Here is a 72,089-nt window from a genome sequence, read left to right as displayed (position 1 = left end):
GTCCCCATAACAAATAAAGACTACAGTTTCTTACACGAGAGTTTTCAAACGGTATTTGTGAATAAAACTCACGAGTAAAATGTATATTTGATGTACGCGTGAGTGCGAACCCTCATTTTCATATTTTGTCTGGAGTTAGACTCTACGATTTCTCTGTTGGTCTCAATCTCTTCGCAGGCTTTCTGATTCTGCAAGTAATATAGTCCGGGCATCTTGGCGCCTGTATTATACTAACGATCTATTATAATTGTATACAGTGATGGAGAGAATATAGTGATGATGTGTTTACAGGGCTCATTTAAACAGGATGAATTAACGTACAAACCCGAAGGTACAAAACAAGACTAAAACTTTATGACGACCACCTTAATTCTTCGGATTATGGCTTATTACACAGTAACGTTGTACTGACACATTGTAATACATTGCGCAAAGGATTAAGCCACTCGTAATTCTACTCCTCTAAGAAAGCGCTTCTGTGTTGCCGAATGTTTGGCGATGTTGTGTGGCGAGAACCCCTTCGGGTCACAGGCTTCCTTGCCCTTCAGGAAATGGGGGATAGTTGAACTCCCAACGCAATGGCATGCAGCTCCACCCTTGCTCGTATCGTAATTTATGGTGTGTTGTACATTTATTCTTAGATTCCGATGTTTTACTTTATTTGATAAAATAGTTCACATGCAACAACTTCCAAGTGGCGTTAACTTTTAATTGTTAAACAAAAGATTTGTGTCATATACAAAAGAAAAGAAAGCAGAGTTTCTAAAACTAATATTTCAGTGTTAAAAGGTGCATATTCGCACTTAAAAATCTAAGATGATACAGTTTTAAAAGGTGTTTAACCGGTTGTGATTGAAGAGACTAAACAAAGAAAGCTAGAAAAAAGTGTATATTATTTCAGATCAAAATTATGGAGCTTTTCAAATTTTTTATTGCTGAACATTTGGGAAAAACCTATGAAATTCAACCTACAAAAATTATTTCATTGAGTTTGCGAGTTTATATAAACACAAAACAAAATAAAGCGAGACATTTGTCATAAGCGAGGTTTCCTTAAAAGTAGGATTTTCTTGGCTGTAAAAATGAGTATGATATGTCAGGTCGGTACAATGAGTCCCAGTATTTTGAAATCCTGATCAAGATAATTTGAAGTTAGCGTTAAGAGTATTGGTGCTGGAAACTAGCGCCATCCGCCTGCAGATGCACCAACAGGTAGACAGCGGACCCTCAGAAAGCCGGCTGTACAACCATTACCTTGAGTATTCCCCATAAGAACAATGTTAACCTCAAGCAGTGCTACGTCCTTATTTTGACCATAGCGTTATGGGAGATATAAGTCTCATTTTAGAGATGTAATTAAAACATTTATAACAGAAAGGGCACCCTTACAGCCTTCATGGTAATCCCTAGAATTCCCTCCTAGCCCTCGGGACGTGTTTCGAACTCGTTTTGATCCATGCCCGGCTTTAATAACCTCAAGTTTGACGTGAGATAGTGGAAGCTCCTCCACACCAAGGTGGACAAAAAATGTTGCACCTTTGTTTTTCTGTTCGACCATACTGATACAGAAGCTAATAGGACACCTCAGTGCAATATATACCTAGAATATTTTCTTACCACTCTGGTGATCTTCGGAAAGCACGACAATACTAAAGATACCCCAGTCAAATCTTTAACACAGTAAGATGGCCTTTACATCATTCTGTTGCTATTTAAATACAGAAAACTTTAGCGGAGTCTAATTTAAGAGCCTTGGATTTCTGATGGTTGCATATCGGGTTAAACACATTTTAATACAACCGAGTCTTTCTATGTTTTTTTAGTTATTCAGAAAAAACCTAATTTTTGAACCTTAACAATTAAATATTCCAAATGTATTCACTTTACAAGAGAAACTACATCGAACATTGTAGCTATTATGCGTATTAATCATATTTGTAAAACTCACACCTTTCATAATTCTACGACAGGAAACAAGAGCAATAAAGTGTTTTAATTTTAACATATCCTCGTAATATCAATTACGAGGATAAAACCATAAAGCTCAAGATCGTTTTATTTCAGTAAAATTTTACATCCATTTTTAATCATTATAAGTTATATTAACCATATTTCCACTCTAAGTTTTTAACCTTACCTCCTATGACCGACCTACGATGATTTTTGTCTGTATCGATATTTTCATATTGCTTGATATTGGTGAATATCAATACCTGTGTCAAATTACACTTAACCAAACAAAGAGTATTATGTCAGAATCATGAATTTAGGAAGTACGAGTTGTATAGAATGGTTATCTATGTGAAAATATTACGACAAGAATAATGCTAAACTACATTTGAAATAAATTGATTTTACTACCTTTCAAAGTAAATATTCGAGTACACGCTTATACAACACAGTTTAGTAACACATATTTAAGCCACCTATTATAAAATACTAAACAGTCTCGAACATTTATATTGCGCTATATACTACATCTGTCAGAAATACTTGATGTGGTCGTGGTAATATTTTACATGACAAATATTCTTAGTTATTTAACATTTGAATCATCAGTACACAAATTAAACCGTAATGCTATAAGAGGAATACGGATCTACGTCGTCACTCTACCCCATCAACCTTTCCAATGTTGGGGTGTAACACGTCCCTTGTTGTATTCCCCTCCCCTGTGTTGTACCCTATATTCGAGTAGGAGGGGGATTGACTACATCGATTTTGCATCAGCTAAGTACGAAATCACAAGTCAAATTGCATCAGATGTTTAGTCATACATACCATGCCATAGGTCTTCGACTATTCACAACCATAGGTCTTCGGCTATTCGCAACCATAGGTCTTTGGTTATTCATATCCATAGGTCTTTGGTTATTCATATCCATAGGTCAACTATTCACAACTCTTTCAGGCGCATCCTTACACTTTAAAATAGGTAACCGCTTACATATGTATATTATGTCTTATCTTATCAGAAAAAAACATTAGCTGTATAAATAGAGTCTCCAAGCCAATGGAAATTGTCGATTTTGAAAATCTACCAAATTGATTCAGAATAGAGTGAGACAAATTAAGTCCGGGAACAGCATTTTATTTTTTGAACTATTGCAGATAAAGCAACTAAACATTGTACTAGGTACATTAGTACTATACCTAAAATGTACCTTTTTTAAGCACATATCAGTTTTCTTATTATACTAGGGACGACCCACTAGAGTCAGAAGAAAATCATAAATGATATGGACATGAAATTAAAGTTATTTATTAGTAGAGTAAAATGCCGTAAACCCAACCTAAAACGGATAACTGGGATGGAAATGGTAACCGTTCAAAGATGGATTCTATTTGCAGTTATTAAGCAAATTGTGGAATTACATGGCTTCAATCAGTTTGTTTAGTTAAGGATAATATAGAATAGGGTCAACTGTACCATTGAATCTTCCGATTCCATTTTCGGGCAATATTTCATATAAAATCCCTTTACTCATAATGCAATGTCTTCCTTGAATCTAAGCGTCAAGGGGTTTTTTAATTCCATTTTCAAAACAGGTTGGAATTTTTGACGAGTCAGAAGCTCGTCAAAAATTGTATTACTTTCATTTGGCAGGTTATGGTTTATGCATAAGCTTTAGAGGGCAGGTCTCACGTTTCGAATACCCTATAAATGAGTTCTGCGAGTCCACCACACAATGCATTTTATATCGGATAAATGGAGGCAATCCAACAATTAAAGTAAATGTTCAGTCCCTCGTGTGCTGGACGTACCACTGTATTTAAACAGGCATCGGTACTTGAAGGTCTCATATATCGAGAATCACAATTTACAATTCCTGTAAATTCAATAATTGTGGAAATTCAGATAGGTATTTAGCGTAAGTATGCGAGTGAAATCACTTTACTGACTTCTCAATTCTCGATTTATTCGAGTATTACCCAGATTATTCTTAGATCGTTCCTCGTAGAGTTGAAATGATGTGTTCCAATTAATACGTTTATCTTCAATAAATCGCTCTTTACTAGCTTTTAGAAGTAGTCTCTCGCTAGGAACATTTAACTCCAGGTTACTCAAATATGTTTATCTTAAATGTTGTTCGTTTTCTCCGTGTCTTTCTTTGATGATGGTGGGTGACCTCCATAGGATATAGAACTCGAAAAGGTACACCACCTCTAAAATTAAAGGAGAATAGGAGTAATGGGTGCACGACAGTAATGGTCGGGAAAAAAGTATCATTCGCTTTATGCTAAGTGCAAAGGGAAGATAAGATATCTAAAATTTAAAAAATTGCTTTTATCATATCTGTCCAGGTGCCAAGTTGTGTAATGTGTTTCGGTGCGAAAGGAACATTAGGGTCGCGTTTCAACACGACCTCCAACTTACTCATGATTGGATGGCAAACGTTCCAGGGGTCAGTTTTAGAAGGAAGGAATAAAATTTGTTCAAAATTTGGGCAGGCCTAACTATGATTTGTCCTTCAGGCTGGTATCCCTGTTTGCACCCAAAGATACTAAAAACGTACCGCATATAATTATACTTTACTAATTTATAATTATTAAAGTATAATTAAATTACACATTAGTGATATCAGCAATTGCTCAGAGGAATCAACCAGATTATCTAAGATATACTTATATACAACTATTTAAGATGTTTCGCGTAAAGTATTCTAGCGACGAAAGAGTTCAAGCACAAGACACGTTAGTTTTCGTAATGGAGAGTCTTTTCGGTCGTAAGCTCCCGAGTGAGGAGACTCACCAGCAGTTTATTTATACATGGCCAGATACTGATGCAAGAGGAGTTAAACAATGATCAGTTGATGTCCAGATATTGTTGTGCCTACACTTTCTTCAGGAATTAATAACCTACATTTTGTGGTCATGTTTGTAATATTTGTTGAAACCTGTATCTAAAATAACATTAGCTCTGGATTGCGCCGTACAGTGACCAGGGTGTCCGAAATGTAGTATAAGATTTATCGGAAGGTGATGCCATTTGACAGAGGCAGTATCAGGCTGGGACATACCAGAGACAGCAGCACACTAGAATGAATCGGTAACTAGCTAACTTCCGGGTGGTGCCGAATATAGCGGCCGCCTTACATGTGTCAAATACAGCATATGCAAGTCGGGCTGTGACAGATGCCATAGCAGGTTAGGACATACTAGAGACAGGAGCAATTTAGGGTGGGTTAGCAGGGTTGTCATAAGTACTGTGAGTAACTGAAGCACACATATCCTTTAGTTTACAACCTAAACCCCTTTGGTTTACGTGACAAACGGAAAATTTGCTGAATTCATTATAACATTCCATATACAAAACATACTACGAGTAAGTATTTGTTCTTACAAAGTTATTTTCTCATAACTTTGCTATTAATATTTGAAAACATCCTCGCTTAGATTTGACCTCAGCAACCAGGATACGTCCGGGTCGTAAACCACACTCAGTGGTTTCATTAATACTACGTCTAGAAGTTGTAAAAGATGACTGCTGTGAAATGGGGAGCACATTCATACTATAATATTTTCCATCGACTTTTCCATCGACATTGTTTCTTGATCCTGAAGAGGGTCAAATACTTTTATTTCTTGAACTGTGAGTCAGAAGCTGCTAAATGCCATTTACGATATTATTCACAGAAAATCAGTGGGGCGTCAAAATAAAGATGTTAAAACAAAACGTATGTTTTAATTATTTGAAGCAGCAAAAATAGCTAGAGAGTGGTATAGAGTGAATTTGTACTTCTCAAGCTCATGAAATGATGTTTATTAGTTTTTAACTCATTAAAATATAAGACGGAATAGTGAAAACTATACTGTATTTAATCCAGGCATATGTCTCCCATGTGCCGCAAAAGTTCAAAGAGTATACAACATTATTTAAAAGCCACTACTGCCAAACATCGCGTCAGCGCCCATTCTGAGTTGAACTAACCTTGTACCGGGGCATTAACCGACGCGACGCTGTGGTAAAAATTGTTCAACAGTAATGCGGGACGCCATTGACAACACAATCACACAATGAGAGTTCATGCCAATGTCAATAAAGTTCAGTAATTACTTCAATAAAAATGTGCAATGTATGGACTGCCACAAAATTAAAAATAATCGTACTGTAATGTTGCCCTGATGCGCCGTTTAGGCGCTTGGGCACATTTTAAAATGTATGTAAAACTATTTTTTTGACAAATGTAATTTTGACTAGAACGTTGCATGTATTTTTGTAGTGCACGATTACGGTAAGCCTATCTGGTCGTCTCGGAGTGTGGACTCCATATCTCGGATGCCTTTGTCATTAGGCATCTTCAGAGTTATGTGAATTTTCATTGTGCAAGATTGAGATGTATAGTCGTTTAGAATGCGGTTCTCTAGTCTCGGATGCTTTCGTCATTAGGTATCTACAGAGTTATGTGAATTTTCATTGTACAAGATTGAGATATATAGTAGTTTAGAACGCGGTTCTCTAGTCTCGGATACGTTCGTCATTAGGCATCTACAGAGTTATGTGAATTTTCATTGTACAAGATTGAGATGTATAGTCGTTTAAAACGCGGTTCTCTAGTCTCGGATACTTTTGTCATTAGGCATCTACAGAGTTATTTGAATTTTCATTGTACAAGATTGAGATGTATAGTCGTTTAGAATGCAGTTCTCTAGTCTCGGATACGTTCGTCATTAGGCATCTACAGAGTTATGTGAATTTTCATTGTGCAAGATTGAGATGTATAGTCGTTTAGAATGCGGTTCTCTAGTCTCGGATGCTTTCGTCATTAGGTATCTACAGAGTTATGTGAATTTTCATTGTACAAGATTGAGATATATAGTCGTTTAGAACGCGGTTCTCTAGTCTCGGATACGTTCGTCATTAGGCATCTACAGAGTTATGTGAATTTTCATTGTACAAGATTGAGATGTATAGTCGTTTAAAACGCGGTTCTCTAGTCTCGGATACTTTTGTCATTAGGCATCTACAGAGTTATTTGAATTTTCATTGTACAAGATTGAGATGTATAGTCGTTTAGAATGCAGTTCTCTAGTCTCGGATACGTTCGTCATTAGGCATCTACAGAGTTATGTGAATTTTCATTGTACAAGATTGAGATATATAGTCGTTTAGAACGCGGTTCTCTAGTCTCGGATACGTTCGTCATTAGGCATCTACAGAGTTATGTGAATTTTCATTGTACAAGATTGAGATGTATAGTCGTTTAGAACGCGGTTCTCTAGTCTCGGATACGTTCGTCATTAGGCATCTACAGAGTTATGTGAATTTTCATTGTACAAGATTGAGATATATAGTCGTTTAGAACGCGGTTCTCTAGTCTCGGATACGTTCGTCATTAGGCATCTACAGAGTTATGTGAATTTTCATTGTACAAGATTGAGATGTATAGTCGTTTAGAACGCGGTTCTCTAGTCTCGGATACGTTCGTCATTAGGCATCTACAGAGTTATGTGAATTTTCATTGTACAAGATTGAGATGTATAGTCGTTTAGAACGCGGTTCTCTAGTCTCGGATACGTTCGTCATTAGGCATCTACAGAGTTATGTGAATTTTCATTGTACAAGATTGAGATATATAGTCGTTTAGAACGCGGTTCTCTAGTCTCGGATACGTTCGTCATTAGGCATCTACAGAGTTATGTGAATTTTCATTGTACAAGATTGAGATGTATAGTCGTTTAGAACGCGGTTCTCTAGTCTCGGATACTTTCGTCATTAGGCATCTACAGAGTTATGTGAATTTTCATTGTACAAGATTGAGATGTATAGTCGTTTAGAACGCGGTTCTCTAGTCTCGGATACTTTCGTTGGTAGACTTACAAGATCAGAATTTCAGGTAGAACAAGATGACCATGGAGCTAATGTTGGGAGAGGTAGCCCTTCCCCCATCCACTGCATGAGAGTTAGACGAATGATCGGAACCCTTTTCATTATCGATCATCGACCCAAACCTGGCTTCAGTAGTGATTCAAACCGCACCAGTTACGTCTGATTGCAGGTTCATAAATATCGAAACGCAAGTCTACGTATGTATGCGCATCAGTTTTACACAAGAACTCCTCATTACGTCAGTACTTTTACACTTATAATGAAGTATAATTTAGACTAATAAAGTTAGATTATAAAGTTTGTACGAGTATAACGAGGAATTGAACAATTAATTTTTATTGCGAAGTTTCAACACAGCGTTCCTACCGGTATAAATATACAGAGCAATTAATTTTACACTGTAAGAGTAACATAAAACATCATACTCTTCAAACGCCATATCGATATTTCATATACAAGTATAAGCTTTCATATATTTATTTATCAAAGGCGAACTAACACTTTTTTGTTTAAAATGGAAACAAAATTTGTTTGAGTTTAGGTCTAGTTCACTTTCCTCTTACTGCAGCATCTGGAATCTGACTCTGTCACAGACTTGACTCCTGGACTCTGAAGTCATGTTCGCTTGAAGAAATACAAAATAAGTAGACAACGAAGAAGCTCAAAATCAACTCTTTCGATCGTGTCGACATCAGAGATACCTAGAATACAAAATACTCGTTGTAGGTATTCTCACTATCTCATCAGGTTCAATTTAGCTGAGACATGAACAATTTATCGGGAAGTATTCACCTATCAGTTTCTATACTACATTAGATGCACTGTAATTGTTCATATGGCACAGCTACTCGTATAGTGTGAGAGTAGTATCGGCAACACAGTAAAGCGATGGCTAGCACCCTCCGTCTCATCGTGGATTCGCAGGTGCAAGTTATTTGAATATATATGAATATGGGCAAGGATTCGCCTAAGGAAGTTCTTTCAATTTTATTTCTGTTGCGATAATTTGTAATGTTTATTAAAGTGCAACATGGAGTTATTTTACTAACCCTTAATTGTTTTATTAATTTTAATTATAATAAATATGAAAAATCATTCAAATCGGACAATTTTGATTACATTTTGAAGAAAAATGTGTTTGTTTAAAAAACCTAGTTGTGAGTCATCATCAGATCGGGCACGTTTTGGCGGCAGGGCCAGATAGCGAGCTCCCTGCGTTGCCAAACTCCAAGTGAAGAGTTGGAACGAACGCACGGACTGTAGGTCAGTCTCTACTGAGGATGAATGCACGGCTACATGCACTCGTACCTACGGTAGTAGCGTCTACAACCTGTGCCCAGACCTGCAAGCGTTGCCAAACTCCAAGTGAAGAGTTGGATCGAAAGCACGGACTGTAGGTCAGTCTCTACTGAGGATGAATGCACGGCTACATGCACTTGTATCTACGGTAGTAGCGTCTACAACCTGTGCCCAGAGCTCCCCGCGTTGCCAAACTCCAAGTGAAGAGTTGTAACGAAAGCACGGACTGTAGGTCATTCTCTACTGAGGTTGAATGCACGGCTACATGCATTCGTATGTACGGTAGTAGCGTCTACAACCTGTGCCCAGACCTGCAAGCGTTGCCAAACTCCAAGTGAAGAGTTGGAACGAAAGCACGGACTGTAAGTCAGTCTCTACTGAAGATGAATGCAACGGCTACATGCACTCGTACCTACGGTAGTAGCGTCTACAACCTGTGCCCAGACCTGCAAGCGTTGCCAAACTCCAAGTGAAGAGTTGGAACGAAAGCACGGACTTTAGGTCAGTCTCTACTGAGGATGAATGCACGGCTACATGCACTCGTACCTACGGTAGTAGCGTCTACAACCTGTGCCCAGACCTGCAAGCGTTGTGCGGCACGGCGCCCACAGACCGCTACTAATTGAACAGGTTTTAATGCGGTTGTTAAGTGGAATTGTTAATTAGGCAAACTTCACGCAGTCTAGCTCTAATTTTGTCCGTTCACCTCAAGACCATTAATAACACAACGGATTTAATTACGGCAGTTCCTTTAAACCCATTCAGTTAGGTTGACATTAAAAAGAGGGTTTAACATCTTGGAGAATGACGTGTACCCAATCGGCTAGTAGCACAAACAATTCGTGTCTACATGCATAACAACTCTTGTGTTATTAGTCGCGTAATTGACTTGATAGACAAGAGGACGGCGCACATACCCGAGTTGCACTTGTAGTAGAAGTGGACTGCCTGTAGGGTCCGCCAGCCGTGTCCCACCTACTAAAATTCCTTCAGTTACACCTGACCTTCACGCAAGGTCAGGCACATCACTCTGGTTGGGAGAGGGGAGTAAGTAAGTACTGATGTACTTGTACGAGGAACGAGACGTAAAATAACTAATTTACAAGTATTTTTGTTTTCTGTGAAGTTAATGCTCAAATTATATTTAGCAATCAAATTAAAATATCAAATATACTCAAAGATAGTGTCATAATTATTGCGATACCACTTGAGTGTATATATTTAGTGCAATTAGTTTGTCAATTATTAGTGAATCATACACAATATAATGATGTTTCAATAATATTACAACAATTTAATTCAGTAGGTTAAGCCAGGAAGGTATAAATGGTCAAAACACGAATTCACAAAAAAAATGGAAATGTATTGTTATGTTCAAATAGAATAATTTTAATATCGTTTAGAATTTAATATAAATTTGTTTATCTTACAAACAATTATTTAAACCTCCAATTAAGATTGACATGTAACCCTTTCGATGTGCAGTACGAAATATACTCAATTATATTAATAAAACGATTTGAACGTGATATTACACTGCACTAAAAATGTAAAATAGGTTCTTAATTTTTAATTTATATTGTAATATAGGCTCTTATTTTTATATCTATTGTAGGTACTATTAATACAACTTGAATGGAATTATAAGTCTGTTTGATGCAGGGGAAATTATTTTTCTCGTTTTTAGTACATTTTAAAGCATGTTTAAAAATGTTTTTTTATTTATATAATTATGTTCTTATTTTTAGTCCGGCGTTATTATTTTAGTGTTCAGTGTGTGTGTGTGTTTTTTTTAGTGTGTGTGTGTGTGTTTGTGTTATTAGTCGCGTAATTGACTTGATAGACAAGAGGACGGCGCACATACCCGAGTTGCACTTGTAGTAGAAGTGGACTGCCTGTAGGGTCCGCCAGCCGTGTCCCACCTACTAAAATTCCTTCAGTTACACCTGACCATCACGCTTCTTTTTTTTTTTTTTTTTTTTTTTGTGAGTATAGGAATACGAAAATTTATGCGGAAAGGTCCGGCGTCTCTTTCATTACGTCATCAGATATTTTTGAACAATCGAGGTAATTTTTTCAAATAGTAATGCATCCGAGACATGTAACGGGCACGGTCAACTGTGCATCCTTGCATTTCATATACTGTACTAGACAGTCTTATTGAAAGCTGTGTTCCATAGCTTAGTGCTGGAAATTGTATGGATTTAGGGTTTATCAAGTGAATTCCATCTTTGCCAAAGTCAATAGGCACAGATGTAACATCGGAATCGTACATCCGATCATGACGAAATAAAAGTCAAACAAAGTCAGTGATAGTGCCGATTGCACAATTCAGAAGTCCTTGTTCTATGTTAATATTAGAATGATGACTCTAGCTCCAATAACAATTTCCAGTTCTATTGCCTGACACAATTATGTCCATATTCATATTTTTGTTGTATTCAATAGTACAATCAGAACCCGAATTAAAAAAAAAAAATCACTTCTTGGGCTCTGTACCAGTCAATGGGGCTGTTTTATGTACATCTCTAAATTATTTAGATTTCTCTTTTAACATTTTTGACATCAATAAAATAAAATATCACATCAAAATGTTTAAAATAAACCTTTTCGCATGTTCTCTGTCAATCCATAAGTCTCCACAAATAAGTGCTTCTCCTTTTTCCAGTTATCGCAGTCTAGAATCAATCAACTTTCGTATGTAACCAAGGAAATTCCATCAATAAAAAGGAATTTAATAATCATACACTGATACCGCATGAGTTACAATTGAGTTGTTGCCAAATTTCCCAGCATTATTTCCTCTTTCTAAACTGGTAATTTAAATAGTGTGTGCATCGATGTTCACCAATTAGTTGGGCCGCTACTCCACTCAAAGGAGTAACTTTGACAACTCTCTTACCATAGCATCTTTGGCACGTTATTTTAATGATTTAATATAAATGTTTTGCCAACTTCAGCCCCTCCCTTTACCAACGTTCTTATGCCAAGTCGAATGTCTATTAATTTGTTCCAGGAAGATGAAAGTAATAGTAGTCAATAATTCTCACTATTGCAAATTCATTGCAACACACATTCTGAAACAGTTCATTGTCAAGTTCAGTAACTTCATCTTCAAGTTCCGCCCCAACAGTTTATTTTGGATTCTCAAAGAGATTGAAAACTTTACCAGGTTGAATGTAACTTCGAGCTTGCGACTCTTGCACGGTACATTTCAACATAAGCATTTGTTTCTTTCAATTGTTTTTCCCGAGCAAGACAAGCATTGTTGTAGTCGTCAAACAATTCATCACCTGAAAACAATTGTATGAGCAGGCTATAGAAACAATTGCCCAAACCTGTTAATAAAATGGTACTCGAATGACGATGAATTTCGTTCCGTTTAACAAGAGCTTTTAAATCTGGATCTTCGTTGCTTGGAAGCTGGCAACTGAAATCAATGTCTGTGGACTACCACGTTTCTGAAACTCAAAACCAAAATGAAACGATTTCTTTCCAAATTAAATAAAAAGTTCTCGCCCCGGAAGACCGAAACCCTGTAGAACGATTTGTAATATTAATTTTATTTGTGTAAACGTTAGCCTAATTTAATTTCTATACCATTTGTTGATTCATACAAATTAGTTGCTCCACAGATGACTTAAACATGGACCTCTACAATACTTTACACGGTGTACACACGTATTTATATGAGAATTCTGAATACACCTAGAATAGTGTGCTTAAAACAGAGTGCTTCTGCCACCTGAACAGCAATATATGTTTGTCACAGGTTAATGGAGTCTCTATTTAGTTGCGTAGTTTTGCAGACGCAAGTGATCTAGGTTTCTTTCGCAGATTATGTGTACTTAACCTGCGACGCACAGATCAATTTATTGTACTATAAGTTGGTTGATTATGAAATGTAGGATTGCACTCTTTAAAACTCATTCATATTTTATAACTATTACTACGCAGCTTTGGCTGAGCATTTAAAGACGCCTCTCCGCCAGTTGACCACGAAATCCGACTTACGCTTGTTTGTGAGTGCGTCTATGCTTTCGAATGAGTTGACCTAGTTGGTGAATTTTGGTGTGAAACCCACCTCTACTGTGATTCTGAAAAAGGTAAACACTGGACAATTGAGAGTCACATTCCGGGCCAAGAAAGAGTCCACTGTCAGACGATCGTGAAGTAGACGCTAGAGCGTTGTTTTGTTATACGACTTCACCTATTTAAGGGTAAAATCATTGCCTTACCATGTATGACTACATCCTTACGGCCTCTTTGAGGTCTAAACCCTGATTTCCTTGCATGGGCGTGGTTCCAAATGGTATAAATTCTCAGTACTTTATCGGCCAATTAATATAGGTAGTTAATTAGCTAAATTGGTATTTAAAAGGCCTTTGTTTCGATTAGTCTCTCCGTAGTGTAGGATTGCATTGCGCGAAAATGCGAAACACACATGTCGGTCGTAGCTAAGTGTTCATTGCAGTGTGCAGTAAGCTAAGTCACCGTTTCTAATTCGGGTATTCTAGGAAATGGAGGGAAGAAGAGTGCTTATCACCGAGACAACCCACAAGTGGGTCTAAGCGAAGTGTTATCGCTTGTCACTCTGCCAGCTTATCAGAAGACAAGACAGGTTCAGTGAGCTTCCACGCCTCAACACTGAGCCAGCTCCCCTGCCAGTGCTAGCCAGTCACTCAGACACAGACGGGACTTATTTATTGATTTGATGTACCTATCCTCGAAATATTGTTTGTTGATTGGGGGCTGAAAATATAGGTTTTATGTATCTCACACAATTTATGGATCACATAGCAAACTACTGAATTTACAACAGTTGCTCAGGCCATATTAGACCATAATCTTTTCTGTATTCTCGAATATTCATAAAAAAAAATCATTTCTTGGGTCATAATCTAAGCAAATATGTATGAATTACAGTATACATGTAAATACGAGTTTGTGTTTTAGCAGTTTGGCGTACACTGCTTTAGAGTGATATACACACTGTGAAAACTTTATACCTGTATAACTGCGATTGACTATGCAAATAAATCTAACAGTTATAAAGTCTAAATTAAAATCAATAGAAGGTGGAATAACTTACTAATCCACCTCGACTTATTACTGTTTTAAAGCCAGTTTTCGTTTTCATATTACGGCTTTACTGGAACCATAGGAGCAATGTATACCTTAAACCACGTTAAATGTCTGCTTTAATATTTGGTTGGAATTACAAAGGTAAAGGTAAAGCTCGTACGAGTAGGCCCTGATCTAAATATTCTTGAAATATTCATTAAACGTTGACAGCCTGTTACTGCCCGTACAAATGGTATATAAGTGAGTCTGAATAATTTATGAAATTCTTGCAAAGACAAAGGGGGCCGAAGTAGTTTTCGTCCGGAATAATAGTTTCTCTTGCTAACCTAAATCTATCGGGTATTGATTGGCTTCCAGCGATATCGCACACAGTCAGTGTGTACAGAAGATCTCCATGCGCCATTACATTGTAGGACATGCAGTTGAGTTATGCAACAGAATACACACAGTACTTTCAGTGATAGTAGTATCTTGCAAGCTATAGTCTCCAGTGATCAACCCACTCTCGTCGCGATCTGAAGAACATGGTACATTGTAGAACATGCAGTTGAGTTATGCAACAGAATACACACAGTACTTTCAGTGATAGTAGTATCTTGCAAGCTATAGTCTCCAGTGATCAACCCACTCTCGTCGCGATCTGATCTCTGTCATGTCCAGTGATCAACCCACTCTCGTCGCGATCTGCAGAACATGGTACATTGTAGGAACATGCAGTTGAGTTATGCAACAGAATACACACAGTACTTTCAGTGATAGTAGTATCTTGCAAGCTATAGTCTCCAGTGATCAACCCACTCTCGTCGCGATCTGAAGAACATGGTACATTGTAGAACATGCAGTTGAGTTATGCAACAGAATACACACAGTACTTTCAGTGATAGTAGTATCTTGCAAGCTATAGTCTCCAGTGATCAACCCACTCTCGTCGCGATCTGAAGAACATGGTACATTGTAGAACATGCAGTTGAGTTATGCAACAGAATACACACAGTACTTTCAGTGATAGTAGTATCTTGCAAGCTATAGTCTCCAGTGATCAACCCACTCTCGTCGCGATCTGAAGAACATGGTACATTGTAGAACATGCAGTTGAGTTATGCAACAGAATACACACAGTACTTTTTGTAGTGATAGTAGTATCTTGCAAGCTATAGTCTCCAGTGATCAACCCACTCTCGTCGCGATCTGAAGAACATGGTACATTGTAGAACATGCAGTTGAGTTATGCAACAGAATACACACAGTACTTTCAGTGATAGTAGTATCTTGCAAGCTATAGTCTCCAGTGATCAACCCACTCTCGTCGCGATCTGAAGAACATGGTACATTGTAGAACATGCAGTTGAGTTATGCAACAGAATACACACAGTACTTTCAGTGATAGTAGTATCTTGCAAGCTATAGTCTCCAGTGATCAACCCACTCTCGTCGCGATCTGAAGAACATGGTACATTGTAGAACATGCAGTTGAGTTATGCAACAGAATACACACAGTACTTTCAGTGATAGTAGTATCTTGCAAGCTATAGTCTCCAGTGATCAACCCACTCTCGTCGCGATCTGCAGAACATGGTCAACAAATGCTCCATAGAAAAACAAAGAATCACTGCATTATGAGTATTCCTAATATTTCAATCAGTTCAGAACTATACTCTGTGTTTGCCTGTGTACTTCTGGATTATGTACAGTCTATAGAGTAAATTAACGTGGGGATGATCTAATGATCAAATATACTCATATTTACTCTAAGGAACGTTTTTCAAAATTGGAATTATGGGTTTAGTAAAATTTCTTTTCAGCTTGTTGTTTTGTAAATGGTTATTTGGCAGAATGAGTGAGTGCCAGTCCCTTCCATACTATCTGTTTGTTCTCTTGCGCTTATTTGCAGTTTCTTTATTCAGTTCACGTAAGGCCGTTGGCCATCAATATTCCAATGGAATTGGCTGAGTCGTCGAGCATGGCTACTCATGTTTATAATAATTTGGTTGAGTCGTATCACCCAGCATACCGTATAATATTTTGTATGTGCGTCAAAAACTTAGATTGTGGTCATTTTTGGATCTTGGGCGATTTTATTACTAAGTTTGTGAACAGACTACTGTTTATAGTAGTGACAATAAAGTAATGTAGGAGATGACGAAAATGCCAAAATCGCCTACACATCTCGTCCTCACGCTTCACGTCACACGTCTGAGCTGCCAACTCGTATTGTGGTCTACACAGTAGTCGTGTCAAGTCGTCAATCATTGGGCTAGCGATATCATTCCTACAGATAGTTCTGATTGATTTTGGGGTCGTATATCCATAGTTATCTCCAATATAGTTTATCTTATTTTAGGATCTACTCGGGCTGTAAAAAGGTATTCGGAGCAGCCATACAACCTATATAGGTAATAACTTTTTGTTCATGTTTTCAATTTCAATGTTGGTTTTTACTTGTTATAATTAATAAGGAATAAATTTAAAACGAAGGAAATAATAGCATCGTCACAATGAAAATTAAATAGTAGCCAGTACAGACACATTTTTCTTGGAGAGATGAGAATGAATACGCCAAAATAAGTAAATTAACAAAATCCTATTCTTTGTTCAATTTACACGTGTTTTTTGTTTTTGTTTTATTTTATGTCACTGATATCTGAAAGTGATCAGAAGAAAGGAAAACATGTGTCCACTACATAAATATATATAAAACATGTTGAATTCCATGATTTTCTAGCGGAATTTATTCATCCCATGTTTTGTGTCAAATGAGGCACTTATTACATTTTCCCGTCATTAATAATCACAAATGCAAAGCGTATGACGTCTAACCAATCGAAGTTGGTTCGAGCGTTTTATTTTACTTTTGTATCGGGTTCCATATAAAAATCAACACACTTTAGCAAACAATGTTTTCTTCCCATTTTAATTTTTATCTTGAACAAAAAAATATTTAACCACAAAAAAGCATATAATAAACTAATTTAATTATTAACAACGAACCCACTGTTATCCTTGATTTGTATTTAGCTAGTTTTTACAACATTTAATACCCATTTATTGAGATATTTTGTATATCCTACTTTAAGTATGTACTTTTTGAACAAACTTCAAATTTAAAATGCCATTGTTTAAGATAGGTATAGTTCAGTCAAACCAGACTACTTACAAAAACCGAATGCTTGAAATAACGTTTTAAAACCATGATCCCATTCTCGTTCCATATTTTATTGTACTTTTTTATTTAACACAGTACCTATTATTCATAGGCAAATTTTGAAAATTACGTGTTTTTTTTTAAACCAATAAAAATCTTCATTTGTGTTTTGAGATTATTTTTCATTGCAACCCATGTTGTGTTTGTTATATATCACTAGAAAGAGCATACAAAATGCTGTAAACTACCATCTCTCTCAGTATTATAAGCTAATTAGGAAAGCTCATAGAGCAATTTCAGGAAATTCATGTCTTTCTTGTGGGTTTTTGGAAATTATATATAGTCGTATTTCGGAAACGGTTTGAGATATAGTTAAAATTTGAGTTTTTCCTTATTTCAAGCACTCACTATGATAATGCCACATTTTAGGAAAAACTAAAATGGTGAGGTTAACTGAATGTCTCCATTTGACATGGAATCATCATCGTCTCTTCAGTCAATGCGCCTAACTTGGGGGGGGGGGGGGGGGGGGGAGTGCTCTGAACGCCTCTCTCGAGATCAAACTTTTATATTTTATTTTTGAACATAGGCTCACAAATGTTTGTGATAAAAAAATCAAGCACCGTTAAACATATGTGACACCTCTTCTGAAGGAATATTTTTGTGATTATTGTTATCTTTGGCAAAATATTAAATTAAAATCTGTTTTTGGTACAGAATTCAACAAGATTCGAAATCAAGGTGCAAAAATAACTTGCTATTTTGATCTTTTTTGATACTATGAAGAAATTAATCAGAGAGAGAACATGCGAAGACCTTACATATCGAGTGACTTAGCTCACAAAAGAGGAAGTAACGGGCCTTCGTTTGTATAGAGAAAGAAAAGCCTTATTTTGAATTCCAAAACACATCCTCAAATATCTTACTTAGATTCAGGAAAAACTTAACATAACCAATCAGCTACAAACACAGCAATTTCGAAAGTGACCCAATAATGAATGAATTTGACATAACGTACTACAGTATACCGAATATTGTACCTACATGCAGCGAAGTAATATAATAATTCTTATATTCTTATAATATTCTTTAATAAAAATATCAGTTTAAAATTATTATACATGTTTCTGCTATCAGAAATTTGATAAGAACGCATAGCATCTTCATAGCACAAAATAAAATACAATTAAAAACTTTTATCTAATATCTTTATTAAAACACTGGAATACTCTACGCAAGTATAAACTAGTAATTTCATTGGTGAAATATATACATTATTTATAATACCCTTCCTAATAATCTAAAATGTAACTTTGATACATTTAATTGTATTTTTATATCCAAATTTATGATCACGTATTCATTGATTTATTGAGGCCTACATTTTATTACCGGGTGTATTAATATTCAAATATTTAATTTCATTTATTCACCTTAACTCCAAAATCTGGAACACCCGTTTTCGGTTTATTTTATTCTTTCAATAAACTACCTATTTCCTCATGCAGAGGATTGTATAAATATTGAGAATAATACTTGACAATTACTGGGTCTACACAACATAGTGTGCAACTAGGTGAGAGACCCTGTCTACTTTAATTTGAAACCATTTCCGGTTCACCATCGTATACAGGATTCATGGTCAGAACCGATTATGGAAATGGCCTCCTCGGTCGAGAAAGGATCAGCCGACAGGTGCAGCTGACACTAATCATTGTACTGGTGTGCCGTTCACTGGTGCAGTTGTACTGGGGAAGTCATTTAAGTGTACAAGACAACACGGGATCTATGCACCTTCTCTGCGGAACACCTACCAGCTGACACTAATCATTGTACTGGTGTGCCGTTCACTGGTGCAGTTGTATTGGGGAAGTCATTTAAGTGTACAAGACAACACGGGATCTATGCATCTTCTCTGCGGAACACCTACCAGCTGACACTAATCATTGTACTGGTGTGCCGTTCACTGGTGCAGTTGTATTGGGGAAGTCATTTAAGTGTACAAGACAACACGGGATCTATGCATCTTCTCTGCGGAACACCTACCAGCTGACACTAATCATTGTACTGGTGTGCCGTTCACTGGTGCAGTTGTATTGGGGAAGTCATTTAAGTGTACAAGACAACACGGGATCTATGCATCTTCTCTGCGGAACACCTACCAGCTGACACTAATCATTGTACTGGTGTGCCGTTCACTGGTGCAGTTGTATTGGGGAAGTCATTTAAGTGTACAAGACAACACGGGATCTATGCACCTTCTCTGCGGAACACCTACCAGCTGACACTAATCATTGTACTGGTGTGCCGTTCACTGGTGCAGTTGTATTGGGGAAGTCATTTAAGTGTACAAGACAACACGGGATCTATGCACCTTCTCTGCGGAACACCTACCAGCTGACACTAATCATTGTACTGGTGTGCCGTTCACTGGTGCAGTTGTATTGGGGAAGTCATTTAAGTGTACAAGACAACACGGGATCTATGCATCTTCTCTGCGGAACACCTACCAGCTGACACTAATCATTGTACTGGTGTGCCGTTCACTGGTGCAGTTGTATTGGGGAAGTCATTTAAGTGTACAAGACAACACGGGATCTATGCACCTTCTCTGCGGAACACCTACCAGCTGACACTAATCATTGTACTGGTGTGCCGTTCACTGGTGCAGTTGTATTGGGAAAGTCATTTAAGTGTTCACCGACAACACGGGATCTATGCACCTTCTCTGAGGAACACCTTATCGACTGTTAGAAGTACAATATTGTCCACCTTATAAGCTATTATCTTCCAAATTAGATTTGATCTGATCGACTGATCCAACATCAAAACAAAAGGATCTCTTCAACTCATGTTGAACGCTTGTGACACCTCTTCTGGTGGAATATTTTTGTGATTATTGTTATCTTTGGCAAAATGTTATATTAAAGTCTGCTTTTTGGTACACAATTCAACAATATTCGAAATTAATATGCAAAAAACAACCGTGCTATTTTGATCTGTATTGAAACGAGAGAGAACGTGCGAAGACCTGACATATCGAGTGACTTTAGTTCACAAAAGAGGAACTAGCGGGCCTTCGTCTGTATGAAGAAAGAAAAATCTTATTGTGAATTCCAGGACACGTCCTCAAATATCTTACTTAGATCCAAGAAAAATTTAAGGATCTCTTCAACCAATCAATAGGATTTCTGTGTACTTTTCTTGTTTCCCTGATGGGTAATTCATCATGATGTAATAATTCATTATGTTAATTAAAGATGCACTCTGGGGATAGTTTATATACTTATATACTCTATGTCCGATTGGTGACACCGTTGAGAGAAAAAAATAAATAATAGGCTTATTCCATTCCAGATCAGACGAACAAATTAATATTTTGTGATTATTATAACCCAAAATTGTATTGCACATGATCTTTTGTAACAAAAAGGTAATGAACAATTGTAATTTGATGCAGAAATAGCTATATTTATACTCAAAGCGTGTTTGAATTTAGAATAACAATTACAAGATCTTTAAGTTTCTCTTATTCATATATATATATATATTATATATATATATATATATATATATATATATATATATATATATATATGGATCTCATAATCCGGCTAAGAGAAACTTAAAGATCTTGTAATTGTACTCGATCTTGTATATACATATTATATTATATAACTATGTATTTGTCTATATTTTCGATTATGGAACAAACTGCTGTGTTCAGCTGCCATATCTGCTATTTACAAAAATATATAGGATAAGAGGAATAAAACAGACTTGCACTTGGGATTGATACATTCCCATATTCCGGTGAAGCTTCACGAGCCCTTTCGTTCCGAGACTGGTATTTCTAGTGAAGGCGAAACCGGCCCGAAAGGGAAAGTCAAACCGGAAGTATGACCAGGCTCGAGAAGATTTCGCTCTCCCAATCGGGTATGTTAACCTATAAGAGCCCCAAAGACGTTATTGTGTCATTAACAGTAAAACTTAGTTTTGTAGTAATGTCGCAGCCTGTCATGATGTGTGTGGGGAGAGTACAAAACCCCCTTTCATTATATCTCTTCTTTTTGTTTCCACTGGCCAGATAGTGATCATTTATGGCACGTTTGCATTCGATGAACTGGGGATATCGTTGATTCGGTGTCATGCTTGCGTCATGATTGTATCGCACATCCAGTCAAAGTGTGCTGTACAATCTCAATAAATCAGTGTTTTAGCTTTTTTCCTTCATAATCATTATAATGGATTCAGATACAAAACAAACTTGTATTTACTATCGTAATTAAAAAAATATTCTATATTAAAACCTTTGTAAATATTAATATTTTTAGTATATCAAGAAGTATGTAAAAGAGATAGCTTTAGGATAAATTAAAATATCTTATGTAAAGTTTAAAACATGACTTATCATCATATTCCAATTGTCTTGTAATGGGAACGTTCCTTAATACTACGTAGTTAGTCGTGAGTTATTTTAGTCGACAAAGACCTGAGTGACCTGAACATTCCTATATATTAGTCCTGAGTATTTTGTTACTTTTGGTAACAAAGACATGATAAATAAATAAATAAAAGATCTGACTAATAAAAGGCACTTCCAAAAGTTGTTATTGATAATAGATGTGTTTAATTTAATCCTCAATGATGTATAAGATAAAAATTACTTCAATTCAATAGGCAAACGTTTAGAACATTTTCGTTTTATTTTTTCCTCTTTTTTAGACGTTTTGTAAGAAAGAGTCTTGTAAAAAAGGGTCTTTTAAGAAAGAAATAATAACGAACTATAGTTGAAACTGTGTTATTTAATAATTAAATTACACACTTTATAATATGGATATAAACATAAAAATCGCATCTTAATATGACAATACTTGTGTTAGTCTATACGCAATACCAACCATTAGTACCATAAACGGTATTAGTAAGTTTAACTAAACAAGTTATATTATATCATTTTATTTAACTCCATTTAGGCTTATATTTATAATATAAAAAATAAATCAATAACATTAAATGTTATTAAGTTGTGGTATTAAGCCATCTTTGGAATATTATTTATTAATGAATAGCTCATTTTCGTTCGTATAAATTAAAGTCTTCACTCCAAAAGGTGTAAAAATGTGGTTTATGCTGTGTTTTTTTTTAATGTTCGTGGGGGTATTTCCCTCCGTTAGTGACCCCCAAATTTTAGGCTAAATCCGCCCATGTCTCATGGTTTGATGAAACAACATTTTTATTATGTGACGTGCATTTGTGTTGCTGTCTTTTCAGAGATTAGCCTAATGATAACATTATTAATAAAGATTAGCCAATATTTTGCCTGTTGCCATGTGTTATATTGATAACAAGTTGGTAGTCGTAGAGGTAGTCGTTATTAAAATCCTACTCTGCAAATGGTGATTAATTATATACACAATTTACTAGTTGTTCGTTTGTTCCTCTAGCCGTCGTATTTAATATTAATAAATTCTATTTTAAATTCTTATCCAACTGTTGGGAGCTACATAGAGTAAACGTGAATGTAGTGCTCACTAATGTTTTAAGTTGTGAATAACATCCTCCACTCTTAAAGCATTAGTTTCGAGCTCAGGTGTGAGACATCGCCTCAATTCAACCTGATATCTGTTAATTCAGAAATAATCCCGATGACTCAGAAAGGACGCAAGCCGTCCCTGCACTGCTCTGCCGCCGCCGCCACCACCGCCACCACCGCCACCACCTCAGCTCACGTCACTCCCGATCAATAGAAAGAATATTCTCGGGTGAGTCACCATCTCTGCAGCGCCGCGCCGCACTCCGTGCCGTCACTTCCATTGCCAACTGATCAGCACAGAAGTCATTCATTACTCATTGGTTAGCTTGAATATTAATTACGTACAACTTCTCTCAATTATGACTTCTACTTCAATTCAATATAGAAGTAATAATTATTGAGAAAATTAAATCGAACACATTTTACTGCTAAAAAATGTTATATGCATTGTAATGCACAACCCGCTTACTTTCCAATTTACTAATTTGTTAATAAGAACTAATTGTTTTTTTTTTCTTGATTTCGGTGGAAATGTGATGTTTAGGTGGCTTTGTGCAGGTATTCCGATCCTGTGAGGTGCATCGTCACTTGTAAAGATGCAAATTAAGAATAATTTACTTTGGTGTAAACATTTGTAATACATATGCACTGCAGAGAGGTTAAATATGTAAATTAGATGAAGATTTGACCAAAATCGTAATGAATTGTTTACGAAAACTATAAAGCATTACACAACTTGGTTACAAATGGCCGCGTTTGGTGAATCAAAAAAGATAATTTATGCCCACTATGAGAGGTTTGAGCTGTTTCTAAGCTTTGAAACTAAAGACTGATGATTGTAATTATTCTTTAGTCTAACAATTGTTAGACCCGCAGACTCTTTTCGTTTGTAACAGTGTCGTATTTAGCAAAAAAATACAGAATGCATAAGGTAAAATTTAATTTGACTTATATTTTTACAGTTAAACACGTGCGTACTGAATTTTGTATGTCCAGGCGTTCATTGTAGAAAAATGGTCTTGCAGTTTTCTTTTTGGCATCTAAAAATATACAGAGTGGATTATCGGGAAAATATATACTTTTATGGCTGCCGTGCAAGTTTGGACTAGAGTGGTCCTGCCGTAGCCCAGAAGATCGTGTATCGTTTTAGAGTACGGTAGAAAAGGATCAAGGAAAGAACAACAAATTGTAAAATGTTTAACTATCAAAACGATCTTTTCACTGTTACCTGATAAAATAATTATATTCTCGTAGATCACGGAACAGTAAGCGGTGGAAACACGGTCATAATTTCCATTAGCTTTGGTTTATAAACAAAAGTGTTACATTAAATAACTTAAAAAGTTTTTTCTTGCCTTGCATTTAAAAATTAAATAAATTAGGACACTATAAGAAAGCGATAATAATAAATGAACAATTACAAATAGAACGTGAGAAATAATGTGCGACGATATTGTTTCTCGGATCTGCTACTACCAGTTATGAAATGGTAAACCCGAGAAGATCCGAGCAGTACCCAATATGGTCTGGTAGCGTAGCCTATATAGGCCGGTTGTGCAGTGACAGCCGTGCTGGCTATAGGCTACGATAGAATGTGGAATAAATTACAGACTCGCCAGTAATAACTCGATCGAATTGCCTAAAATATTCTCTACTTTGTTTTCTGGTATCGTTTTCGTAATCCTTGTATTCACATCTTTATCTTATTTGGGTTATTGTTATGTACGCACTCATAAAAACTTAATTATTGTTTTTGTACGCGATCCGACAACACACAGAAATGAGGATGATTGAGAATATCAATAGGGGATGAACGCTGACGGCCTACCTTCAATATTGACCCTTGTTTAGTTTGTCCGTCTACCACACTCGGAAAGCAGTACGGTCTCCGGGCACCCCTGCAGGACTGGTGGTAATTTAATTTTCCCGCAGTCTCTAGGACCCTGGTCGTAATTCTCTAAACAAATGAAGTGCACGACGAAAACATGACGTTGTTTTCGATATTATACATCTGTGAAAGAAAGAACATTGTGTAAGCAAGCAGAAAACCTATTTTTCTTGAAATATAGGAATTTATCCTGAGCAACAAATCGATCTTCAGCCGCGCTAGTTTGATTGGAGGTCGAAATGGGGGTTATCGGAAAGCTATATGAAAAGAAAACTTTTTCTCAGATCATATTTCCCATGACACAGGATCCTCACAAAAAGGCCTTATCGGGGTTACAGTGGCGTGGTGTGCATCTATACCATACCGTACTGCATGTAGTACCGCAGCCTGTCATGATGACCTTGAGCAACATTGCGACTCTGGGCCACGTGACATATGGCAGCCAGCTCGTCACTGGATATCTTCCTTGTCCTGTACATTCTTATTGGAAGACGGTTGATTCGAATGTGACCTAAAACACATAATCTGCCACTGTCCCCAACGTCACAAATAAGGTAGATAGGCTACGGCGAAAAGTTTCCGTGCCAAGGACGTTCGATGCCAGCTACTACATAGAGAACGATACAATTGTATACTATCGGTTAAGAGAATTTTCCGCCGTACGTCTTGGATTAGACACTATTGCGTAGATGTATGTACGATCGTAGGCAAATTATATATCAATTACTCGTATATGCATTATATGATATATCGCAATTATATTAATTGCAATGGGCTTTCAGAATGATAAAAACCAGTCTGTATAAGTAGTTTTACAAAATTAACGTAAATATTGTACATAACAGGTAGTTTACACTCTACATGTAGGCCTATTGATTAAAATATAAACAATTTATTTAAAACGTTTAGGTACTTTTCTTTTAAACCCCGTCGAAGTCAACTTACATTCAACTGTGAAACTTACATATTTGATGTCTTGTATCATATTATGTCTTTATTCTCTTCCTCTTATATACCGCAGATTTGAAGGATAGTTGATAAGCTCGCTAAGTTCTTATGCTGATGATTTACAGCTGTTGTCTATCGAACCGTTGAGTCGGCTGAAGCTGCACGTAAAGTCAACAATGACTTGGAGAGAGTAAAGAGGTAGTCTTCGGCTAAACTCCGATAAATGTTCTGTTTTGATAGTAAATGGCTCATGTTTGAATGGCCAATCGGGAAAGTGCAATGCTGAAGGTTGTATCCATGTAGACAGCAAGCATTTGACTTCATCGTATACTTTTAAGGTTCTTGGCGTCACTCTTGATTGCCAACTCGACTTTTCTTACCACGTGAAATCCATAATGTAAAAATGTTACAACCAAGTTGAAATTTATATCTAAGCTAAGCACAATTCTCCCAGTCTCTTCTAAATTAGAAATTATTATATCAATAATTTACCCTTTAATAACCTATGCTCTTCCAACCTTTGTTTTCTGTTTAGCACGGGAAAAACGTGATGGTTCTCACCCGTTTACAGAATAGGGCATTGAGATTTGTTTACGGTTTGAGGAAGTTTGACCACATAAGCGAGTGCAGATTAAGGTGATGTAAGTGGAGTGTTGCTCCCATTTTCAAACCGTTAAGCTGATTCATAAGGTTCTTCAGACGGAAAGGCCAGAATATCTTAGAAGAAAGCTGGTTTTTAGGCATGAGGTGAGTCAGCGCTGTACTCGGAAGGATGGTCTATTACACCTACCAAGGACAAGTTTAGAGACAGGGAAAAAAGGCATTTAGACACTTTGGACCAAAAGAATATAATGCTCTGCCCACTGCAATAAAAAAACCCCAACCTCTTAACATTTAAGAAAAGTGTTGCAGGAATATTTATGTGATAAATGCTACTCGTAATCTTATTGTTGTGTGATCTATGTATAATGAATTTTGTATACTTTGACAGGAGTTGTCATGAAAAGCAGAGTTTGTACTTTGATGAACGCTCGACCAATAAAGACATTTTTATTTATTTATTTATCAGCAAAGTCGTATTTTTGGGGTTTTGTGTTAAACATTTGAAAACAGGAGTATATATTTAAATAAATAGTGGAGAATTGAGTTTTACTTGATCTTCTTTGTCAGCATAAGAATGCATTCATTCACTATTGACAGCACATTACTAAAAATTGATTATTATAAATAAATTCAATATAACGTTAACCTAATAAGTGTTTTTACAAACAGATGTTTGGTACTATTCTGTAATGACCTCACTGGACATGTCATATATAAAAGAGTTATGTTTTATGTACTTAAAATTAGTCCACCGAATTAGTGATTGCGAACATTGTCAATCTGGTTCAGTGGCGTATCTTGAATGTTATTATAAATGACAATATCTTGCGCTACTAGAGGTGCTGCGGGCCGGAGACACGTGTAATCTTGTTCTGTATTTGTATTTACTATCTGAACTCCTTATCAAGTACAAACGCAAAAGGTGCATACACCAACGTGTAAATTGCATGGAATATTCTTCGTGTTATAGATATCAGTAAGTTATGATAAGAAAAGTTTCTCTACGTTTAGAAAAATCCAATCCTACATTATTTCTGATATACTGTACAGAATAGGAGAGGCCGACTAAAATTTTATTCTTTCATACCATGTGAACTGAGTTCATGAATTATTTTATCATGTACACGTAAAACTTTTAAAATCAAGTAAAAATTATAAAGGTGGGTTGTGAACTATTGATGTATTAATCTGTCTGTGTAATAAGGATATTGCAACGCCAAAATACTCATCGATGAATAATGTCGCAAAGAAGCGTAAACGTAATGTGTAAGCGTAGACCGTAAAACACTATCTGAAGAACACGGTGTAAGTACGTGCTGGTGTGGGCATTATTTAAGCCACTTCACAATAAACGGAGGCGAGTCATTTTAGACCTATGACGACCACTCATTGTCAGACAAAGACCACATACGTTTAATTTTTAAATTATTAGAAGGCAGTGAAAAGTTATGTAACCGGGTGGACCACATTTTCTAAATTAGCAGATACGCTGTATTTGACCATTATAAAGTACGAGAAGTAGAAGAAAATTCCGAAGTCACCTGAAGCGAAACAGTTAACCTGAGTATAATTGTTTTTAACTTTCTTAACAGGCTAATTTAATCTAATCTAGTGCTTGTAGTTCAACATTAAGCTAAACTACAGAGGTGCTGATTTTAACAATGACCGCCTATGGGGCCATTAATAAAATTGTCGCATTTATTTTTTCTACTTACGGTATCCAACTTAACTCATTTACAAACTCTTTTGGTCTATTTTCCTCTTGCGTATGGTGTATTGAGAGACTGATAGCCAGGATACAACTACGAACAATTACAAAACGGGCTTGATTTAAATATCGTATACCCGGGCGTAGCTTGTGTAATGCCAGACAGAATCCATCAATTAATACTCGGTTTAATCTATTTTTCTATTTCCTATAGTCTACTGCAATATTGATCTAATAAATAATTACAGTACAAAGTTTTCTTGTTATGTTTTTTCAGTTATATGTGGTGGAGGTTATTGGATTCGGTTTGATCTACATTTTCAATTCTGTGTGATGGAGTAGTTGCAATATTAACCTAATAAATATTTTCCTTGGTCCATTTTTTATATGGTGTGTCCCGATTGATTACAAATTTGGCTTTGTTTATTTTGTTTTGTTTTATATATACGCCAAGTGTAATGCCAGATTGTTTGCAAATTCAGCCTCATCTATATTTTTATTCTCTATGTTGATGCACTTCTATATTAATCTAATAAATGATTAATAATTCGGCATGGTCTGTTTGTATATTAGCTAAGGTGTACTTCCATACTGATATAATAAACGGCTTAGTCTATTTTTATATTCTCCATGGTATACTGCCATATTGATATTTTAATAAATGATTTAAAATTCAGCTTGATTTTTATTATTATTTATAGTGTAATACGAGCAGGAAGTTTGCTTCTAAATTTTATTCTTCACTTTAAAACATTAAAAACGAGACACCGTACAAAGGTTGTTTAAAAAACCACATTTTCTTATAATCAAATTTAGAGCACATCGTAGTTTTATCTCGATATTTACTAACAGATTATTAGAAGTGAGTACAGTAATGTAAAGAAATATTTCATGTAATGCTCGGTCGAGGGCGTCAACATCCGTACCAGGAACAGTGTCGCCGTGTCAGCAGTACATGCGGTAGCGTAGATAAACTGAGCTGGTCTCCAAGAATCATAACTGACTGTCAGCAGTACATGCGGTAGCGTAGATAAACTGAGCTGATCTCCAAGACTCATAACTGACTGTCAGCAGTACATGCGGTAGCGTAGATAAACTGACCTGGTCTCCAGACTCATCACTGACTGTCAGCTTACATGCGGTAGCGTAGATAAACTGAGCTGATCTCCAAGACTCATCACTGACTGTCAGTAGTACATGCGGTAGCGTAGATAACCTGAGCTGATCTCCAAGACTCATCGCTGACTGTCCAGCAGTACATGCGGTAGCGTAGATAAACTGAGCTGACATCATCGCTGACTGTCAGCAGTACATGCGGTAGCGTAGATAAACTGAGCTGATCTCCAAGACTCATAACACTGACTGTCAGCAGTACATGCGGTAGCGTAGATAAATTGAGCTGATCTCCAAGACTCATCACTGACTCAGCAGTACATGCGGTAGCGTAGATAAACCCTGAGCTGATCTCCAAGACTCATCGCTGACTGTCAGCAGTAGCGGTAGCGTAGATAATCTCCAAGACTCCATCACTGACTGTCAGCAAGTACATGCGGTAGCGTAGATAAACTGAGCTGAGACTCATCGCTGACTGTCAGCAGTACATGCGGTAGCGTAGATAAACTGAGCTGGTCTCCAAGACTGCTGTCAGCTGTCGTAGATAAACTGAGCTGGTCTTCACCTCATAACTGACTGTCAGCAGTACATGCGTACGTAGATAAACTGAGCTGATCTCCAAGACTCATCACTGACTGTCAGCAGTACATGCGGTAGCGTAGATAAACTGAGCTGATCTCCAAGACCTCATCGCTGACTGTCAGCAAGTACATGCGGTAGCGTAGATAATCTGAGCCCAAGACTCATCACTGACTGTCAGCAGTACATGCGGTAGCGTAGAGTAAATACTGAGCTGATCTCCAAGACTCATCGCTGACTGTCAGCAGTACATGCGGTAGCGTAGATAAACTGAGCTGATCTCCAAGACCCCATAACTGACTGTCAGCAGTACATGCGGTAGCGTAGATAAACTGAGCTGATCTCCAAGACTCATAACTGACTGTCAGCAGTACATGCGGTAGCGTAGATAAACTGAGCTGATCTCCAAGACTCATCACTGACTGTCAGCAGTACATGCGGTAGCGTAGATAAACTGAGCTGGTCTCCAAGACTCATAACACTGACTGTCAGCAGTACATGCGGTAGCGTAGATAAACTGAGCTGATCTCCAATACTCATCGCTGACTGTCCAGCAGTACATGCGGTAGCGTAGATAATCTGATCTCCAAGACTCATCACTGACTGTCAGCAGTACATGCGGTAGCGTAGATAAACTGAGCTGGTCTCCAAGACTCATAACACTGACTGTCAGCAGTAACGATGCGGTAGCGTAGATAAACTGAGCTGATCTCCAAGACTCATCACTGACTGTCAGCAGTACATGCGGTAGCGTAGATAAACTGAGCTGATCTCCAAGACTCATCGCTGACTGTCAGCATACATGCGGTAGCGTAGATAAACTGAGCTGATCTCCAAGACTCATCGCTGACTGTCAGCAGTACATGCGGTAGCGTAGATAAACTGAACTGATCTCCAAGACTCATAACTGACTGTCAGCAGTACATGCGGTAGCGTAGATAAACTGAGCTGATCTCCAAGACTCATAACGCTGACTGTCAGCAGTACATGCGGTAGCGTAGATAAACTGAGCTGATCTCCAAGACTCATCGCTGACTGTCAGCAGTACATGCGGTAGCGTAGATAATCTCCAAGACTCATCGCTGACTGTCAGCAGTACATGCGGTAGCGTAGATAAACTGAGCTGATCTCCAAGACTCATCGCTGACTGTCAGCATACATGCGGTAGCGTAGATAATCTGATCTCCAAGACTCATAACTGACTGTCAGCAGTACATGCGGTAGCGTAGATAAACTGAGCTGATCTCCAAGACTCATAACTGACTGTCAGCAGTACATGCGGTAGCGTAGATAAACTGAGCTGATCTCAAGACTCATCGCTGACTGTCAGCCAGTACATGCGGTAGAGTAGATAAACTGAGCTGATCTCCAAGACTCATCGCTGACTGTCAGCAGTACATGCGGTAGCGTAGATAAACTGAGCTGATCTCCAAGACTCATCGCTGACTGTCAGCAGTACATGCGGTAGCGTAGATAAACTGAGCTGATCTCCAAGAACTCATCACTGACTCTCACCGTCGCAATCGCAGCGATGTTGTATCAGTGAAGTGGCATCAAGTGTTCTTATCTTACTATGACTAAGTTTATAGCGAGAAATCAAACTTATTAATGTGAAGTACTGGGTGGGGAAATCTAAGGAGACGCATCACTGCCCAGAATTTGTTTTTGATCGATGAATAATACGTAGCCTAATAATAGTGATATAGCCAAGTACAATCGGCAAAATTTTTCTGTCGAAATTAAAAATCTCAATATCGTGGTTTATCTTCCAAACCTTTTATAATTTCCAGATATTTTATAGATAAAAAACATTTTGGAATACTGCTTATTGAAGATATCATCAATTTATAAAAAATAAAATTTCAACCAACCACCCTGATAAGTTTACACAGCTCGAAACGCTTAGAAAGGGAGGTTCTTCTGTTCACATCACATGTAACATCCACCGTGAGGAGGGATCTCAGGAACTACGTCGCCATCAAGCTCGGCGGCTGTTCAACATGGAATCGAGAGACATGGACTTCATTCCTGCCAAGCACCAGCTTTGTTTCATCGTCAAATAAAGTTCTATAATTTATTTTAAATTTAATTCTCAAATCCAAGACTATCGAAAAATGTCTTTCCATATGAAATACAATAATCGTCAAAAGTAAGCGGTCCCGACTCAGCCGAGGAATTTATATCATTGATATTCGCGCGGCGAGAAAGTGCAGGAACGAGCTGAGTAGATTAACAAAACCTTTTCAATAAAATATGTGTTTGGTGAATAATTAATGAATACAAACTATTATAATATGTTTACATACATGTGTTCTGTCAAAACTTATTATATTGTATTGTTCTACTATATTAATTTTCTATGGTTGTTTTGAGATTCTTAAATCCTTTATTCTGTTACTAAATTAACTGGGTTTTACTTTTCACTGAAATTTAATCATCTCATATACTTTAAATGTCAAATAGTATGTTTCCTGTTTCATTCTAATTCGAATTGAAATGGAGAAGTTTTTAAAACCTGACAAATTTGATACTGACCTTGATGTTAAACTCCTTGAGCATTCATTCATACACAAGGGCAACAATTACAATATTAAAATATCTTTGTGCTGTTGTCATACTGAAGCATCATTCCAAAATTCAACTGATGTCTGTTCTCTACCTCATGCTCAAGTTGAACCTCCTTTATTCCGTAACCTGACTGAAAACGACCGATTGCTACTAAGTCTCGTAGAAAATCAGTAAATAATAACATATTCATTTGGAATGAAGTTGAAAAATTATTAGCAGATTAGAGTAATATAAGAAATTTGATCGCCATGGAGAGCTCAGACTCTTTTTACTACTAATGAAAATCATAAAAGTTGAATGGTGATAGACTATTCTCAAACTATCAACCGCTTTACTCTCATAGATGCTCATCCTCTACCTAGCATAGAGCATGTTGTCTCTCAAGTATCAAAATATTCTGTTTAGCACCATGGATTTGCCTAGTGCTTAATCATTAAATTTCCATACGAGATGATGAAAAGAAATATACTGCTTTTGAAGCTGGCGGTAGGCTTTATCAGTTTACCAAAATTCCTTTGGGGTAACGAATGGTGTAGCTTGTTTCCAGAGAATGATCGACAGCATTATACAATCTGAAAATCTTGATGGAACCTTTGCATATTTGGGTGACATTACAGTGTGTGGCAATGATAAACATAAACATGGTAATAACCTAAATAAGTTCCTTGCTGCTATTAGACTATTAGACATAATCAGGACGGACTTAAACCACTATAAAATCTACCACTGCCTCCATATACAGCTTCGTTAAAAATAACTATTGGTATGCTATCGCATTATTCTAAGTGAATATCGTACTATTCAGACAAAATTCGAAGTTTAATACAAACAAAAACATTTCTAGTTTCATCTCAGGCTGCCTCAGACTTCGAAAACTTGAAACAAGAAATAATTAATAAAATATAAGTTTTGAGATGTGATATAAACATATGATAGTTTGTATTAATTAATTATTCACCATATTCACCCCTCCTTGGTAGGAAATAGTTTTATAGATATTTTGGAAGATGTATATTTCTTGTAGTTCGTGTTAAAGGCGGGTATTCAGAATTTTGAATTTGTTTAGTTGGTTTAAGGGGAATCAATGTTTTGTGACGGAGCGTATGAATTACTTGGTTTAGATGAATGAGGATGTGGTGCAAGATGACCACGATCCAGCGGAGAGCTACTAGTCACATCCATCATATATATATATATATATATATATATATATATATATATATATATATATCCCGATTTGATATTTGTGATTCTTCAGAAATATTACTGTCTGGTTGGTCCACTACCAAAACAGATTGATCTGTGTTGTTACCTTTTGAAAGTACAACGGCTTTGTCTCCTTTTGGAGCTGCCTGTTTCAGAGAAACTGTCCCCTCATCTCCGTTTCTGAGACGTATATTTGCATAATTGGGATTTACATCTATTACCTCGACCTCGTCTATCAACGAATCGTACTTGTTCTTTCTTACATTTCTCTTCAAGAACATTTTCTGATTCAAGTGGCCAGGTTAGTAAAGATTAGCCGTTTGAGGATTTCCTGGAATGAATAAACATTCGTTCATACGGTGTCGTATTTGACAGTGCATAGTAAAGACGTTATTAGAATGTAACGTAACTAGAATAGAATATATCGAATCATTTAAGACATACTTCCATTAATTTATTCTTAAATTGCGACTTTTCAGCAACAGTGTAATAGCTTTCCAGAATAGCGCCTGTCAGTATGAATATAAGAGGGCATTCCAAATAAACAAAACAGGTCACTTAACTTTTCCATTACTGTGCTCGACGTTATTTCGGGGAATAGATAAGCAAAAGGAAAGGCGAGAACTCGTCAACAATCATCAGTAAATATTTATTTTCGGAGTTTGTTGGAAATGGGCCTTTAAAAACTATGTTCAACCTTTCAAATGGAGCAGTTAATTAAATTAACACTGTTTCTTGGCGTTTTTAAAATCGAGGCTTTTTTCTGCACAGATTAGGCATGTAGCAGTTCATCTTCTTTATTTCCTCCAAATAATAAGGCAGATTCCGACATCTTACCCAGTGGGCCATCCTAGTAATCCCAGGATGACAAAGTTGAGCTTGGGGTTAATACAGTTTGTTGTTTTCTGTTGACCCGCAAACTCTGGTCAGTGTGTCATTTATCTAATTTTGTTTACCACGTCTGTAAACAATGTCGTATTTATAACAGGTAATTTCTAAGCGCCGTCTAAGTATCTTCTCATTTTAAATTTTACTAGAGTGACTATTGTGAAACATGAATTAGACAGATTTCTGGACAGTGATGAATCGGAAGTGACGACCAATCAGAAAGTGTCGCCACTTTCCCAAAACTTTTAACGATAGACTAGCGTGAGCTTTTTTTCTACTGCAGAGTGTCATTGTTCATTTGACGTCAAGGTTCTTCAGATAAATGCAACTGGACGTCCATTCTGTGAAAGGCTAGCAGCAATGGAATGCTCAGATGCATATGTTTTAACGTCAGACAAAGTACTTTCATCTATAGCAGAAATGGTGTCCAATAAAGAGGCAGCCACATTACTATCGCAATTCGTACTCCCAAATTGTTGAGTAATTTTATTTTCAACATTATATATATACGTGTATATTAAATAGGTACTGCATCAGATTAGAATTTTTCTCTGGATGGCGGTTCAGTTTGGAACTAATCCCAGGACTGTTAGATGGCTATAGTGAAATAGCCTTAAATTTTATGTCATAAGAACAGTGTTAGACCTTAAACACTTTAAGCGCTTATTTTTGGTCGAAGAGTTATGGGTGGTGGTGTCCCATTTCAAAGATATGATCATCGGAATGCATTTCACATGCATCGGAACGCTTTTTAGTGTTGCTGATCAAGTTTTGACTACAAGTGAGTATTTACGCTTTAGCCGGACTATCGTGGCCCCTGGACTTAGCACAATGTGGCAACGCTGTAGACCCATAGGCAACGGTGACCAGTCGCTTCCGATACTAACATGAGACATATTGGTCTTATAATTGTAAACGATAGTTTTTTAGATGAAAGTATGGGATGATGATGGATATATGCATTTTGGAGAGTAAATTTTTCTGATCATTTCCGTCTAAAAATTATTTTGGTCTGATAAGGTAGTACCTTAAATGCATAGTTCCTTTTTATTAAGATACTATTCATTTATTTTTATGTAAGTTCCCACTGTACCATAATATGCTGAGGAAAATTATTTTGATTTTCAGTCAGTTTCTGTTTGGCTTTAGATGAGTTGGGTGTGTATTAATATTAATACACATTCACTTATCAGTGATATTAATACTTGACATTAATATTAATTAACACCAGTGCAAAAAGCATTTTTGTCCTGCTTAAGTGACGTTTATAAATCATTTAGTAAATCACGCAGAATCGAGTTGCTACTACGTATCGCGGAAAGTTTAAAAACAAATTGTATATTGTTTGTTGTCCAGACAGTCCAGAGCGATAAAGATGCAGCTGGGCGGAAGTGCCGCGCCCACCGTGCGGTATTTCCTGTATATAACTTCATTTACGCAAAAAGGCCAAGGAGCCATGTGTTGGGTAGGCCCTAAACCTAATTTAACAATAATGTACAATAAGTTCAAGATTTTATTTGGGATGATAGTAAAAATATCGCAGTATATAAAAAGGTCTGAGGAGTGCGTATTAAGTAGGTATAGGCCTATCTTTAAATTGAGTAATCTCCCACAATTCTACTTACCTTACTAAACTTCTTTAAAAGATAATCACAAAAACGTTAACATGTTTTCTATTTCAAGTTCATTTGTACTGGTTCGCAGTATGGGTTTTTATTTTAGACATTTTGACAAAAATATTTAGAAAATAGTTGTATCACAATAATTGTATTTATAATTCTCTACATTTAAAATAAATGAATATGAATTCTGTGATTTGATTAAGTATCAAAAGCAGTTAGGAAACGAATTTCCGCGTCGTCCAAAACCTGTACTCTTGTCCAAATGGCGTATTCAAATGACGATAATTCTTGGCTGAGCGTTAGCGGATCTACTCCTCGAGGGGTTGATATCTCGAATACGAAATGACGTATGTAGACTTGAAATGTTGCATGAAGCTTCATTTCTGAATAGGCAACCTCTGACAGGAGTGTGTTTTTATTTATACCAACGTTGGGTTCCATGTCGCATTCACTCCATGGTATTTAGATGGGCATTTTTTACATTGCTCTTATGGGTAACCATATGAGATTTTAACATGTGACATAGATTAACACGTGTAGTCTAATTACCCCAACATCATCTTTTGGTGACTTGGTGTGTAGACTTTAATTATTTAACACTGCTGTGAAACCCAACTTAATAAACAAAATTTGAATGTATCATGTGACAAGATATCTCGTAAAATTTCATCTGTAGGCTTTAATTTTGCATGAAACTTTATTTACATATAGAAAAGAATAAGTTCTTTGAAAACCATCACTCAGTAGGTTGACACAATTTCTCTTTTGTCTGATGGAGGGATGTAAAAATGTATTTTCAGTATGGTTGTCTGTCTGTCCATCTGTCCGCAAAACATCTCAAGAATGAAATGAGCTATACACTTGAAATGTTGCATACAACCTGAACGTAGTCTGTTACACAACACGTCGTGTAGCGTACTCCTTATATTATATTGGAGCATGATTTATTATAAACTAATTGTTTGAACTCTTAATTCACATTATGGTACACTGTAAAACTGTGTAGTAAAATTCGTAATATTCCCAGAGTAATAAAAAGGCTAATAGGGAATTTGCCTCTCTTTTTTAATAAAAAATTAATTTATTTTGTTTTGTTGGCGTGCGTTTTTATTTCAAGTACTGTAATGATATAGAATTGCCAGAATCTTCAAAGTTTAAAACACCAAAATATTAAGTTAAAATGCAATAATGTTATTTTGTTGTCAAAAAATAACTTTACATTAAAATCTATATCACCATAAATACTTTACATAGTTATCTGATTCAAAAATAGATTACTACACCAATAAGAGTCGACTCCTGAATTTGTATTACTGTAACAAATTGTTTCTACACCACTTTACAGAAAAAAAGATCCATTAGTCTATTAGTTAACTCAAATATTTTCTATTTGAATTACTTAGTTTACTTTCGTAAAATTTACTACCTACAACGGTAAATTCAACGTTGCGTATATTCTATAACATAGGCTATTGTTGTAAAACTCGTTTAATTAGCACTATTTAACCCCTTACATAGTTTATAAAATAATGCATGTTATATTAAATCCGAATCAGATAAATATGAGGTCAATGTAACGCTATTAACGACGCTACCACGACTTGCCTATGAAAGGGAAAATAGCATACGCGCGCCACCTCACCCGCGCCGTCTAGCCAGATCGGGCAGTCACAGCTGTTGATTGATATAGCGATGGCGACTGGTGCTGACTCATTCTGCGCATGCGCATCATACATCTGGCGCTCCGTTGGTCCTTCTTCGGGCTAGGGCGGACGTAGTTTGGTTTCGTTGTACGTTGACTACCAGCTGCTGCAAGCGTTGTCACCGTGCCGTATTGAAATAGTGTTGTAGGTGTGGCCAGAGGCTCGAACTTAGTAGCTTTCTTTCAAAGGATCTGAAGTTATAGGTAAGTTTGCAAGTTGAAGTACTCTTTTATTATCCTGCTTACGAGTTTTTTTCTTTACTTAAAGTAGGTGCAATCTAGAATTAATTAATATTAGTTGTATGTCAAGTCAAACGGGCGTGTACAAAATAGTGCACATAGCAAAAATGCTTTGTGTTGTAACGGACGAATAAATGTCTCTAAATTCATGAAGTTCGATTATTTTTAAGGAATTAGGTTGTTATAAGGTTTCATAAAATACATGACTTAATTAATAACGTATTTTCTCATTTAATTTAGATGCTTATTGTTGGCAAATGGTATACATTTTTAACATTTAAAAATACGGTTTTGCATTCCCTTCATGGTAGATAAATAATCTTTATTATCATTTACTATATAAAGTTGTACAGTTATGAGGTATTTAGCCAACACCTCGTTATAGAAATACATCTTGTTACTATGAAATAGGTTCTCTAACTGTAATTAAAATGTTTCACAATAGTTAGAATATGTTACTAAACAATCTTGAAATTACATTTAAACTATCAAATTGCTTATTCTGTTGTTTATGTTCAATGTTACTCCTTGAAACTTAATTTTAAGAGTGTTTCTTTATTGGTTTAAAACTATTTAATACACAACTTCAAAGATTTAATATTAACTTTTAAACAAGTTTTGGCATAAGTTAGTACACTAATTAGGCATAATACTTAAAGTAAACAAATAAGTAGTTACAAAAAAACTTTGAATCAAAATGCAATCAAACAAGAAATAGAAAAAATGAGTAACTTAGGAAACTCAGGAATGAAAGTCTATGAAATATATAACAAGTAAACTAATAAAAACTTAATCAACTAAAGATTGAAAATGTAAAACATGACAGATAAGGGAAAAACATTAACCCATGAACTGGTGGTCATTTCCCCCCATGATGGCAGGCCATTTTTTAGTGTTTCGTACTTGTACTTTTGTAAAAAATGGAATTATATTTTTAATGTACATGTGTAATAAATTATTATTTCTAGGGATTGTGGAGAAAGCCTAATTATGGTATAAAATATTAAGCTAAAAAAAACCTGTAATTATAGTTTGCTTAATTTGTTAATTTTTGAGAAGTGGTGGGACTGTGCCTTAAGTGTGATAATTAAACATATTAGAATCCAATTTATCCAAGGCACCCAATTTATCCTTCATTTTATCTGTTTCAATATATTAGTAGCATATCTAGGTTCTCTTCAAGAAAAAATTAAATATATTGTAAAACCCCCAAGAAAGGCTAAGTTAAATTTGTTACCAATTATTTTCATAAATTTACAAAAAATGTAATTCTTACACTAAATATTTCCAAAAAACACCCAAATTTAGAGAATTTTATAAGGTACATAATAATAATAAAACTAATAACCAAATTTTAATTGTTTAATTTTTTACAAGTGATTGGACGTACCTGGTGAAGTATATATTAAATATTATAATCTGAGCTAGCCAATTTATTGCTGTTATCTAGTTTCAGACAATACAGAGCCAAATGGTGTCCAGGTTCTCTTGAAGAAAATTAAAAATATATTGTAAAACCCACAAATAGTAGACGAAAGGTTAAATTTGCTACTATGGGTACAATCATTTTCAAATATTAGCAAAAAAATTTTACACTAAATGTCTCCAAAATATACTAAAATATATAGGATTATATGCACTGCAAAAAATTAATAAGTTAATAATTATTGTCTGGTGTCCTCCAAATGTAGGCACATAGTTGTGTAAAGTGGTTACTAGAGCGACAGGTTTCATAAAATAAAAAGTTCCATCTTATGTAGTGTGGTGGTGTTGACTTTCTACTATATGAACTGTCAAAACGGATGAGTGTTGGATAGACGTTACAATGTCAACTGCTACTACAGAATTGATTAATAGCTTATACTGCCAGTTTAAGATAATAAATTGTAAAGATCGGGATTTAATTAAATGTTACGGTTTGCTCTAGTGTTGTTCTGTACACTGGCCACATAACATCATGTAGATTAATATTTTTGGTAAGGCTCTTTTTGACAGAAGTATTATCAAATCTACTTTCCTTTGTATAATAGTCACAAAAGAATTATGGAATTAATATTATCGGTTTTTCTAGAAGGTCTAGGTGTGGCTTATAGAGTCTATAGTACTTTTCTCAATTTTCACAAAGTGTTGCCATTTGAATGGCATTTTTCAGGCACCGGTTTTCTTATAGCCTACAAATTCACATTTCTCCACAATTACAATTTCACATTTTTCTTAAGTGATTGAGCCAATGTTCAAAAGAGTGGTTTAAAATAATGTACAGAGTTTGTATGGGCTAGGATATATAGTGAGTTATATTCATGGAAGAAATTATTCAGATAATCGTATATAATATTGTGTTGTTTTTAATTTGTTCAAGTTCAAAAATTGTTTAAAGTTGTGTAATTATGTAATATTTATGAGATCATTTACAAATGAGCTTAAATGCTGATGCATCTCAAACCTTATTTTATTTAGGATATAGACAAGTTGTAGTACATGAAATCTTAGCCAAGAATGTTAGTTAGTAGGCTGGGATTGTACTCGAAGAGAGAGAGTGAAGCGTACTCAATAAAAATTGAGAGCTTTGCTCCCTCTTCACAATCCCAGTTTGTATTTATCACTTTGTACGCCAACATCTTGATCCGATTGATCGGACCACCAAAGTCGATACGCAAACTGCCAACAACCCATTGATAACTGTTTAAGAAAAAGTTATTTTTAACTTTAGTTACAAGCTTTTAAAGTTTGTTTTGACTGTTTTGTTTTGTTTTGAAGTAAATATGGTATATATTTAACGATTTTAAGTTTTGTAACACTAGTCAGAGAACTTGCTACTGAGTGGCTTGTTGACCAAGTGCCAGATACAGCTGGAAATGACCCCCTTGACAAATTGTCAGATAGCTACGAATGACACTGTTCTGTGTGTAGCAAATCAAGTAATAAACAAGGTGGCAAAAAAAACAATTCATTGCAGAAATTGCAATAAAAGTGTTTACTCTACTAGTTACACATCTACCAGTTTTCTGTTGAATCAAATTTTGACATATACAGCTCATTTTTGAGTAAATTGATGTATACAGTAACACTATATGCTTTGCTCAATAAATAATTAAATCTATATATATAAAAATGAATGTTTGTATGTTTGTCCTTTATGGAATCGTGAACTATTGGACCGATCATGATGAAAATTTGTACGTATATGTATTTTTCCACGGAGAAGGTTTATATGCTATGCCCATTGATGTTATCCCTTTCCCGATTCAGGATTCCGCCCCACTGGTTACAGAAATACCCATAAGAAATGCATTGCAGCAAACATATGTTAACGTCTTTTCAAATTTTTAATCAGCTGTTCTTTGTATATTATAAAATATAGAGCTGTCAAATTATTTAAAATGTAAGTACAATTAAATAGTTATGAAGGATTAATATTAATCTATATATATAAAAATGAATTTTTGTGTGTTTGTCCTTTATGGAATCGTAAACTATTTGACCGATCATTACGAAAATTTGACTGTATATGTATTTTTCCACGAAGAAGGTTTCTATGCTATGTCTATTGATGTAACTCACCTCCAGGTGGCATTGCCAATGATAATAGTTTTAAAAAAGCGCCTGCACATTATAAACTGCAATTACAAGACAGTTACGAATATTTAATAGCCAAACACTATTTGAAGGCACTAAGTTATATTGTATATTTGTCTTGAAGATAAATGTTTGGTTGAACTTAAAGCTTGAGTGTTAGACCACTTTATAATAAAACACATGTACATGTACAATGGCTATAAACATATACAGATTTTCTTGATCGTGGCAACAAAGCAAACTCTACATCGATAAAAATGAATGTTTGTGTGTTTGTCCTTTATGGAATCGCAAAATATTAGACATACCATTATGAAAATTTCTATGTATACGTATTTTTCCACGGAGTAGGTTTATAAGCTATGCCCATTGATGTAACTCACCACCAAGCGGCGCTGCAAAAGATAAAAGGTTTAAAAGCGCCTGCGCACTATAAACTGCAATTACGAGACAATTACATATATTACATAGCCAAACACTATTTGAAGGCGCTAAGTTATTATGTATATTTGTCTTTAATAGACCACTTTATAATAAAGTACATGTACGTGCAAAACGGCTATAAACATAAACATATTTTCTTGATCATGGCAACAAGGCAAACTCTACATCGGCGTTTTAAATATAATTCAATTAAACCAGAAGTTCACATACACGGGCAAATCTTACGAAAAGCGTGCAAAGCCGCGGGAAACAGCTGGTTAAGAATAAACATTTAAAAAATGTCTGCAATATGTCAATTGCTTGCCAGTTGGAGGGTTAAAGTTCCAACAATTGTTACCAGAAAATATTATTGGTCACCTTGCTATATGGGCTGCCTGAAATGGATGAGATTGGTTAAAAATCCAAAACAAAGATACATGTACCTACATTAATAATACGTTAGACTAAAAAAGTTTTTAATTACCGGTACTTTTTATAATTAATTGAATCTTGTAAAACACAATAGAATCAAATTATAAAGGAATGTAATTCACTCCTTTACCTTTGGGGAGACTTACTAAGTGGCCTACACTTGTTTTTAGATTGTTACTATGGAATTATTCGATCTATTATCCAAATACGATAATAGATCGTAATAGATATATATGAATCTTAAAAAACAATAATTATAATAGATTAACAACAAGAATAATACATTACATTTTTTAATAATATAAATTTAACAATAATATTACTAAATAATAAATCCAATTATGAAATCACATTGATGTGAATACACATCAGAAATATGTTACAATATTTATAGATTGTGCGGATAGCAGTGAGTAACCGCTTTTGTGAAACCAAAGCCACATATCTAGAAATTTATCACGTAATTTCCTCATATTCATCGTAATTTACAAATTCTCAACAAATTAGTTACTTTTTTCTGTTAATTGTTTACATGAAAAATGACTGTAACTAATAAGTAGGAATTATACGTTTTGTTAGATAAATTGTAATATGGAATTATTCATTCGAATAAAAACAATCAAACCATTTGATAAAACAACCGAATAAAGAGTGTATGTAGAGTGTAGATGTGTATTAAAGTCTCTCCTAACCTTTGCTATATTTAAGTAGTGATCCTACTTAAGTTACAATGATGAAGTCTAGCTTGTCTAAATTAGCTAATTACAGACAGATGGCTTATATGTGTGTTAAACAAGTTTCAGAAAATTAATAGTTTGATAGCAAATCAACTGAAAATGATTTAAAGTGTTACTACTTAAATTAGGAGGATGAATTGTACTTTGGTTACATTAACTACAAGGGCTGTTTTTTCTAACATCCGATCATGCTCTGAAACAGCCAGTTATTAAATGGTACGAAAAAAAACAATGTCCATTAGTCAATAATACACAGCTTCACCTAACACCTCATTACCGAGTGTACATGACATTACAAAATGATTTAACAACATGTAAACATGGCTAATACGATTGATTCTCCTGCCAAGTGCAAAGTAATATTAGATTCTGGCAAACTGAAGGACCAAGTACTGCAGAAATTCGATGAAGCATGTCACGAGTAAGATATATAAACTGTATGGGAGATAGTCTGTGAATGGTGCAGACGGAAAAAAAGGAAAAGTGATGTTCATGAAGAAGGACGCAAGTTTGTCACAAAAGAAGTCCTTATTGCATGAATTGATCTGTAAGTTGAAGGCGTTGGGAGGTTTCTCATTAGTGAGTTATTGATGCATTTTCTGAAATTTAAAGATCAGCACTCTACACTTTAGTAAAAGAAAACCTAGAGTAGGCTACAAGGAACTGCTTGATGGGTTTCCAAGATGCTGTCCAATGACCTCAGAGCTTGACGAATGGCAGCGCCATTACTATTTATTATTCGTTATGAAGCTGATGGAACATTTTTTTGAAAAAATTGTGACATGTTACATGTACTGTAATAGCAATAGGCATGTTTCTGTGCAGTTACATAAAAAAACAGTTAAGTTTGATTTAGCTTTTTGTGTTGCTGTAATAATGTTTGAACTTTATTTTGAACATTATTTGTGTATTTCATTCCAGGACATAAATAATAAAGTATTGTTTTTGGGTTTAACAAAAATGTTGGAACATGTATACAGGGTGAGGCAGACTACCCATCCGTGATATACAGCGGGTGAACAGAGAAACCTACCTTCTTTGTTTGAACAAAAATGCCCATATTTTTACCACAAACAATTTAGAAAAATTATTTTTAACATCCAAAAATACCCCTAAATGGCACTTTAGGGTCAGAGGGGGGTGGTTAGGGGTAATTTTTTATAGATTTTAAAATGTAAATTTTTTGTAAATAAGGTTAGTTAGATAACATAATTGTTGGACCAAAATAGTTAGAACCTAGATAATTGTAGGAATAATAATTGCTTGCAGTATGTAACGAAGAAAAAATTTTAAAAAGATAAAAAAATGTATTCACTTAGAACCTATGGAAAATACAGGAGTTCAAAATGCTGTATTAATAACTCGTAAAACGAGTAGTAATAAAACAAAATGTAGTGAAAATATGTATTTTTGTTGTCATTTCTTAACCATTCTAGATAAAGAAAGCCAAACTTAAAATAAAAAAATGTAATATAGTATTTAAGAGTGATGTTGATAGATTTAATGAGTCATATTTTGCTATTTGAATATTTTAGATTTAACAAGTTTCAAATATTGTAAATTTGAACTGTTTAAAACATTTTAAAATTTACTGAAAAGTAACTTGAAAAATTTTGGATTCTGCTCAAATTTGTATTATGTAGCAGTATAAAAACTAAAACCATACAACTTTAACATATTAGACCACTCAACCTCTACTCTCCCCTGATTATTTTCCTGAATTCTTTGGGATCAAAATATGGGAGTTTTCGTTAAAAAGACAAAAGTAGATTTCTTGGTTCAAATGCTATCCATAGTACCACCCATATATATGCCACCCGTTCGCCTCGTATATCTTAAAACCATAAAATCAAGATGTGGTTACATAAATGACATTTTGTATAATCTTTAGGCTTCTGAGCAATTAAAAATTGTAATACAATAAGTTCATCTTTCTTAATTCTTTGCTTACTACTATTAAGTATAAACTATAACTATTTTGTATGGAAGGTTTTTGATCAGACCTTCAATAAATTATTTGCACCCTCGTGCCGTCTCAAGTTATATATTAAACATACTAATAACCTCATAACAATCAGTTAAATTTCTAATTAAAAGAGTGTAATCTTATTTTTTATGTTTTATCTTGGATTTTTTATTTTCAAACTACAGTATTTGTTATGACATTTTTTCACCTCTTAGAAATAATTATATAAATATAGTATAATATATAATTGTAATTTATTACCAGGATAATAATTTAAAGATGTATTATTATTATGTTCAAAACCATAATGACATGTGAAGTCCCATGATTGAAGTCACTTTCCAGTAACTTCAGCCAACCTGAGTAATAAAATGAATTTTGTCACGGACAAATCTCAACAAAAACTTGCACATTGTCCGATACCATGTATGGTCAAACATGATGTGTTGGTGGTACGGTCCCAACGGCAATTTCTGCCCACTGCACCATATTTGTCGTTTCCAATAACAGTTAAATAAAATTTTTATTCTTAAGAGCTTTATTATGTCACAATTTTAAAACATTTCAATTTAATTGATTTATGGACATGGTAAGTGTATATAAATTGAATGAGTTTACAAAATAAATAGCAGAATATAATTAATATTGTAATTAGGAATTACAAGTAACATAATTATGCTTGTATATTGTCCGCTGTGGCCCTTTATTTTTATACAGTACTGTATTAGTAACATTAAGTTTATCCTTTTTAAACTTTTTAAAGTCCGAATTGAGCAGAAAAGTCTTCTAATTCTACTTTACTTAAGCCATATGGTGTTCAGTTGAAGCAGCAGGTCAGGTCAGGGTTAAGACATTCTCCAGCCTTGACATGTTAGGACAGATCCAATCTTGGCTTATACATTTTTGTAGATGAGCTAAAACGTATAATTCACCAAAAAGCAGCACTCAAGAATTATTAAATGTGTACAAAACTTGTGTCTAGAAACTCTACTGTGTAAATACTCTGTATGCCACAATTAGTACGGTAATAATAAAAAAAAGGTGATGTAACTGTTTGAGTATAACAGTTTGATAAGTTTATTGTTTATTAATTTTAAGTTCACTTGTAGGTTGCATCTTGCGCTTGCAAAACATAGTCTATTCGTATATATCAAAAAATTGTTACTAAGAAATTTAATTTATCGTACTAAAGAATTTGTTAATTTAATACTGTATAATGTTAAAGAAAATTCACATTTTATAAAACTAATTGTGGTTGCTACCTTATTTTAATAATCAGTAAAATAACGAGTGATAATTATATAAACATTTTATACAAAATAATAATACTACTTTAAAAAAGTATTAAATAATTAAGTTAATAAAAAGTGTTTTTCAATTATGTTATAAAGGACTGAAAGAGTAAAATAATTTTTCTTGCTTTCAAACAGATTCATACTCCCATTTTGATTGTACTTAAAATGCAGCAGTACTTTAATTAATTTTAAAATATTTGTAAAATTAAAAACAAAATCCCTGGAGCATAAGAAATGGATAAATGTTGCATGATTGATCTTGTTCTCATGGTTTTTGTTTTGATGTGGAAAATGTTTGTTTTCGGTGAGAAATGTAGGCCTACTTATATCACACTTACATAAATAGTATGAACTTACTTTGTTTTTGCTATAACAAAACAGAGTTTGTCACTACTGTATATATATATATATATATATATATATATATATATATATAAATAAAAATTGAATCACAAAAAGTACTTGCTCCGTCGGCAACATATACACCTAGAAATATGAACATTAAGTTAAACAAACATCTAAGTTTCATTAAAAATTGTTTGTCTTTTCTGAATATTCCCAGTTAACAGAAAGGACAACTCTTTGTCGTGTTGAACAAAGTTTATTTCTACATAATTTTAAGCAGTTTTACCTAGATTTATTATGTTGGAAATAATGAGCTGTGTTTTTGATTCTTTTGAGTATAGGAAGTATATTTAATATTTTGTTTAGAGTTTTGTTTGGGATAATTCATATAACATGGTGTGAAAGTTAAGAAATTGATTTTTCAGAATAATGTTTAGGCTGATTCCACCTCTCTGTCAAAAGTAAAACATAGCTTAATTTAAAATTTGATTATAATATAATTAATGTAAATAGCCATACAGTGAACAAAAATTCTTCTGGTCAGAAATAGATTATGTTCTGTTTATTATATCATAGCACTTTTACTTTATACAAAAAAGCATTCCAGTTTGTACTGTAAATAAATGCATGAACGTGTAGTTTTAATAAAGAAACGTAATATAATTCTGCTTAGTAAAGTGATTTTGTACAAACAGAAATATTGCTCAGTGTGTTCTTTATTCTATAATAAGTGGAATGTTAAGACTTGGTAATCATTGGTCACAAAAGGTGTTGAACAAGCACTAGTGAGTCATTTAGACTACTTAGTCATGTTTTATCACTGCTATTCTCTCTCCTCTCTCTTTTTCACAGATAACAAAAGTCATTATGGTACCTCAACAAAAGACACCTCATTCTTTTGTGTTATATTCTTTATTATTGTTAGCCAGTGTATTGTAAGAAAATATCAGCAAATTAAATAACTTCTCTTATTTTCATAAAATGTCTGTATTTTTCATTAATGTGTAAAGAAACACAAAAAGAAAAAAAGCAATACACATATTGTGTGAATATACAATATACAGTAAAGCTTACTTTAAATGATTAATGTACTAAGTTATTTGTACATATTGCTCTCTGTAAAAAAAATTGTATCAGTCTATTTAAATACACTATTAATGCTGACTAAAGTTCTGTACAAATTATTTTGTATTTATGAGTCTTTTGTCTCTTGAGTTAAAATTTGTCTGAAATTAAATCGCAAAAATCAAAATTAATATTTCATGTCTATTTTAAGCTGAAACTAAATTAGTCATACCTTCAATACACCTTCTTTTATTGAAATTGTAGCCAGCTAATATATTACTTTGTTATTCATTGTATGAAGGGGTTCACAATGTTTATAAATAGGTATTAAAATATCTGATTTGTGCACAAATCGTGTCTAAATTCAAAAAGAGTTTTATTTTAGGATGTAAAGTGCTTTATGCATTTATAGTTACAAAGTTTGATTTTTAATTGTACCATTGTTGTAAAAAGGGATATCATAGTTTAGGAATGGAATTTGACCATACTATGCACAATTGTATGATTTCTGACAATTTTTATCTAGATGTCAAAGTTAGCTAGTTGGTGTGTTTAATTTGGAAAGTTTTGTTTATACGAACGAGGGTCGTCCATAAAGTAACCTCCGTTTGGGCGTGGCGCGATAAGTAGTGGGGGTAGCGCCGCCATTCTTACATCGGTGTGCGCAGACGTTCAGTACGCTTCTAGCTGTGCAAGGGAGAGAATCGTGCGATCGCGCGTTCTCTTGTTACAACGTAAAAACATGAGCGCTATGATAGAAAATCCCGCCAAGTGCGAAGTACGTGGTGTAATAAGATTTCTGTGGTCGAAAAGTTACACAGCAGCTGAAATTCATCGTGAATTGAGTGCGGTGTATGGCCCAAACATTATGAGGGAAGGTGTAGTCCGTCAATGGGCTTTTTTTTTAAATGGAAGAACGAACGTTCACGGTGAAGACCGGAGTGGTAGGCCATCTCTCGTCAGTGATGACTTGGTGAACAAAGTGGATGAGAAAATTCGCAAGAACCATCGCTTCACAATCTCGGAACTTTCGGATCATTTTCCTGAAACCTTTTACTGTGAAACCTTAAAATGGCTACGACGAACGATTCAAAACAAGCGCCATGGTCTTCTGACATCTGGTGTTGTGTTTATCCATGACAACGCCCGCCTTCATACAGCTCAAAGAACAACAGAACTTTTGGAAATTTCAAATGGGACGTTTTTGACCCACCCCTCTACAGTCCGGACCTGGTTCCCAGTGATTTCTATCTTTTCCCGTACATGAAGCGGTAGCTTGCATCTCAGAGGTTTGCGAGTGATGAAGAGCTTCAAAACGCTGTGACAGGTTGGCTACGTTCTCAGGCGGCAGATTTTTTTAAAGACGGAATTTCAAAAACTGTTAAAAGATATGATAAGTGCTTGAATTTGTATGGTGAACATGTAGAAAAGTAGAGAAAAGCTGTAGTTTTAACATTTATATAATAAACTTTTTGTATCTCAACTGGTTTATTTTTTATTTCAAAACGGAGGTTACTTTGTGGACGACCCTCGTATATTCTACAATAGAACACACTTAAAAACACAAATAATCTTATTTTAAGTATAAATTCAAATAATTTTGTGTTTTTTTAAGTGTATCTTATTAAAAAATTAATATAACAAAAATGCTAACTAAGTTTTTACTTATTAGTATATTGTAAGAAACAACGGGCATTTCATTAAGTTTTAAACATTGTTTAAATCAATAATACTGTTAAACCAAATTTTAAAATCAAATTAGAATAGTTGAGGAAATTTTCCAACAAGATATAAATAACAAAATGTTTGCATTTAATTAAAAACACCCATTGACATAAAAACATGAATGTCTAGTGTGTCAGAAATCAGATATTTTGATTCATTTGAAAAAATATACAAGAAAGAAAATTATAATAAAGTAATTAATATAAAATGTTCTTGATATTGATAATGGTAAAAAATGACATTGATTAAAATACATATAATTATTTTATTTCAAAGAAAAGTTTTGGCTAAAATCTTGAACTCTGTAACCCTAGTGGAGACAATGCTAAACTCCTATTGTCTAAAGGTTTGTCTTCAGCCATCTCAAGGTCAAAGACCAGCCAGCAGCCAGGACTCAAACAGATTTGAAATGAAATCAATTGAAGAGCCTCCTCAGAGGATTATCTTGTAACAAATATGGGATTCAAAGAGGGATTTTATGCAATTTTTGTTGCTGTTTGTATGCTCACAGTATATATATACAGTATTATATATATATATATATATAATATATATATATATATATATATATATATACAGTGTCGCTAAAAAGTTTAGGGACAGGCTTAAAAAAAACACAAATTTCTGACAAAAGTTTGTTTTTTAATGGAAACAAATATTTAAATTATACAAAATAGTAAAATGGACATGAATACATACAAATCAGTAATCAATAGGTCCTCCATTAGCTTTATAACATTCTTTGATCCGTTTTGGCATCGAATCAATGAGTGTCAGACAGTCTTCCTTCTTGATACTCCGCCATATCTGTGCCAACATGAACTTCAGTTCAGCTTTGTTCTTGGGTTTGTTCTTCGCTAGACGACTGGCCATGGTATTCCATAAATTTTCTATCGGATTAAGATCCGGGCTTCGTGGTGGCCACTTCAGAACCTCAACATCATGATTACTGAACCATTCTTGTGTGTGTCTTGATTTGTGGCACGGTGCATTGTCTTGTTGAAAGATGTAATTTTCACCAAGCAATTTATTGGCAGATGGTAACATGAATTCTTCTAGAGTTTGACAATATTTAATACTGTTCATTGTGCCTTCAACGAACTGAAGCTCCCCAGGACCCTCACTTGAAATGCAACCCCATATCATTACTGCTTCGCCACCGGCCTGAACTGCAGGCGCTACACATGCTGGTAGAAATTTTTCAGTATTGGTACGTCGTACCCTAACTCTGTGCCTTGGAAATAGTTCAAAACGGCTTTCATCAGAAAACAAAACACGCCGCCAAGCTTCTTTTTGTCCACCCTAATCGAGCCTTGCACCAAACTTGGCGTGTCTTTTTTGGCCTTGTCATTTAACAAAGGTTTGCGGATAGCGTAAAATGATTTCATACCTGCATCTCTAAGTCTGGAACTCACAGTTGCTACACTCACATTGTAACGATCATCATCTTTTTTCATGCTGCTTAGTAAATCAGGTGCACTTGCATTTCGGTCCTTTTTGCTCATCACGAGTAGCTTACGATCCTGCCGAGGCGTGGTTTTACGTGGCCTACCACTCCGCGGGGCATCAATCACGGTACCGGCTAGGTTAAAACGTCGCACTGTATTTTCAACACATGTTTTAGACACATGTAAACTTGGATGCAATTGTTCGGTATGAACTACCGGTTTTATACATACCGATAACTTGCCATTTAATGTCCTCGGACACAGATGAGCGGCCCATAATCACAGCTTTAACTTTCACAAAACAGCGAAATAAACAAATCACAAAGAAGATTGCAGTACAACTGTCACAATGGCAGTGTGGAATGCGCGCGCAGGCTTGTTTCACAAAACAACCGCCAGAGGAACAATGACGTGCAGACCGCATGTCTGTAAATGAAGGCGTCTACTTGTAGAAGCGAAATTAAAACTCACATTTTTTGTTATAAAATGTTCGAAAATAAAAATTTTATTTGTACCCTGACCAGTTGAGTACAAAATTTATTTGTAACATGACATATTTTTTTAAATGATCATCATATTATAATAAAAGTACTGTGCAAGTTTCATTACAATATGGCAAGCCGTTAAGAAGTTATAAAAATAAAATATCTAAAAAACAAGGTTTTTTTGGCAGTTCCTTAAAATACATTAATGCATGCTTCTTCCACATTTTTTGGAGATAAAATATTGAAATTTTGAATAAAAACTTGAATTGATGTCCTTAAAACAGCCAACAATCAATAGCATTGAGAAATTAGTTAGTTTAGGGCCAACTGTAACATTTCTCTTTCAGACAGGTGTCCCTAAACTTTCTAGCGACACTGTAAATATAATAATAAACATTACTCAGAATACATCCTATCAATGTGAACCTTCTATACCCAGTTGTTTGGGAGACAACACTGTACACTTTGTAGATCTGGAGGCTTGGTCATTCGTTTTTCAGTCTCTTACACTAATTTTGTTTTTGAAGAGTTAAAAACAAGATCATTGTTATCACAATACTACTTTGTGGTGCTCACTGCAATTTAGTTATATTAATAATAATATATTAAATAAATTTATTCACATTATTTTTAAGATTAAAAAAACAAGAATTATATATTTTGTATATATTTCCAAAAAAATTCCTGGAATGATATTCTATTTATTTTAAAAACATATTAATGGTGTTTTTGACAGAGTTGTTTATTAGTTACTAAGTCTGCCTTAAAATTCATATTTATCGTTATCATTTAAAAATACTTTTCTTTGATTTTAAACTCTGATAAACATCAAAATCCAGAAATTTATTTCAGTGTCATATTTTACAGCAAACATGACGAGTCCGTCTAGCCCAAAGAACCTTCCCAATGACCTCAAGAGCCAGCTCGAAGGCTTCAATACAGACAATATGAAGAAAGCAGATACTAATGAAAAAATTGTTCTTCCTACAGCTGAAGGTATTGTACCAAACTAATACACAAAGTTCAGTATGAATTATCATATAGCAATGATTAGTAAATATCATTGTTATCATGCACCAAGTAGTAGTTTTGTCATCTAGTTTGTAATGCTGCAATTTACTAAAACATTAAATTGTGCTTTATCTGTTATCAAAGAGAATTTTGAATTAAAAATAGGACATGAGAAATATAAAAGTTGTTTGTCACAATTAACGATTAATTGTGGAGGATATTTTCTCTTTCCCCACTACTACTCTTCAGTACTACTCTTGTCACCTTCTCTTATCACTTCTTATTGTAATATATTCTTAATAGGATTAGATTACAAACATAACTCTATTCTACACTTGTCTATAAGATAATATTTCTTTATTTATTACTTTGTTATTGGAATACTATCTTATAGAAAAGTAATATATATATATATTGAAATATTAATAAGTAGCTGTTTTTAACATGCAGCTTCACACACAATTTTCAAAATTAAAGGGTGCAGCCTTTTTAGTGAAAGCAATGATGTAATGTGATGGAGCTGTACAGGTATGATAATTTTCAAAGAGAGGTAGGTATATGTATGGTACTTATTATTTTAGTGGCCATGGTTAAGCGATTAATAAGTTAAATACAACTTTTTAAGTGTTCATGTATTTTTTGCGAGTGTAGAAGCAGGTCAGGGAAACCTACTTTGATAAAAAAAGTCCACCTCTAGTGTTCGTAATCTATGTCCGGTCTAAGATATCTCCACTACGATAAGTTGAGTTTGCATATAGGACTGATGAGTCTTATGTCTATGGCCTTTTTATTAAAAAAGGGTTTAAAAATGTCTATCCTCATAGTTTAGTTTCACTTCCACTCTAATTGATTTATGGTGCCAAAGTTAAGTTTGCCTAGTTGCCCTGACCAAGAAAATAAATACATATGTAGATTTTTAAAGACCTACTTTAGTCAAAAGGTTCAATTACCGGCCCTTGTATTCTACTTCCGGACTAAGATATTTCAAGTGCCATAGTTGAGTTTACCTTTACATAACAATAAAGAGGATATACATTACTCCTCATGTATGATTGAAAATTTACTGCAGTAAAAAGGTGTCTTTTACTACTTTTTAAATTTACTTCCTATCTAATTTATTTACACTTACACACTTGAGTTTGCTTTGTTACTCCGACTAAGAAAATATACATATATATATATGTAGATCTCGCTAACCAACTTGGATTAAAAAAAGTGTCTACTTCTGGTGTGCAATATTTCTGGTGCTATAATCGATTTTTCATTGTTTACCCTGATCAATTAAATGCTAACGTAAACTAAAAAAGGCAACTTTGGTTGAAAAGTATCAGCTTCTATATCTTGGGTTCTTTTGGCATAAGAGGAAAAGTGTAAAATCCTGTAAACTAAGTTCATTCGACATTTCAAAATAACGTTTATAATAAATTGTACATGATAGAAGTCATTGTTGTTTTTTCGGACTGGAAGAGGATGACTCTTTGATTCCTTTTTTTTTGTCCATTCCCTGTTTCTCCATAAAGCACACTGAAAATGTCATATACAACCTCAAGAAACCAAACCTTTTTGTACCTTTTGTGCAAACTGTCTGAATCTGTTGGTTTTCTTGCAAAAAACTATGAAAGCACTTTGTAAAAAACAAACTATTAAAAAGGAATCTAGTTAACATGTTTTACCAGAAATAGGACAAAGTAAGTCTGTTTGAGCCTGTATTTTCCTTTAACTTGTCATGCAATAGTTTTTATGCAGAAATGTACTTCCTGTTTTGTCTTAAGTCTTATTAATATTTAAGTTGATCCTGATTAAGAGCTAAATGTGGTTATCCCTAATAATTTAGAGACATAGAACTTGGAAATATGCCAAATATAACAAGTGTGAAAGTAGTTATGTAGCAAAATTTTTGGAATCAACCGTTTAAAAAAAAATATATACTTGACACATCATATTTTGGAATGTAAAAATAGAAAATACTAACCTCTTTGGATACAACTGTCTAATTAATCTACTTATAGTGTCTGATGAGTAGATTAAAAATGACAAGTACTCATGTGTTTAAAGTTTGTTATTAACAATGGATAATTTTAAAGGATAGTGGATTCGGATAACAATGGCAAATGTCGGAAATCCTACTATCCTTTCAAGTTCTTATAGTGGCAAGTAACTAAATATTACTATGGACTAGTAAACATTCTCAAAATCAAATGCAAATATTTGTTGTGTTTCAAAATATAAAAGTCGTGTAGAGATCGTGCAAGTTGTTTTGAGGAAGTTTATTATCAATGTATAAGAACAAAAAAAAGTTAAGAAAATTGTTTTCTTATTCACTTATAATTATAAGACATAACTTTTCAGTAATTGTAAAACTACTCTAGTGAATGAATGTTAATGCTTTGTACTATGTAGATGTATTGTTAGTTTTCATGTACTTCTGTGCTTTTAGTTTGATGTTGGTATTGTGTAGTTCGTTACTGGATAATAGAAGTGTCTTGCTATTGCATGTTCTGTTGCATGTGTTTTATCGTAATTTTTGTTACAATAGACGTTAAACAGGAGAAACAACATAATCAACTCATACACAGTGTTGAGAATTTTAAAGCTGACAAATTAAAAAGAACCAACACTCTGGAGAAAATTGTTCTACCCAATGCTGAAGGTATGATTATAATATGTTAATGTATAATTAACACTTTTAAACCTAACCAACAAGTTGGTTAATGTACCGTGATAATAGCAACTTATAAGTCCTTCTGTTATATAACATTATTTAAACATAATTATTGTGGTCTTTGAATATTATTGATCTGTTTTTCATTATATTTTTTCCGTGCAAATGGTGGTCTGATTTATTTCCAACCATCTGGTATTATATTTAAATGTATAGTACGTTAACCCTTTGGGTGCCACAGTGATTGATTTTTCATTGCTGGATAACCTTGCTAAAAAGTGCCAGGTCACAATCTGTTGTCGCCAAATATTATCGTAAAAATTAATCATGATCCTTTTTATATCCTATATTGTTTTTTAAAATATTATATTTTTTAACTATCCTACAATAGAAAACAAATATGTAATTCAAATTGTCCTTTGTGTAAATTAAGATAAAAACACAAAACAAGAGTTGCAGTAACAGCTGGCGATGAACAGCTGACACCTAGTTGGCGCTTGAACAACTCGCTGCATATAGCAGTCTGTTAAGTGCTTTGTTAAGTTAATATTTTTGGTAGTTAAGGAAATTGTTGTAACTGTTTCTTTAATTGTTGTATACAATACATGGGTCGTGATCTCTTAACCGTAAGTAAAGATGAGAGACAATTACTTAGAGATTTGTCAAGTAAAGATGGTGATAATGACAGCTTTTAATTTTATAAAATATTTGATGATGACACTGATGAAGACCCTACCTAAACATCAGAACTGGACACATGATGAAGATTTGTGAACCTTAATTCTTCGATCATACGCCCACACTGCATGTGAACTGTATGTACATAATCTCAAAAAACTGTTATGTAACTATTGTATTCCTGGAAAATATGGTACTATTATCTTTTCTCACATTTACAAGGTTGTAATAAACTTTAAAAAATTGTTCCCACACTATCATTTTTTGTTTTTAATTTGTAAAAAGAGTAAAAAAAGAATAGTTATATACATTTTTAATATTCTGCAGTTGTTTTGGTTTTATGTTATTTTCTTGTTGTGCATTTCAATTCAAACATATTGATACCATTTTTATTAAAATACCATAAAAAATATAAAATAATTATAATTTTTCCCCTGAATCTCTGTAATATAGTTCAGTATTGATTGACACTTCTTATATACGACATACAACATAATTGTGAGATAAATTTCTCATTTACTCAATTAATACTACTGTGGCATTCAAAGGGTTAATGAATAGATCAAAATTAGATCATTGCAATTTCTTAATATGCAACTAATCACTGATTTACTAGCTCTTGCTCTTTATTAATTATTATCACTTTTACCAATGTGTATTATATTTGTTGTTTATTATGATTCGAGTTTGCTACAAACAAGATATTAATAGCACGCCTAACTTTTACACCTAAAAATAGATGTACAGTGGCTAGAAACATTACTAGGACATGTAGAAAACTGATTTGTACGGTGAAATTAACAGTGTAATTGAAAAAGTTCCAGAAAAACCTCATCTAGATGTTGCAGTATGTCAATAAGAGTATTAGTTCTGGCATGGCATATAAAAATTGCTGTACACCTCCATATAGAACCAAATGGCAAATACCATACTTAGGTGGTATCCTAGCTGGACGGCAAGAGATACATGACCTACAAGGGCGACGGCCACTGCTGTCAGTGGCAAAATGTGTGTTCACACTGAGCGCTGTGATAAGGCGGCATGTCGTGAAGACCGAGGCAGCTATGCTTGATCCCACTCTGTCGTGTCACCGGTGTAATGCTACGGACTCTTGTGACAGTCACCCTTGTTGTGCTCAGCTAGGGCATTCACACTACTTACCATGTGTTTGTATCGGTCGATTTTGTTGGTCGCATCGCTCTTGTCGTCCAGCTCGGACACCTCTTTATTTGGTTATTATTTGATCCAATCGTCAACAGGTCGTTTTATCAAATGTTGTATAACGTTGACCTCTCAAATAATAATATAAAAATTGAGTGAAGAACTGATAGTTTGATCCTTAAATTTTGTATTACTTGGAGGTGAATTGTAGGAAGGTTTTAAGTTTTTAAGAGTTAAAATCGAGTTTTCCTGTAAAATTTGACTACATCTGCACTAACTCCTTGGTTAGCATTGTTCAATGTCACCTTTGGATGTTGAGAGAGTGAAATTTAGCACTGGAAATGGTGTATGTAGTGAACTCTATTAATTTCTGAATTAAAAGAAACACAGAGTTTTACAATCCTAATACCGTGTTGTGGTATAAGCAAGTCAGCCGCTTAGCAAAGTATAAACAAATGGTCCAGGAAGACACACCGCTTGCGGTGGCAGAGTCACCAAGGACAAGCACTCGGCAAAAGACTGCTTGCTGATTCTAGCTCCGGCTTCACCAGATGGCTGATGGGGCTGGGCAGGGATCGGGTTAAACAAGTGATTGCCTTGATCACTGGACACGGCCACTTCAGGAAACACCTAAACACTCTAGGTTTACGAAATGAGGACTCAGAGTGTAGACTCTGCAATAAGTCTGAAGAGACTGCAAAACACATAATACTGGACTGTGAGAGACTGGGAGCAAGGAGAAGGGCTCTTTCGGTGATAAACAACCAGGCGACGAACCAGATGCTAGAATCGGGGAAAAGCTTCTTAGCCTAATTAAGGGCACAAAAATAGGCTTACCCCTCTAACATCAAAGGGGCACACAATAAGCTCAGGTTGACGTGTGAGGATCTGTGAATCCACCCCAATACCCTAAAGCAAAAAAAAAAAAAAAAAAAAAAAAAAAAAAAAAAAAAAAAAAAAAAAAAAAAAAAAAAAATCCTAATACCGTAACACTTAAAATGATGTCTCTTAGATTGAAGTGTTAAGAAAGTTAGAGAAATCTAAAACCTGAACACTGTGAGGTGAGTATCATTGGTGTAACCGTAGTAACAGCTTGATATGGTGGTTGCTTATAGTCCTATTGTTACTGCTTTGCAAAGTGCATGCGTCATTCTTCCATAATGAACTAGTCATAAATGTTCAGTTCATCAGTATGATTGTTAAACGTTTTTACAAATCAGATTAAATCACATTGTATCAAATAGATTAATTAATAAATTAAGTTAAGGGGATTCACCACTGAAAATAAGGAAAAAATATGAAATTTTCAAAAAAAGTTTTTTTTGTCATATTTTTGTCATTTGGAACCTACTGAACAAAAACATAATATCCTAAGACCTATATTTTAACCCTAAGTATGAAAAAATAACGTTTTTTGCAAGCGCGTCAATGTTCAAAATTTCACATTTTTACTAGATACCTTATTTTTTTACTAAAAAACATCATAATATCTTTTATATATTTCATTATAAATATGTAAACCAGATATTTAAATCTAGTTTAATACGCATATCAATCATTGTACTGTTTTATTTTCATTACTCTATGCTGTAGAAGAAGAAGAAGTAGTAATAGAATAAAAACAAAACAATTTGTGTTCTGTCATCTGTCATTCTACTGTTGAGTTTCAGGCTGTTTGTTTTGAGTGAAGTTTAGTTCATTTTTATGCCATGAAATATGGGAAGAGTCAAGAATACAAAAAAAAATGTTGCTAGAAGAAATAAGGACAATATTGCAAAGCGGTATGAGGTGCAACCTGCAACCTACGTCACCGACCGAACTTACAATTTATATATATATATATATATATATATGTATTTTATTGAACACTGACATAATAATATGACCTAATATTGATGTATAATACAACTTTTTGACCTAATATATTGTACAAATTTATTTCAGAACAATAAACTAAAAAATATACGTGATATATTAGTGTTGAACCTACGTTTACTTTTATTGCAGTTTTCCAAAAGTTTTGAATTTCCATAAGTTTTCAGACAAAAATCGATATATCTTGGGAACTAATTGAGATAGAATGTTCATATTTTTACCACATATATTAAGTAGATCTTTTTATAAATATTTAGGTAGAATTAGACTTTTAGGTATATATGATGAATAGAAACATAATTTTATATATATGCATGTTTTTTTTAAAAAAAGTCTAAAGTTTACTAAATTATTTTATTAAAACGAATAATGCTACCATGATAAATCTACCTAAATATTTAGATTAGATCCATATCTTCAAAATTAGACCATGAGTAGTGCAATATGTTGGATAGTTTCTTAGATATATCAATTTTAAATATGGTCTGAAAAACGCGAAAAAAAACCCCCGTTTTTATTCGCTGTAGGCTGTATATGACAACTATTTGGCCGTTTTATATTTTTGTATTTTTTGTTAGCCTACTACACACTAGAAAAAAAATGGTTAAGCTATTTTTATTGTGTATTTTAAAAAAAAGTATGTTTTCAGTGGTGAATCCCCTTAAATAAAATAAAATAAATTATTCCTATGCAAATTATTTATCTTAAGATCGCTGCATTATCTTAACTTTTATAACGTTGTTATGTAATCCCCTAATTGATATTATTTTTTAATAATTATAAGTTAAATCCCATAACATAAGAAATATATTTTTTGAATTAATCTTCATTCTAAACAAAATAATTGTTTTGTTTTTTTTAATATTGTTTGAATGCAAGTTATGACATAGAAATTGCAATTCCTCTCATATACTAAATCCACGGCTGTAAGTTTGATGATATGTACTCAGCAGCAAATTTCAACATCATTCCATAACTTTAACATTTATGCTAAATAAATCTTATGTTTATGAATTCTCCAAGTAGTCTTTGTAATAACATAAGCTAGATGTCTTGTTATACTGTGTCTGTGTGTTACAATATATTTTGTGGGACGACAATAAATATTCTTGATTGTTGTGTGGTTATTTTGTTACAGAACAAGTACACATTGAATCATACAAAATATTATATATCAAAAGCATTCCTATTGTCATTTTATGTTAGGTGTTAGGTCATTGTATAATATGTACAGTGAGAAGTTTTGTAAACAATAACAATTTAATTATCTTGAAATAGAACTGCTTTAGGTTTTAAATTCTATCACTGAAATACCCCTTTCGGCAGCTTAATAGAGGTGAAGTGGAAATTATTTAATCAGTGTGGGTTTTTACAGTGTTGACTGTAATAATTTATTTTTTCTGAATCCGATACCCACATTCTTCTGTCTTTAAATTTAATCACTATTTGCTTTCATAAAATTGCTTACTCTGAGTACATATAAACATTATATTTTAAATACAAATAAATTTAATTGTTTCTATCATTCCTTGGTATAAAATATAACTCTATTAATTGTGTAAAAGTCGACCAACCTCATACAATGTATAATACATATTATGTATGAAGGCTGTGTTAATAGTATTATTCAGAAAAATACTAAGATTACTACTTTCTTGTTTTTTAAGATCATTCTTGGGGGACATAAGTTAACAAAAATAGAAATGTAGCTTGTCCTATAATGAACAAATTTGTAATTAATAAGTACCCAGTTAAAACTTCTTTTTATATACTTTGAAAATTTTATTTGTATTGAGTTATATTTTTTAAATGCATATATAACATTATGTAACATTTTTATGAATTTCCAATTTATAATAATTGATATGTGTATAATAAAGCAATCAAAACCATATCTCATTTGCTAGTTCCTTCATCTGCATGCTTTCATAGTGACAATTTATGCACTGGCTTTTTTCACTTTTTTATACACTCCTGAATATATACAGTGAATATATATATATATATGTATGTATGTATATATTAAGAAACATTATTTTAGATATACTAATGAATGTTGTACTTTTGTGCACGTGTAAAATATGAATAACTTTGCTATCTTTTCTTTTTAATATGAATATCTTTTCTATAGAAGTATTTAGCTTTTAAATGCCTCACAGTGAACATATTATGTTTGTAATGTGTAGAATGTTTTTTTTTTCAGACGAATAGTCAGTATGAAAAATGTCTAGCTATATTTATATTTGTAGATTAAATTAAAAATTTCCATATTAGCTCTGAGACTTTATCTTTATTAAAACCGTCGTATATATACAAATTACTGATTACATTGGGCATTAATCATTGGCTAATTGTCAAGCTAATTGTCAGAATAGTAGCTCCATTTTCTTAAAGTTATCTACAATTATGAAAGTGAAATTTGCTTGAATATTTACTCTCAAAAATAAATTTTTTATAAAATATGAATCAATCATTAATATGGTTGGCACTCGTGATAATTTTCCCAATAATGATTTGACTAGCAATATTTTTGTTCAGTTCTGGTAATTAATGTTTTAGATGTTTTATTATCATAGACATTTTGAAACATCAGATGTCCATAAGAATCTTAATTTGAATTAATGGGACATATTCTCTCATGCACAGATGCGATGAACCTCTGTTAGCCAATATTTCTACACATATTAGTGTTTCTATCAATATATAATTTTTTTAACAAAGTTATGATTATTTAAAAATAATAAAGTAATCATATAATATAGATGGAATATTGTGCTCCTGTAGTATATATGTTTGTAAAATTATGATGGAAATAAAAAGGTTTTTTTTTAAATTTGACATACAAATTTATAGGTAGCGGTTAGACTTAATTTTCTTTAAATTTCTACCAATGGACAGAAATAGTGAAGGAAAATACTAAATCATTACTGTTAATGTTTAGTATTTAATAAACAAATATTAAAAATCTACTGTCGGTTTACCCATGGAATTCAAAAAGGGTTAATACCTGTACTTAAACATGTTTGCATAATTTCCTATTTCTGTTGACTTCTATTGTCTAATTCTTATGAACATTTGTGAAGAGTGTGATTGTAAGTTTCCTAATTGTATGCTTTCTAACTTGTTATAGATGTAGCAGCAGAGAAGTCACAGAAAGCTCTGATAGAGGATGTAGAGGGCTTTGACACAGGGAAGCTCAAACATGCCCAAACACAAGAAAAGAATCCTCTGCCTGATAAATTTGGTAGGTCTAGCTACAACACTATCTAAAACCTTGCTTGGCTTTCTTAAACACTTTTTCTTTTACGTGTTTTCGTGTGTTTGATTTTATCATTCAATCATAGTCCAATATGTTTTCAAACTTATTAATTGACATGATATTCATTACTTACTTTCATTAATTTTTAGAATGTTGCATGCAATTGTATAAATTTACAATCATAATTAATTTTAATTATTAGTATATTAAAAAATTTAATATTATAAAAATTATTACAATGTATTTTTAATTCATTGCATGTATTAAACATTACTTTACAATTTTGTCACTTTTCTCTACAGATTGTCTATTAGAAAAGAAGTTATTTTCACTCAACAATTATTGTGCACATTTTTTCATCAAAAAGGTGCAATATTTTGTTTGAAGAAGATTCCTTTGTTGCTTTTTAATCACATTTGGTTTTGAATTTTTTTTAAATTATTAACACCTTTATTTGAAAAAGCAGTCATTATTAGACAATTTCTAAAAAGTAATGCAACAAGACATCTAAATAGACCACTCACTCGTGACAGTTTGACATAAAAACACATGTTTTAATAATTTTGTCAGTACTTGATAAATACATGATCTATCTTGTATTTACATTCTTTTACAAACACATTACAAATGGGTAAAATATTATTATAATTATGACTTATCAGGATTCACTGGTATCACTTGCTATTTTACTTTCATTTTATCATAATATTATAAAAATAAAAATAATCTTAAAATATATTTTTGAGGTTTTACCAATTACATTTAAGTTTACTTAAACAATATCTACTGTACATGGAATAAGCCTTAATATTTTTATTTGTATATTTACACAATTCATTGAATATTTCTATTACACATTTAAACAAGATGTTAACGTTTAAATTACTTGTTATTTGATTACTTTCTTTGTGACATATTGTGAATTGTGATACATGTCAATTAAACTGAGCTGATACATTACTAAGTCACTGAACAATTATAAGAGCAGGTAAATGAAAGGTTTTTGAGCACTTTGGTAAATCCATGACTTCAGAGCAGTCTGATATAGAACATGAGAGTTGTCCTGGGGTCAAAATTCAGGACATAAATCAGAGGTTACTGATAAATAAAGATAAGCAGTCTTCTTGTGTACATATACTTTTATGTTGATACTGATAAGAAAGTGGTTATCACAAGGTGATTGGAAGCTAGAGGTACTCCATGTCATGGCCTCTCACCTCTTATTTATGAAGAACACTTTTCCCAAAGCCAACTATATTTTGGTTTATTTACACAATTTAATGACTAGCTGGAATTGGTGTGTAAGATTTTGGCGTTCTTTTTGTTAAGGCTGCAAACTGAACAAAAAGAACAGTTTGGGATAGTAAGTGTGTTTCTCGCATGGCCGGTCGACATTTTAACCAAAAGGGTCTGTGTTCGTGTAGTGTTTCAGGATAACTAGGTGCCAAACACTGGTATATATGAGCCTAGATTTACAGTAGATTTTAATTGCATATTCTCAGGCAATGTTAATTTTATTTGTTCAAACAAATAATGAATATAAAAATACTGTCTTGAATAAAAAAAAAAAATCTGTTGTTAAATTATGATTAAATAACAAAAAAAGCAAATTCACCAAAAATGAAATTTGTATATATTTTTATAAGAAATAGAAATTTGGTTTTTCGTGGATAAAGATTTTTGTAGAAGCTGCATTATGGTATATGAATAAAGGAAACATGAAGGGTTGTTGAAGTTGTGCAACAATAAATTTTTTTCTATGTTAACAAACATCAATCATTGTTAAAAAATTACAAAAAAAGAAACGCCAAAATTGCTGAGAAAATATTTGTTTGTATAAACTTGTTAGAAGCGATACAGTGTAAGAAGCAATACAATGCAATACGACTAAGTATGATTATCTGGGTTATTGTATCTTTTAATAAAATAAAACATAGTATTACACAAAAAAATTAATACAATTCTTTATTGTGTAAAGAAATAATAAAAAAAAAACATAAATATACAGTAAAGTTGTATTACTTTACATTATTTTTAATAATACACATAATGTATGAAACAAACTCAACATGGGATTTTGACTTAATATATGATCACTTTTGCCTCTTATCAAGTTGCGTGAAAAAAGACCAATTGAAAATTTCAATGTTGAGATTTATTATTTGCTAGGCTGGTGGTAATGATGTTTCCTCACTTATATTTAGTGTCTGTGAAATAGTCATAAGTAGTTCAGTAATTGCTCTAAAACTTGAGGTTTGATGTACAATACAATAAATATTGGTAAGTATTCAAAAAGAAAACAGTATATTATTTTAAAAAGTAAATAGAACATACTTAGAGCATGTCAATGAAAGGTTTTTTGAGCACTTTGGTATGAACTAGAACTTTGGATATGTGTTTGTTGTGCATGTGTGTGATGCTTAAATTAATGCATTGCATGTAGCTGTACTGCAAGAAAAGCAGCATCTGAACCTCATAGAGGGTGTTGAACACTTTGACAAGTCAACCATGAAACATACAGAGACACAAGAAAAGAATCCTCTGCCTGGCACTCAAGGTACTGGTTTATGCTCATTTAGATTTTAAATTAAGGAAAATTCTGGTTGAATAGCTGTGTACAGTATTGTATTTCAGTTTATCATTCTTTTGCAGAAGCGTTGTAAATATGAAGAAGTGTTTCTGTAGTTCATGTTAATGTTAGTTATATATTAATTAATGCTTCATTTATTGCAAGTGGATCTATGTAAATATTAGATTCCTCAATAAATTTGTTATACAAATTATTGAGATAGGATTAAAAATGTAAATTTATCAACATTGATAACTTCTATATTCATTTTAAGTATACACATTATTATATGAGCTAACTACATAATCAAAACACTTGAACCAACAGTATTTGGTTAACCATTATAAAAAGCCGTCATTTAAATGGCATTCATGGATATCCCGTCCAATTATATACCCTCTCCTCATATTAATTACTTTTGAAGAAGTAAATAAGATTCAATTGTGATAAAATTAAGAGCAGGCTGTAGTGAGTTTTTTCCCATAAGAACAATGTTAAACTCCCTATAAAAATAGGTCAAAAGACCAAAAGCATTGTTGGAGACATGGCTCATTCGAAAAACCTATAAATACACATGCTTTTTTAGATTTTTTGTTAAGTTTATGCCTTTACAATGTTTAAATGATGAAGTACAAGTATTTGCGACTTTTTTAAAATAACCAATAAATATATAGAAAACTCATTATTTTATATTATAAACGTTTATAAAAATATATTGTTTGTCATATAAACTAAGTATTTCTGGTATCAATATGTTTTTGATCAAATATAATAAACCATGTTTGATCCAAAACAAACATATTTGGCTTTTTCTTGACACAATAGCATGATATGACAGTATTTTAAATTAACCAATGTAATTAGGCAGTTCCATAATCATGCTGTATCGAGATAGTTTTGTTATAAAACTTTGACTACATAGTTGTATAGTACTGTTGTCTTCTAGATAGCACCACAATACATGCTGTCAACTCCTCCCCATATTGTCCATCATATGTCAGGTTGGCATAACTGTGTAAAATATTATTTTTCTTGAAATGTAGTCAGTTGATGTTTGTTGTTTTAACAGATGGATCTTCCAAAGTATAACATTTCAGTTTGTAGCTTGAATCAAGTTTAACTTTGAATTAATGATTTTCCTAATGTAGGAATAGTTTATTAAATTGTGTTTATATCATTAACTTGTAATAAATCCACACCATACAAAAAATTATTAAATATAAATAATGTTTAACATGTTAAAGATAGATAAACTTCTAACTAACTGTGGATTAAGGATATCTAAAATACTTATAAAAGATATAGTGATTTGAAAACTTAAAATATTGCAAAAGACCCTAGAAAAACTTACCACAAAAAACTACAGGTAATTCATATCTTTATCTTTTTTGAGTGTGTATCATTTAATATTTTTCTGTTTACTTAACAGTACTTTCAGGTTGTTTAATTTGTTTTATTTTATTGGTTCCTTGAAGTCCATTCAAGCTCTAAACAGCAATAATTTGACTGTGCCTCTAGAGTAATATTTGTAATAGAAGTCATTAAATTGCTTAAAAAACTTAGTCCTTGTTGTTTATTCATTTTAAAATAGTTTTTAAAATTTTGAAAGAAGTTCAATAACTAACTATGAAGTATAGAACCAATCATTTTTGAAGAATGAAAATAAAATTTATAGTAGTTACCTATTGTTTTAAAAGTAAAATTTTTAGTAGCATTATTTTGAATATCGTATTATTAAACATTGTATTAACACTTTGTATTATTTATTTTGTGTTGAAGTGTTTAAACTTGAACCATTGTATGTTTGTTTTGTAGCAATTGAAAGCAGAGAAAGGCCGCAGCAGTTGATCGCTGGGATTGAGAACTTTGACACAACAAAGCTGAAAACATACAGAAACTTTGAACCATTGTATGTTTGTTTGTAGCAATTGAAGCAGAGAAAGGCCAGCAGCAGTTGATCGCTGGGATTGAGAACTTTGACACAACAAAGCTTGAAACATACAGTAAACTTTGAACCATTGTATGTTTTGTTTGTAGCAATTGAAGCAAGAGAAAGGCCAGCAGCAGTTGATCGCTGGGATTGAGAACTTTGACACAACAAAGCTGAAAACATACAGAAACTTGAACCATTGTATGTTTGTTTTGTAGCAATTGAAGCAGAGAAAGGCCAGCAGCAGTTGAATCGCTGGGATTGAGAACTTTGACACAACAAAGCTGAAACATACAGAAACTTGAACCATTGTATGTTTGTTTGTAGCAATTGAAGCAGAGAAAGGCCAGCAGCAGTTGATCGCTGGGATTGAGAACTTTGACACAACAAAGCTGAAACATACAGAAACTTGAACCGTTGTATGTTTGTTTGCAGCAATTGAAGCAGAGAAAGGCCAGCAGCAGTTGATCGCTGGGATTGAGAACTTTGACACAACAAAGCTGAAACATACGGAAACTTGAACTATTGTATGTTTGTTTCGTGTAGCAATTGAAGCAGAGAAAGGCCAGCAGCAGTTGATCGCTGGGATTGAGAACTTTGACACAACAAAGCTGAAACATACAGAAACTTGAACCATTGTATGTTTGTTTGTAGCAATTGAAGCAGAGAAAGGGCCTAGCAGCAGTTGATCGCTGGGGATTGAGAACTTTGACACAACAAAGCTGAAAACATACAGAAAACTTGAACCATTGTATGTTTGTTTGTAGCAATTGAAGCAGAGAAAGGCCAGCAGCAGTTGATCGCTGGGATTGAGAACTTTGACACAACAAAGCTGAAACATACAGAAACCTTAGAAAAGAACCCACTTCCTACTAAAGAAGGTACAAACAATGGAATATTATTTTACTAGATCTAAATTTAAATTGTCTGAACTATCACTTTGTTTTGTGGAAATTTTAATATGCTGTGTAATTAAACATTAATAAAACAATAAAATAAAGATTACAAAGTAATTCAATTTTTAATTTATAATGTTAAGAAGTTTAATAATGTATGACATAATTTTTATTATTATTTGTACATCTTGACAATGTGTAATGTTTAGGTGGGATATGATGCCGGTTGATCCAAGGAAATATGAAATACTTAATAAAATGTGCTAACACGACTACTCAGAATGTGAATATTATAACAAAACTGCTGAGTGTGGGAATGGGATTGTGCTAACACTGACTACTCAGAATGTGAATATTATTACAAAACTGCTGAGTGTGGGAATGGGATTGTGCTAACACTGACTACTCAGAATGTGAATATTATTACAAAACTGCTGAGTGTGGGAATGGGATTGTGCTAACACTGACTACTCAGAATGTGAATATTATTACAAAACTGCTGAGTGTGGGAATGGGACTTGTGCTAACACTGACTACTCAGAATGTGAATACTATTACAAAACTGCTGAGTGTGGGAATGGGATTGTGCTAACACTGACTACTCAGAATGTGAATATTATTACAAAACTGCTGAGTGTGTGGGAATGGGATTGTGCTAACACTGACTACTCAGAATGTGAATATTATTACAAAAACTGCCTGAGTGTGGGAATGGGATTGTGCTAACAACTGACCTACTCAGAATGTGAATAATTATTACAAAACTGCTGAGTGTGGGAATGGGATTGTTAAGCCCAGTGTTATTAAGAACCTGATAGGGCCTTATTGAAACCTTGTTCCGTCTATGCAATAATACTCGATAGAAAGATTCTAAAGAAATGTACTTGAAAACTTGGTACATGGTTCAATACTCCATTTTATCGGTTTATTTTATTATTATTCTGTCAGTAAGTCGAGCTACTTCGTTTTAGAGCAGTCCAAAAGTTATGTTATTGTACTAAACTTAGCTAAATGAAATATTATGGGTTCAGATCATAATAGTTTGTAGCATAACACAATAACGTATCTGCTGCCATTGTGCAGTGTCGAGTCACTGACTTTTTGATGAAAGTATGAATTTACAAACTCAAGCATTGTGTGTTTATTTACTGTCCCATAAAAATAAAGTTTCATCAATAAAATTTTTTGTAGGTTTTTGTTTTATTCCTCATTGCTTTAGTAGATTCTATCAATGTTTGTAATATATTAATAAAAAAAATTCTTATACTAAACATTATAAATAAAAGCTGTAACAAAATTAGTTTTATTTGAAGTTTCACGAATAACCTCTTACATTCAATCTTTTCATGAAACCAAACCAATCCAACAAATTAACTTCATCATTCAGTAACTTGTTGTGTGTGTGTGTGTGTGTGCACGCGTGTGCGTATCTAATATACTATACAGCCGCATGTGAAACTGACTGACTGACTGACTCACTGAATATATAGATACAAAATATCTTAACATAAGTTCTAGAAGTGCTGGAAACTTGAAATTTGGCACGCAGGTACCCTTTTCACAATATGACCCGGAGGAAAAGTCCTGGAAAACCGGACTTGTTTTACTCTTAAACCCCCTCAAAAAATTCCTCAAAAATATACTGCGCATTCTTTACCCACCCTGCAGGCATTTCTATGTAAGTCCGTGATAGCGGGTGATACCGTTGGAGCTAGCTTCGATCTAGACGAAAAAATCGTTAGTACAGCGAATGAAGTGAACTACAAAAAAAGCGTCCAGTTGACTTTTTGGTCCTATCTCGTCTCGTGGTTAAGCGACAAAAACGCCTGGGATATGTTAGACATTCCAGAGATTTTTTTGCTTAAAAGAAAATAAAGTTTCGAGGCTGCGGAATAGTCCGGGCCGAACGGTAGGGTTGTAGGCTCAAATCTGATTGACTCCATCAAAATTAGCCAAATTTTGCTGAATCTTACAAGAAAAAGGTCAAGTAACTTTTTGCTCTATCTCCATTAGTTTTGGGTCGAAGAAAAACGTGATTATGTGGCAAATTTGTTTTGTAATTTTCACGTGAAAAACTTTGGTTTTTGGGGTCGATAAGCGGCGGAAACAATTGGTCGGAGGTCAAACAAAATAAAAACAAAGGCTTAGATTTTAGGAAAATAATAATGAATCTAACAAAAAAAGGTCTAATGACCTTTTACTATATCTCCATTAGTTTGGAGCCCAGGCAAAACGACTTGATTAAGTGAAAAATATTTGGAAATTTTCGCATACAAAAATTTTATCATTCCGGGCTTGAATAAGCGGCCTAAACGGTTGGTCCGTCAGCTTCAAATCAGATTTTCATCGTGGATTTTATGAAAAATAACGTGATTCTACAAAAAACGATTCAGTAACATTTTGCCCTAATCCTCAACCGGTTTTGGCTGCATAACGCGTGTTTAAAACAAAGTTTTGATTTTTTTGAGTAGTTTAACGTGGAGATTTTGTTTTTCAGGGCTCTATTTCAGACAAAACCCTTAGTTCTAGCCCAGAGTAAAAAAATTTGGATTTTTAATACAAAATAATGCGATATCTACACAAAAGGCGTCCAGTGACCCTTTTACTCTATCTTCCATGATTTAGGATCGTAAAAAACGTTAATTATATTGTAAATTTTCACTTAAAAACTTACTTTTTCGTGCTCGATAGTGGCCGAACTGTTGGTCCCTACGGCTTAAATGTAAAACTTTTTATGTAAGTAGCTATTCAAATATGGATCTAACAAAAAAGGTCCAAGTAGCTTTCTGTCGTTTAATCTTTCCCCCGTAAGCCTGATTAAATCTCTATAAATGGCTAATTCTTTGTGTTCGTACAATTTTAGGTGTTTACAAATTTTGGCAACTATAATTATGTGCGATTTTCATGGCTGGTTCCAGATTGGGACTTGTATTACTCCGTTTACGAGTGGACATAAACCCCGCACCCCCTCCAACATCGTGGAGTTTGGGCCTGAAGCGTATTAGATGAAGCTTCAATAGTACATAGGGACAGAGTGCTGTTTTAAAATGGAAAATAGTGGATTCCTTATCAACACTCACTGGTATGTGGAATGAAATTTCCGAAGTAATTATAAACCCCACCCCTCATCAACGTTATTATTTTGATAAAATTAAAAATTACTGTACATCATATTCTTGTAGCACAGACACACATTTTCCAGAAAAAGTACCCCACGCGTTCTAAATAACTCTCCCGATAACATTAAACCCCCCTCTCCGGGAATTTCCTGGTTGATGCAATCCTGATTAAAACAAAACCCCCGTGATCAACCTTATAATCTAATAAAGGCAGTTTTAAATTTATTTACATTTAAATCTGTTTACAACAACAGCTGACCGGTGCATGCAGACTTTTTTATCCCAAGCGTTTGTACCGACTAAACCCCTAGGTCGTAAGATCAAATCTGAGGTCACAATTGAAAAAACAAAATTAAATTTCCGACACAGAACGTTTACCATGTCACTTTTTTTTGTCGGTATCATCTCTAACGGTTTAAGACCGTAAATGCTCTTTAAACAATCAACAAAACTTTGGTTAAAATTAGTAAAACGACTGACTAAGTATACGTCTACTTGGAAGCACATCGTGAATTGGCCCTGAGCGTGTAGCGGAAGGTTACATTAAACACCCCTTGGGAATTTTCCTTGTATGACCATAAAATCTCCTGAGTAAATATTAAACCCCCCGATGTGTTAAACCACCACCTGGTAACATTAACCCCCCCCCCGGGGGAATTTCCTGGCATGACCACATGTCCGAAATTCTAACAAATCAATCACCAAATCTCTTAACCCCCCTTGGGAATTTCCTTGGTATAACCAGATAAACCCCCCCTGATGTCTTAAACCCCCCAGTAAACATTTAAACCCCCCCCAGGGAATTTTCCTTGGCATGACCTTCATGTCCCCCGAATTTTAACAATCACACCAAATTTTTTTTAACCCCGAATTTGCAAGCGTGAATTTAACCGCATCATCCCCCCGAATTTGCAAGCGTACATCATGGGGGCCTGGGGGGCGTTAGCCCCCAGCGAGCCGAAGGCACGAGTCTAATTATATTAACAGCCGCATGTGTAACTAAAAAACCCCTGCCCAAAAATTTTCATACTTTTCCCCAAATTTTTTTCCCAGAAGTGGGGAAAGGGGGAAATTTTTTGCCCCACGTCGCAAGTATCTTAAACCCCCCGGGAAAAGTCTAAAAAACCGGGTTTTTTTATTTTTAAAACCCCTAAAAAAAATTCCCCAAAAGGGGCCCATGTTTTCCCCCTTTCAGGTTTTTTTGGGAACCCCCATGGGGGAAAAAACCCCTTCGAGCTAGCTTCAATCTGAGGGGGAAATTTTTATGGTCGGAATAAAAGTGATCTAAAAAAAAAGGTTTCCATGACTTTTTGCTATATCTCCATGGGGTTTGGCCCAAAAGAGTTTTGGAAAAAAATATTTAGAAATTTTCCCAAAAAATTTTCCCTTTTTGGGCCGATAGGGGGGTTTAAACGTTCGTCTAGCTAAAAACAAATTTTAAAAGGGGTTTAGAAAATTGCGTGATCTAAAAAAA

General features: G+C 34.0%; 2 protein-coding genes across 3 annotated transcripts; both read left to right on the top strand.

The window, feature by feature from the left end:
- Positions 1-37,743: 37,743 nt before the first annotated feature.
- Positions 37,744-67,028, top strand: LOC124372653 (thymosin beta-like). Of its 2 annotated transcripts, XM_046831057.1 has the most exons (6): positions 37,744-37,922; positions 52,323-52,451; positions 55,003-55,116; positions 61,973-62,086; positions 64,545-64,658; positions 66,928-67,028. In XM_046831057.1, the coding sequence occupies exons 2-6, from the start codon at positions 52,328-52,330 to the stop codon at positions 67,011-67,013; spliced, it is 552 nt and encodes a 183-aa protein (XP_046687013.1). In that variant the 5' UTR covers positions 37,744-37,922; positions 52,323-52,327; the 3' UTR covers positions 67,014-67,028. The 2 variants fall into 2 exon arrangements, with proteins under 2 accessions (XP_046687013.1, XP_046687014.1); XM_046831058.1 differs by lacking the exon at positions 55,003-55,116 and having other exon boundaries at positions 37,753-37,922.
- Positions 67,017-67,510, top strand: LOC124372652 (the record flags this gene model as incomplete). The annotated part of the gene is made up of 2 exons (XM_046831056.1): positions 67,017-67,116; positions 67,368-67,510. Coding segments are annotated over 2 exons (243 nt in total), but the record flags the coding sequence as incomplete, so codon positions are not given.
- Positions 67,511-72,089: the final 4,579 nt, after the last annotated feature.

The sequence above is a fragment of the Homalodisca vitripennis genome, unplaced genomic scaffold (genome assembly GCF_021130785.1).
Source record: "Homalodisca vitripennis isolate AUS2020 unplaced genomic scaffold, UT_GWSS_2.1 ScUCBcl_3686;HRSCAF=9365, whole genome shotgun sequence".
Classification (NCBI taxonomy): domain Eukaryota; kingdom Metazoa; phylum Arthropoda; class Insecta; order Hemiptera; family Cicadellidae; genus Homalodisca; species Homalodisca vitripennis.
The sequence above is the reverse complement of the archived record's forward strand: the minus strand, read 5'-3'. Positions and strand labels throughout refer to the sequence as shown.

Bases quoted from the DNA above. Each gene is read 5' to 3' on its own strand.
- LOC124372653 (XM_046831057.1), top strand. From the start codon at position 52,328: ATGACGAGTCCGTCTAGCCCAAAGAACCTTCCCAATGACCTCAAGAGC. The intron at 55,117-61,972 runs GTATGATTATAA...AACTTGTTATAG, and splicing joins TGTTCTACCCAATGCTGAAG to ATGTAGCAGCAGAGAAGTCA. The intron at 62,087-64,544 runs GTAGGTCTAGCT...CATTGCATGTAG, and splicing joins TCCTCTGCCTGATAAATTTG to CTGTACTGCAAGAAAAGCAG.